Source organism: Phyllobates terribilis, unplaced genomic scaffold (assembly GCF_046119375.1).
Source record: "Phyllobates terribilis strain yellow unplaced genomic scaffold, ASM4611937v1 Scaffold_7__3_contigs__length_470593459, whole genome shotgun sequence".
Lineage (NCBI taxonomy): Eukaryota > Metazoa > Chordata > Amphibia > Anura > Dendrobatidae > Phyllobates > Phyllobates terribilis.
The window spans coordinates 294,824,983-294,897,071 of record NW_027362767.1 but is presented as its reverse complement, the minus strand read 5'-3'; positions in this window follow the sequence as shown (position 1 = coordinate 294,897,071).

Below are 72,089 nucleotides of genomic sequence, written 5' to 3'. Positions count from 1 at the left end.
GGTGGAATTCAACTCTGCACATGTTGCAGCGACTGTGGCAGCACCGACAAGCCCTGGTGCAATACGTTCTGACGTATAGCCTGGGCCAACGAGATCCAGAGGTGGGGCAAATCACGCTGGAGGAGTGGTCTCAGATCAGGGACCTATGCACCCTTCTGCACAGTTTTGAAATGGCGACGAAGATGTTTAGTGCTGACGATGCCATTATCAGCATGACTATTCCGGTGATTTACATGCTGGAGCACATGTTAAACAGAATTCGGAGTCAGGTGGTGGCACAAGAGAAGGTGGAGGAAGTAGAGGAGGAGGAGTTGTATGCGGAAGGGCTAACATCTGCAAGGTCCAGACGGTCGGCAGCACCAAGGCGGCAGGCATGTGAGGGTGGGGGAGATGGTTTTACCAGGGCGCATGGTAGCAGCCAAACTAGTGAAGAAGGTGCAGGAGCCCAGGAAGAAGTGGAGGACGAACTGATGGAAGACTCATCAGATGAGGGAGACCTTGATCACATTTCTGTTGTGCGAGGTTGGGGGGAGAGGACAGAGGAAGGAAGCATGATTTTTACCTCGCCACCAACACAACATGGACTTGGTGCTCCTGGATGCGCAACACACATGAGTGCCTTCTTGCTGCACTACCTGCAACATGACCCTCGAATTGTGAGAATTAGAAATAATCCTGACTACTGGGTTGCCACACTGTTAGATCCCCGGTACAAAAGTAAATTTGCAGAAATGATTCCTGCCATAGAAAGGGATGCACGCATGCAGGAGTATCAGCAGAGACTGTTGCAGAATCTTACATGTGCTTTTCCACAAAATACCAGTGGTGCACGTAGTGAATCTCACAGTTCCAACTTGCCAACCGTGGGACCGTCAAGTGTTCAGCACTCAAACCGTAACAGAACCACAGTATCTGCTGGTAACATCAATTTTGCGGAATCATTTCACCACTTTTTTAGCCCATCCTTTGCAAGGCCACAGGAGACAAGAAGTCTGACACATAGTCCACGCCTAGAGACGATGGTACAGGAGTATCTCCAAGTAAACATTGAAGCCATGACTGTGTCACTGGACCCTTGCTCTTTTTGGGCTTCCAATCTGGATAAATGGCCGGAGCTAGCCACTTACGCCTTGGAGATCTTGTCATGCCCCGCAGCCAGCGTTCTGTCTGAACGTGTGTTCAGCACTGCTGGTGGTGTGCTGACAGATAAGCGCACGCGGCTCTCCACTGATAATGTAGACAGACTCACGTTCATAAAGATGAACAAATCATGGATCCGAAACGATTTTTCTACCCCTGTGTCATCCTGGGGAGAGTAAAAGCTTGATGATTGGTTAAAATCACCCTACCAACCGTTTTAAGCTTTCAAATTACTAATCATGTTTATCTGTATTTTGGCTGGAAAATAATTTGGGCTTTGTAGCAGTGTGCAGCACTGATTCTATTAGGCCATCTATAATAAGCTCCACCAGATTTAAAATTACTAATCATGTTTATCTGTATCTTGACTGGAAAATAATTTGGGCTTTGTAGCAGTGTGCAGCACTGATCCTATTAGGCCATCTATACTAAAGCTTCACCAGATTTAAAATTAATAATAATGTTTAGCTGCATCTAGCCCGGAAAATAATTTTGGGGCTCCGAGATGCGCAAGACACATAAGTGCCTTCTTGCCGCACTACCTGCAGCATGACCCTCATATTGTCAGAATTCGAAGTAATCATGACTACTGGGTTGCCACACTCTTAGATCCCCCAAACTTTTCGATCAACCTTTTCATTTTAATAAAGACCAAAAAAATGGTCATTTTTGAAATTATAAGCATTAGCAGGTTGTTAGAAACTGAAATCAAACAGTTTTCAACTCAAAACTTTATTCTAGGTGATGTTACATTTTCACATAGGACCCCTTGTTCGAAAGGAGCTTCTGAACTCTCTCGTCCATTGAATTTGTCAGGTTTTGGATGGTTTCTGCTTCAATTGTTTTGCATGAGGACAGAATACCCTCCCAGAGCTGTTGCTTAGATGTGAACTGCCTCCCGCCATCATAGACACTCCTTTTAATGATGCTCCAAAGGTTCTGAATGGGGTAGAGATCAGGGGAGCATGGGGGTCACACCATAAGTTTGTCCCCTTTTATGCCCATATCAGCCAGAGATGCAGATGTTTTATGTGCAGCATGAGATGGTGCATTATCATGCAAAAAAATGATCTTGCTGTGAAATACACGGTTCTTCTTCTTGAACCATGGCAGGAAGTGCTGTTTGAGAAAATCCACATACATTATGGAGTTCATCTTTAGCGCCTTCAGGGATCCTAAAGGGGCCGACAATCTCTCTCCCCATGATTCCAGCCCAAAACATTACTCCACCTCCTCCTTGTTGGCGCTGTAGCCGTGTTTGCGTGGGGTGTCCATCAACCAGCCATCCTCCACTCCATCCATCTGGACCATCGAGCGCTGCACGGCACTCATCCGTGAACAAAACAGTTTTGAAATCAGTCTTCATGTAATGTTTGGCCCACTGGAGCCGTTTCTGCTTGTGTGAAGTGGATAGAGGAGGTCGACAGGATGGCGTATGCACAGCTGCAAACCTCTGAAGGACCCTGCATCTTGTTGTTCAGGGGACGTTGGAGGCACCAGCAGCTTCAAAAACTTGTCTGCTGCTATGACAAGGCTTTTTTGCCGCTGCTCTTTCAACCTGACGTAATTGCCTGTAGGAAAGAGTCCTCAATTTGCCCTTATCAGCACGCACACGTGTGTACTGTGAATCAGCTACATACTTCTTGATTGCCAAGACACTTCATCCTGATCATCGCACAATGTTGATTGTAGTCATGCCTTGACCTAAACACTCCACAATTTGTTGCTTCTCAGCAGCCGACACATCCTTTTTCTTTCCCATTTTGGCAGAAAATGTAGGCTGCTTAATAATGTGAGACAGCCTTCTTAAGTAGTCTTGCCTTTCATTGGACACACCTGCCAAACTAATTAGCACAGGTGTCTGCAATTGCTTACAGTGATATAAAGAGCCCTGACACACATCACCATCAATGAGTTTAACTGACAAACAAACAAATTCTTCCCTTATCACTCCTAAACACTTTTTGCATAATAATTTGGAACACAGTGTACATGTGCTTTTCCACAAAACACCAGTGGTTCACGTAGTGAATCTTACAGTTCTAACTTGCCAACCGTGGTCTGTATGGAGTTGTTCAATAAAGGGCCCAAAATTAAGATAACATAGATGGGAGAGGTCTCTATGAATAGGAATTCCTAAGTATTTGATACCCTGTGAGGGCCAGGCAAAGGGAAAGTTGGACTGGATGGAATCCTATATGGATTTGGGGAGGGAGACATCGAGGGCCTCAGACTTCGCTGCATTGATTTTAAAATTTGACCATGTAACAAAGTGATCTATTTCAGCCATAACAGCATGGATGGATATATGTGATTGAGTGATATATACTAGGACATCATCAGCAAATAGAGAGCACTTGTACTCGGTGCCTCCCACCTCAATCCACCTAATATTGGGGTTATGGCGAATTGATGAGAGCATGTGCTCCGTCACTAGGATGTATAAGAGAGGGGACAGAGAACATCCCTGCCTTGTCCCATTGGTGATTGTGAAAGGTGATGAAAATGTTCTGACGCGCCCCCTGGGCCTTGGGACACCCGGAGCCGGACCCTTTTTGGTGTATGCTGGTGGTTGTAGTCTCCGTGGCGGCGACCCGGTTCCGTGGCTCAGGGCGGTCAAACCAGTGGAGGAACTATTTATGTGGTTTTGATGTTTAAATGTCCGACTACGCCACCCGTGGATTGCGGTCAGAGTGAACCGCCGCTCCAGGGCAGACCGCTGAGGCTGGTGTTGTGGGTGCAGCAGAGCGTAGCATAACTCCCCACGGGAGGAGTATAGCCTCAGGGCAGTGTATGCGGAGGATGGGGGTGATGGTGCAGGGCAGCAGCAGTAACGACACGGAGTCAGTGATGCAGTCCAGGGCCTTTACTCACAGTTCTTATTATCCAGACCACGTCTGCAGGTAACGGCTGCCCACGTCGTACTGTGCTCACCAGGTGAGGGGCTCAGACAACTCCCAGATAACTTTGGAGCACTTCACAGGACCCCATTTGTGTGTCCTTTGTCTGGCCTTTCTTACCAACCCTTCTGTCCGGCTGCCTCGGGCCTCCTCTTGGTAAACTTGGCGCCAGTTTCCCTGACCCTATGTGGTGCCTTCCTAGCGGGTGTAGCGAGGGGCTGCGCCACATAAAATGTCACAGCCTCCTGTTTCTAGCTGAGGGTCGTTTCCTGCCTCCACTAGTTTCGGGGACCGGTCTCCCCCTTTGGCCTGACCCCTCCATGCAGGTGGATTCGGGCGTGCGGTGGCGACTCGCCTGTCCGCACCCCTGGGATCCCTTCGTTCCTCGTTCCTGGAGCCTTCTCCGCTCCTCTTCCTTCCTTCTCCCTCTTCCAGGCCTGGGCCTCTGTTACTAGGCCCGCCTCCGGAGCAGAGCTCATGCAGAGCCCCTGCTCCCTGCCACTTCTGCTCAGACTTCTCTGCACTGAACTAAGATGGTGCCCACCTTTTATACTCCCTTCTCAATGCACCCAGGAACTGCTTCCTCCCTGCTCCTGCACTACAGGGTTCCCCTTCCTCAGTGTTCCCTCCCCCCACTCCAGCCAGGGACAGGGACTGTCGTGCCCTTCTCAGGGGCATATTGGTTGCCCTGCCCCACGGCAATGTGGTGTAATGCATGCAGGTGTCGGGTCCTGATCCACACTACATCCTTACCTGAGAGTGAGATATCACACCTCTGGGTGAGGTGCAATACCTCTGTAGCAACCGAGCCCTCAGGGTGCTACAGTTCCATTTATCTTCAGCCTAGGTGACGTATTGCGATACAGGGCCGTGATTTTGGCTATAAAAGGGTCCCCTAGACCCCTACCCCAAGCTTTTTAAGAGAATCATATATGGCGTGCCAGGAGACTCTATGGAATGCTTTCTCAGCATCCAACGAGAGTATCTAATTACAATTTTTTAACTGCATCTAGCCCAGGAAATACTTTGTGCCTAGTAGCAGTGTCTGCTAGTCAGCGGATTATCCCGGCTGTTAAGCAAGCTACACCACCTGTAGTTTGGACACTTAATTTTTTCAAAGGAAATGCTTCGGGACCACGGGATACTCAGTGAAGAGCATCAGGAGGCACCCCAAGGCATGGGGGCTGGGACTGGCAGTAGGATGCCTTGCGGTGGACAGCCGAGCTCGATCCTTATAAAAGCTTTTTAACTGCAGCAGCTTTAGTGGACGCTACTGATGCTGGAATTACGCGGCTGCTGGCATGAGACTTGCCCTCCAATAGATCCTTGTAAATGGATTTAAAGTGTATTCATTCAAATTAGAGAGACAATTTAAATTAAAAAGCTTAGAGCTGCCTCCACCACAGGGGGGCTCGCTCGACCCACCAGCAGACAGGCACCAGTATTGGGAGAGGGGGGCTGGCCGTCAGGGTTCACCGCGGCTCTGGCACAAACCCGGCGACGCGGAGGTGGCACGGGCAGGAGCGGACTGAACGTGTCGGCTTATCACTTTTTGGATTTTAGAAGGGCATGACATGCCTATATCTGTGTCTCCCCCTCCTTTTACTCCTCCACCTCTTTTCTTTTCGCATGACTATATGTACTTGTCACTTTTCCATGTGTTAGTTGTGTCTTCTGAGAAGTTTGTCAGCTTTTGGACACCTTTGAAGGTGTTTTCTATGTGTTTCTATGTGTTTTTGTTTGCCTGCCATTGGTTTTAACGGTGTTCGAAGGTGTTCGACGAACAGTTCGACGAACAGTTTGGCGAACACAAGGGTGTTCGACGAACCGAACCGAACTCGAACACTACGGGGGTGGCTCAACACTACACAGGACTGTAATGCAGCGTTTGCTGGTATAACCACTGTGTCTCCTATACAGCCTGCCTGCCTGGTATCTGGGATGGATATTAGTCCTGAAAAGGACTGTTTGTTTGTTCTGGCAGCCTTTACAGACCCTACACTAACTATTTCACAGTTTATATCTCTCCCTAAATCAGCAGCGCTGTCCCTACACTGTCTAATCCGGAGCGACTGTGTCCAAGATGGCGGCGCCCCGTTTTAAATACTCGAGGTGATGCTGTGCGGCCAGCCAATCACTGTAATGCCCACAACCAACATGGCTGCAGCATTACAGTGACTGGCTGGCAATCCCTGCATGTTCATTGGCTCTGTAAAGAGCGCCAAATATGCAGGGCGGAGACCCGAGCTCCCGCCCGAGTAACCCGGAAATGCTCGGTGCTCGCCGAACATCCCGAGTAGCGTGATGCTCGGGCGAGTAACGAGCAGTGTCGAGTATGTTCGCTCAACACTAGTCTTGCCACAATATATAAGTGCACATTTAACTTTTGGAAATCTGCTTAAGGCTATGTGCCCACGATGCAGAAATGAAGCAGAAAATTTCTGCAGTATTTCTGCATCTCCCTGGCAGAAAAAACGCATGCAGATTGTGCATGCGTTTTTCCTGCAGAATACATGCGGATTCACATGCATATCCACATGCGTTAACGCATGTGTTTCCGTATGCGGACTGACAAGCACTTTCCAGGCGATAGCATCACTTGGAAAGTGCATGACAACTAGGTCACACTGTATAAATCCATGCATGGATTTATATAGTGTGACCGTAAAAATAAAAAAATAAAGCTATACTTACCTCCGATGCCCCGCCGCGTGTGCTGTCGCTTTCGTCCTGGCTTCTTCCTGGTTGCCGAGCTCTAGCGAGACAGCCTGCGGTCACATGACCGCGACGTCATCTCAGGTCCTGGAAGATAAGCGCTGCCGGCAAGCAGAGAGAAGCCGCCGGACAGGTGAATATAAACTTTATTTATTCTTTTATTCTTTTTTTAACAGGTACAATGGTACCCAGGTCTGGATGAGAGTCTTCTCTCCTCCAGAACTAGGTACCATCCGCACATTGAAATGCATATAATCCGCGTGTACAAATGTACAGACACGGATTATATGCGTCTCAATGCAAGTCAATGGCGGCAATTCCGCTGCGCTTCCGCAAAATTAATGAACATGCTGCGGATTTATGAGCGCTGCAGAAATGCTGCGGAAAAATCCGCAGCATGTGCATTGACATTGCGGAATGCCATTGGGGACCATGGGGTGCGCATTGCCAAGCGTTTTTGATGCGTTTCCGCTGCGGAAATTCCGCAGCAGAAACGCATGAAAAACGCATCGTGGGCACGCAGCCTTACTAATACATTTTGACAACTGTATGCGCCACAACTATACTGCAGGTGGTTGCCACATTTTGCTATCCGTCTGTCTACCAATCTACCAACATAACATTATAATTCTCAATGGACAGGTTTTAGTTATATGAATTGTTCTTAAGTTTCATCTAAATAAATCAGAAAATTGGCATAACAAAATATTGTGCATCTTTATATTTGCAAAAATAATAATGTTTCAAAGTACTGAAACTTTTATGCATTAATTACCATATTTTTCAGACTAGAAGACGCACCGGACCATAAGACGCACCTTGGTTTTAGAGGAGGAAAATAGAAAAAAAAATTGAAGCAAATATGTGGTCATGACACACTGTTGTAGGGGGATCTGATTCTGACACTGTTATGGGGATAATGTCCTCTAATTCTGTACTAATGTCTCCTATCCTGTTCCCCTTCCTGGTATATATATCCCCCAACCTGGTATATATGTCCCACATCCTAGGTTTTAGAGGAGGAAAATAGAAAAAAAATTGAAGCAAAAAATGTGGTCATGATGCACTTTTATGGGAGAGAGGGTCTGCTGCTGACACTGTTATAGGGGTAATGTCCCCCAATTCTGTACTAATATCCCCCATCCTGATATATATGCTCCCATCCTAGTATATATGCCCCCCCCCTTCCTGTTATACATGGCCCACATATCGATCCTGGTATACATGGTCCCCCATCCTGGCATGCATGGAATCCCCACCCCCATCCTGGTATGCATGGCACCCCCATCCTGGTATGCATGGCACCCCCATCCTGGTATGCATGGCACCCCCATCCCCATCACGCTGCACACATAAAAAATAAAGGATTCTACTCACCTCCCCTCTTCTCAAGCACTGCATCCTGTTCTGCTGCCAGCAGCTGATCTCACTGTGTGAGCAGCGCATGACGTCACTGCCATGCGCTCTCACACGCTGAGGTCAGCTGTCGGAAGATTCACTGCTCCCCATGCCCGGACTATGGGTGTGGGGAGTAGTGAATATTCATTCTCCTTAATAGCGTGCACAGTGTCAGCTGCAGCCACCGCTCCTGCAGCGGCTCGGCGATCATGTGTGCCCGCTATTAAAGAGAATGAATATTCACTACTCCCCACTCCCATGGGCTTGAGGAGTAGTGAATATTCATTCTCTTTAATAGCAGGCACACGATAGCTCGGCCACTGTAGGAAGCCGGCGGCTGCGACTGACACTGTGTGCACTATTAAGTGTTACGCTCATGCCCGGACTGTTTGGCGTGAGCGTAGTTAGCGGTCCCACTAGGCCACGAACCGAGGAGTACCTGGAGGGGCTTGACTAGGGGCCTCACCAGATCCAACCACGGACGCACGGCGGCTTAATCGACTCTGTGGTCCGAGGAGGGACGTGGGAGGTGGCCCAGGTGCTACTCCAGGTCAGACCCCAGTCACAGCTGTTGACCCACACCGGGGAATGCAGCAACGGACAGGATTGGGTGGTATGCAGACAGGCTGGTACTGGCAGGCACAGCTGGTATGCAGACAGGCGGGTACTGGCAGGTGGGTAAACAGGCTGGATAGGGACCAGTAGAGACTGGGATACAGGAACAGGCAAGCGGAGCAGAGCAAAGCCGCAGGTGCGGAGGGCATGTGGAGTAGGGAAGAGCCACAGGTGCAGAGGGCATGCGGAGCAGGGCAGAGCCGCAGGTGCGGAGGGCAAGCGGAGCAGGGCAGAGCCGCAGGTACGGAGGGCAAGCAGAGCAGGGCAGAGCCGCAGGTGTGGAGGGCAAGCGGAGCAGGGCAGAGCCGCAGGTGCAGAGGGCAAGCGGAGCAGGGCAGAGCCGCAGGTGCGGAGGGCAAGCGGAGCAGGGGAGAGCCGCAGGTGCGGAGGGCAAGCGGGCAAGGGCAGAGCCGCAGGTGCGGAGGGCAAGCGGAGCAGGGCAGAGCCGCAGGTGCGGAGGGCAAGTGGAGCAGGGCAGAGCCGCAAGTGCGGAGGGCAAGCAGGGCAGAGCTGCAGGTGCGGACAGACAGGACAGGGCTCTGTTCACATGGAACAGACAGGGACAGGGAAACACTGGAAGATAGCCAGAACACAGGAGGTAGACACGGAGGCAGGGAAACAGGACGAGCAGAACCAGATACACACAAGGTACTTACTATGAAGTAGCAAGTGGACACAAAACTTCACAAACAGAAGTACAGAGACAAGAAGTAGGAGTTAGGTACTGGTTCAGACATTGCAGGAAAAGGGAAGGACCGGACATAGAGACAAACAGGTAATGGGCTAGCACACAGTTCAGACAGGAACTGACACAGGAATGGGATACAGGAACGAGCCTGGGCATTCAGCCCCCAGGGTGGCAGAAATAGATTAGAAGTCACAGATACAGGTAACGGGCTTGGGTACTCAGTCCCCAGGGTGGCGGAAACAGACAAGATTCAGAACAGGACCTGGCAACTCACAGTTGCACATAACACACTGAAAGAAAGTGTGGCTCAGGCACCTCCCACTGGGTGGAGGAGGTTTAAGTATCCAGTGACTCACAGCAATAGGCTGGGGATGCATTAGGACTGCGCACACTGTAACTTTAAGAATCAGGAAGTACCAGTGCCACCGTCCTAAGCCAGCAGACCAGAGACATACACACAGCAAGTAGAGAAGTATAGTGCCCAGCCTGGACTGGTAGGTAAGTTGGCGGTCTTGCATGGTGAGAGATGGTAAGCCATGCCAGCACACCGCCAGGGATGTTACATTAAGGAAAATGAATATTCACTGCTCCACATGGGTGTGGGGAGCAGTGAATATTCATTTTCTTTTAGCAGTGGGGACAGTGTTAGCTGCAGCTGGCGGCTCCTGCCTACTGTGCCCGGCTCCTCCGCCGCTGCCGCTCCTTCTACACCCCTCACCATCCACAGCCAGATCATACAGCTAGACTATAATACACACCCCCCACTTTCCTCCAAAATTTTGGAGGAAAAAAGTGCGTCTTATAGTCCGAAAAATACAGTGTATGTAGCAGTAAAAGGAAAACTGTGATATCGTAGAAACAAGAACCAACTAAAAATTTTCTTTGTCAGATTTGTATTCAGGGGGTCAAAATCATTGAGAAATGGCTCATTTCATAACTGACCCGGACAACTTTTGAAAATATGTAGAACAGTGGTATTGGTTACAGTCTTTAGTCCATAGGGAAGAATGGTGTTTGTATTTTTTTTTTATTTCTTTTTTTTCACACACTTTACTTTTACTTTGTTCTACTAATCCAATTTTGCAACCGTACACCCTTTGACAATACTGAGGGTAATTGCCACATTTTGCTATCCGGGTGTGTACCTACCAAAGTGGCATTTTTTACTATAGTCTTTTGTCAAAATTGGGGAAAAGAACATTGTTTAAAAAAAATATTTAAAAATGAAAAAAATACATGTTTTACTTTTTGCATACATGTTTTAATATTCCTGTTTTTGCAACCGTAGACCTCATGACAATACTGTGAACCGTTGCCGAATTTTTGGCTATGGCTGTATTGCACATTTGAATAGCCAACCATGTAAAGTATGAGAGAGCTTCTCTTTGTTAGTGTATCTATATTGTGCCTCATAGTGGAGAGTCCCCCTGAGTTGTGGAGTACTCTCTTCTATGATGTCCATATGCCCTATAGGCATATGAAAAGGGATTTGACAGGATTTCTTGAACATTCTGATTTTTGTGGGAGCTTGTGTGGATATCTTACATTTTTAAGTTCTGGAGATAAATCTTACATATGTAGCACATGAAGATAAAAAAAAAATAAGTAGAAACAGTAAGTAAAATGAACTGCTTCCACACCTCGCATAGATTTTAAACATGTGGTTGGTCCAACTCCTACAGGGACGTTCTAAAACATCACTGCGTAGGAGCATAGCTACACATGAGCAGATAGCTGCGGTAGCAGGAGAAAGCTGGAGCCCTCATAGAGAAGGCAGAGGCGGTTTATTACCATCTGTGCCTTATCGATCACTGTATACATAGCACTAAAGAAGCATTGTGTAGACAGTAGTAGGAAGCACTCCCCTCCATACACAGCAGTCATGTGATTGCTGTGTATAGGGAGGAAGAAGGAGCTGCTGGTTCATAGGAGACCCAGATAGCTCTGCTGTGCACCCGGGAAGCTGCATTTCCCTTGTAAATGGAGCTACTGTTATGAGCTGCAACATAAACTAAGGAAAGATAGGGAAAGCTGTCCCTACAGTAAGACTAAGCTGAATCCCTACGATGTAGCGGGCTGCCTGTTCCTTGTGAACAGACCCGCATTCGTGCTCGGCTAGTCTGAACGGAGACCTATAGAATAAAGGGAGGGGTCCCTAAAAGAACTAAGGACTGGGACAAAAATGGGACACCTCCTAACAGAAGTTGTTGCAGAGCAAAAAGACAAACTGACAAAAAGTACTAGAGATCCCAGAGGACCAAGCAAACTGACAGAGATAGGCACCGAAGCACCTGGCTAGAAAGACAGTCTAGAAAACACTGAAGTCCAGCAAAGCCAGAAGGGCGGAGCTGGAATATATAGGCAACTGGTCACGTGACCGCAAAACACAAGATAGCAAAAACTAACAGGAGGGTTCTAACAGTACCCCCTCTTCTATGAGGATCCTCCGGATCCTCCAGGCCCAGGCTTATCAGGAAACCTCCTGTGGAAAGCTTTAACAAGCCTAGGAGCAGAAACATCATCTGTCCTTACCCAGGAGTTGTCTTCGGGACCGAAACCCTTCCAGGAGACAAGATACTGTAATATCCCTCTGTGCCATCTTGAATTCAAAATACGAGAAATTTCATATTCGCCGTCTTCCACCACAGGAGGAACTGTGACAGTGGCGTCCCTATTAGAAACGTCAGCCTTTTTCAACAAGGAAACATGAAACACAGGATTAATCTTCCAGGAAGTAGGGACATCCAACCTGACAGCAGATGGGTTAACAACCTGAAGCACTTTAAATGGACCCACAAACTTAGGACCCAGTTTTTTAGAGGGAATCCTCAACCACAGGTTCTTCGAGGACAACCAAACCATGTCACCCACAGTAAACAAAACGTCTTTACGTTTCCTGTCAAAATACTTCTTGGTTGCAACGTACATTAGTCCAAACTCTCTCCAAATCACCGGAAAAATTCTCCTCCTCCGGCACCGCCGACCCCAATTTGGAGAACGAACCAAAAGACGGATGTCTCCCAGTACAACAAAAAAAAGGAGAACACCCAGCAGAGGAGGATGTATGATTGTTAAGAGCAAATTCTGCGAGAGGCAGAAACACAGACCACACCTCTTGATTGTCTGCCACAAAACAACGCAAAAACTGTTCAACATCCTGGTTCTTTCTTTCAGTCTGTCCATTAGACTCAGGATGATAACCAGATGAAAATGACAAATGAACTCCCAACCTGTCACAAGAAGCACGCCAAAAGCGAGCCACAAACTGAGGTCCTCTATCAGAAACAATATCCGTGGGAATGCCATGGAGCTTGACAATCTCCTTAACAAACGCCTTAGCGAGTGTCTTGGCGCAGGGCAACTTAATGAATGGAACCAAATGACACATCTTACTAAAACGGTCCACGACCACCCAGATGACAGTAAAACCCTCAGACACAGGAAGATCAGTAATAAAATCCATAGTGAGATGCGTCCAAGGCGCACTAGGAACCTCCAGAGGGCAAAGCAACCCCGCAGCAGGAGTATGTGAAGCCTTTGACCTAGCACACACAGTATACTGACGCACCCACTTGATGACTTCCTTCTGCCATCCAGGCCACCAAAAACTGCGACTGATAAGTCTGTTAGTCTTCGAAACTCCTGGATGACCTGCCAACTGAGACTCATGACACTCCACAAACGAATCTCTCCTAAAGTCTCTAGGCACGAACAACCTCCCATGGGGAGTGTTAGATGGAGCATCATCTTGAGCATTCAGAATCCCATTCTCCAAATCGGAGTCCAATGCCGCCACCACAACTCCTTTCTGCAAAATGCTCTCCTCCTCCTCGGCACCGAACGTAGGAGAGAAGCTGCGAGATAAAGCATCGGCTTTAACATTCTTAGTACCAGGGATATAGGTAACAGAAAAATGAAACCGAGAAAAAAAAGTGCCCACCTAGCTTGACGGGCATTCAATCGCTTGGCAGCATCCAGGTAGATCAAATTCTTATGATCAGTGAAAACCTGAATAGGAAATCTAGTGCCTTCCAAAAAATGACGCCAGTGTTCAAATGCAAGTTTAATAGCCAGCAACTCCCGATTTCCAACATCATAATTCAGTACGGTTTCCGAAAATTTTTTCGAAAAGAAGGCACAAGGATGTAGTCCACCCTTGTTCTCTTGAGACAAAACTGCTCCGACCCCCACTGATGAAGCATCGACCTCGACCAAAAAAGGTTTGGTCTCATCAGGCTGTATAAGGATAGGAGCAGAACTGAAGCTCTCTTTGAGATACTCAAACGCTTCAATGGCTTCAGTAGTCCACTGGGCCGTATTCGCACCTTTCCTGGTGAGATCGGTTAGAGGTTTAACAATTACAGAAAAATTCTTACTGAATTTCCTGTAATAATTGGCAAAACCCAAAAACCTCTGTATAGATTTCAAACCAATAGGCCTAGGCCATTCCTGCACAGCCTGAACTTTCACAGTGTCCATCTCAAAGCCCTCGCTGGAGACAATGTAGCCCAAAAGACTAATTTTCTGCACAGCGAACTCACATTTCTCCAGCTTAGCAAAGAGTGAATTATCACTCAATAACTACAAAACTTCACGTACACTCTGCAAATGGGACTCTAGATCTGGTGAATAAATCAAAATGTCATCCAAATATACAACCACATTCTTACCAATCAAAGGTCTCAGGACGTCATTAATAAGGTTCTGAAAACATGCAGGTGCATTGGTAAGACCGAAAGGCATCACCAGATTCTCAAAATGACCTACCGGAGTGTTAAAAGCAGTTTTCCACTCATCACCCTCCTTCACAAGTAACAAATTGTATGCCCCTCGGAGATCAATTTTTGAGAACCACTTGGCTCCCACTAACTGGTTAAACAAGTCAGGAATTAACGGCAATGGGTAGGAATTGCGTACGGTAATCTTATTAATTTCACGAAAATCTAGACATGGACGTAAACCTCCGTCCTTTTTTTTAACAAAGAAGAATCCGACTGCCACAGGCGACTTAGAAGGTCTAATGTGACCAGCAGCCAGGCTAGTCTCTATGTACTCCTCCAAGGCCTTTCTTTCAGGGATAGTCAGATTAAACAAGCTACTTTTGGGAAGAGTAACACCCGGAACAAACTCAATGGCGCAATCATAATCCCTATGAGGAGGTAAAACTTGCGACTCCTCCTCCGAAAAAACCCTCCAAAAATCTTGAATAGGTACTGGTAATTCCCCTTTTTCCACAGCCACAATGCGACCATTACAACATTTATCATAGCACTTCGGACTCCAAGACTTAATCACATTAGTAGACCAGTCCAACAAAGGATTGTGCAGTTTTAACCAAGGCAATCCTAGAACAACTGGAGAGGGCAAATTATCCAAAACAACCAAGTCCAAAATTTCTTGGTGAACACCACTGATAGTGAGAGGAAATGCAGCAGTCTTGTGAGTAATACATTTCAAAGGAGTGTTATCAATTGCAACCACAGAAATAGGTGACGACAAAGGTTTAGATTTCAATTTAAGTTTTTCCAAAAACCCTTTATCAATCACATTAAGTGTTGAACCACAATCCACAAATACCTGAAATTCAATCAAATCTCCCTGCAGAGTAGTACACCCAGAAAGAAACACTCCTGCAGAGCGTAAACAAGCTATACGGGCGTAACTGACCTTTTTTTTTTTCTTTACTGAAACGACGCTCACAATACTTAATCAAATGATCAGCTTTACCACAATAAAGACACAAACCTTCGGCGAATCTCCGATCTCTTTCCTGAGAGCGGAGTGACATCGCCCCAACCTCCATTGGTTCTCCGCTGTCAGAGCAGATTTTCTGGGAACTAGGACCTGAAGTTACAGGAGTCTTTACATCATTGACCCTGGACCTCAGTCTCTTGTCCACACGAACAGCTAACTGCATAGCTTCCTGCAGAGTCTCAGGTGCAGGGAATGCAATTAGCAAATCCTTAACCCTTTCACTCAAACCAGCAAGAAATAAACATTTCAGCGCCGAATCATTCCATTTAACTTCTGAGACCCATCTTCTGAAGTGTGAGCAATAAATTTCAACATCATCTGACCCCTGATTCAAACGTCTAAGTTCTGATTCAGCAGATGAGATTCGATCAGGATCGTCATATAATAGCCCCATAGCAGAAAAAAATTCTTCAACAGAACTTAAACACGGATCATTAGGTTGGAGAGAAAAGGCCCACCCCTGTGGTTCATTGCGCAACAGTGACATAATAAAACCAATGCACTGTGATTCATTCCCAGAGGATCTTGGTCTCAAATGAAAATATAACAAACAAGCATTTTTAAAGGAAAAAAAATCTTGCTGTTTACCATAAAAAACATCAGGCAGTCCTACCTTCGGTTCGACAAAATGCGCTGCAGGACAGCTACTCACGTGTTGCTGAAGCTCGGCCACCTCCAGAGACAATCCCTGGAGGCGATGAGCCAACTCCTGAATGGAAACCATACTGATCCCCGAATTTCTTTCCTTTTAGTTTTTTTTTTTTTTGGGCTGGACTTACTGTTATTATCTGCAACATAAACTAAGGAAAGATAGGGAAAGCCGTCCCTACAGTAAGACTAAGCTGAATCCCTACGATGTAGCGGGCTGCTTGTTCCTTGTGAACAGACCCGCATTCGTCCTCGGCTAGTCTGAACGGAGACCTATAGAATAAAGGGAGGGGTCCCTAAAAGAACTAAGGACAAAAATGGGACACCTCCTAACAGAAGTTGTTGCAGAGCAAAAAGACAAACTGACAAAAAGTACTAGAGATCCCAGAGGACCAAGCAAACTGACAGAGATAGGTACCGAAGCACCTGGCTAGAAAGGCAGTCTAGAAAACACTGAAGTCCAGCAAAGCCAAAAGGGTGGAGCTGGAATATATAGGCAGCTGGTCACGTGACCGCAAAACACAAGATAGCAAAAACTAACAGGAGGGTTCTAACAGCTACTATACCAGCCCCAGTTACAAGGGAAATAAAATGAAAATAAACATAGTTCCATGTTCAAATGCCTCTCTCCCCTCCCCAATGGTCTTTTATGATCTTATGCGGGGCGCAATGTGTAAAATAAATTAAAAAATAAAAGAATAAAAAATAAAAAGGTACAAAAATAAATACATAAAAAAATGTAAAAAAAAATTCCACTGTCAATCAAATCGTTGCTACTAACCCTGCCCCTTATTAAAAAAAAGTGTCAAATATGCAAAAATATTTGATACATTTTAAAAATTGTTCCACATTTTGTATTTTAGTATTCTTTGTTGTCAATAAAAAAAATGGGAAAAACAGACACTTATTTCCCTTATTTTGCCACTGATATACAAAAAAAGGATAGGATAGAGAATATGATGTAAAAAAGAAACCCCAACGTATCACAGAAAAAAAGATGCTTTTTAAACTATATGTACAAAAAAAACTGAAAATGGTCATGAACAGGGGTAAATGGCCTGGTCTTGATCTGGTTAAATAAGTTTAAATGGTCACTGTCATCTCAACAAACTTTGCACAAATTAGTAAATTAATAGTACAAGTAAATGTAAGAAAGTTTGCATTCAATCTTAAAAAACAGAATTGTTTCTTTCTCTACTTATAGGACACTTGTTCTCTTTCCTTCTGCCTCCTTAATTTATCTTTTATTCTATTAAAATCTATCTTGTTGATAACTAAACAAAACTGTCAGTTCACTAAGGGATCTGATTACAGCTACACCTATTGAAGTCTATGGAGAGTCAATGGAGGAGGAGCATATTGAGAGAGAGATACAGATAGACACAGTGGGTGCTGCTGCTTTTTAGTAATTGCTTTACAATAGCTTGCAAAAGTATTCACCCCCTTGGCATTTTCTGTGTTTTGCTATCTCAGAACCTGGAATTTCACAGGTTATTTTTGAGGGTTTGCATCACTTCATGTAAAGAATAGAGATGAGCGTTGTTCTACTCGAACTGTTCGCCAATCTCAAATTCGAGCTGTTTTGGGCGGTGTTCGAGCCGTTCGGCGAACACGAACAATTTGAGAAAAATTTGGCTGTTCGAGGTTATGTTCGATAACTGTTCGTGCACCAAAATCATAACTGGATTTTTTCTCAGTAATGATGAAAATTAATGTTAATACGCAGTTTGAGTGTACAGCGGGGTGGGGGGAGGGGCAGGGGATGGATCTCTGCAGGAATAATGAAGATCTCCATTTTTTTTTTCTCTTTCCCCCATTTACAGTGGGGAGGTGCAATCTGTCAGCCTATCAGCAGCGCACACACGGAGCGAAGTGCTTTTTTTCACACAAGCAAGGGCATGTGTCATTGGCAGTGTATGTCACATGTCCTTGCCCTATAAGACCAAGCCATTTTCCCCGTCGCCACCATTTTCTCACTGCTGCAGCTGCGTGTTAGACGGCACCGCTGTTGCTGTGTGCGCTATACCTTGTTAATTTCAAGCCAATTTTCGCACAAATCTACAGATAGCTTGGGAGTAGGGAATAGTTGTGATTGCAGTCCTTTTAAGGACTAGGTTACAGCATTTCCTATGACTCTTATCAGGCAGGTCTGTGCTCTTAAATAGATAAGTTGTGGGAGTAAAGACTAATTGTAATTGGAGTCCTTTTCAGGACTAGGTTACATCAGTTCCTATCAGTTTTTGCCAGGCAGGTCTGTGCCAGTGCTGTGCAAGTTTTTTTCACAGCATTTGGCTGAATCTAGCAAAGCTAATCCTTTTTGGCCTATTGCAGAGTGTGTTAGTCAGTGGAGTAGCCTATCTGTGTTGCAAGATATACCACCTGTGTATAGAATACCAATTTTTTTTACTGCACCTAGTGAAGTAAAATCTTTTGGGCATAGCATCATTCTATTAGTCCATCTATACTGACCTCCATCAGGTTGCAAATTGAATATAATTTTTTTCTGCATCTACCTCTGAAAAAATATTGGGCTTCTAGCTGTGTGTGGGACTTGTTGTATTAGTCCATCTATACTGACCTCCATCAGGTTGCAAACTGAATATATTTTTTTCTGCATCTACCTCTCAAAAAATATTGGGCTTCTAGCTGTGTGTGGGACTTGTTGTATTAGTCCATCTATACTGACCTCCATCAGGTTGCAAATTAAAAATAATTTTTATCTGCATCTACAGTACCTCTGAAAAAATATTTGGGCTTCTAGCTGTGTGTGGGACTTGTTCTATTAATCCATCTATACAGACCTCCATCAGGTTGCAAACTGAATATATTTTTTTCTGCATCTACCTCTGAAAAAATATGTGGCCTTCTAGCAGTGTGTGGGACTTTCTCTATTAGTCCATCTATACTGACCTCCATCAGGTTGCAAATTCAAAATAATTTTTTGTCTGCATCTAGCTCTGAAAAAATATTGGGCTTCTAGCTGTGTGTGGGACTTGTTGTATTAGTCCATCTATACTGACCTCCATCAGGTTGCAAACTGAATATATTTTTTTCTGCATCTACCTCTGAAAAAATATTGGGCTTCTAGCTGTGTGTGGGACTTGTTCTATTAATCCATCTATACAGACCTCCATCAGGTTGCAAACTGAATATATTTTTTTCTGCATCTACCTCTGAAAAAATATTGGGCTTCTCGCTGTGTGTGGGACTTGTTGTATTAGTCCATCTATACTGACCTCCATCAGGTTGCAAACTGAATATATTTTTTTCTGCATCTACCTCTGAAAAAATATTGGGCCTTCTAGCAGTGTGTGGGACTTTCTCTATTAGTCCATCTATACTGACCTCCATCAGGTTGCAAATTCAAAATAATTTTTTTCTGCATCTAGCTCTGAAAAAATATTGGGCTTCTAGCTGTGTGTGGGACTTGTTGTATTAGTCCATCTATACTGACCTCCATCAGGTTGCAAATTAAAAATAATTTTTATCTGCATCTACAGTACCTCTGAAAAAATATTTGGGCTTCTAGCTGTGTGTGGGACTTGTTCTATTAGTCCATCTATACTGACCTCCATCAGGTTGCAAATTGAATATAATTTTTATCTGCATCTAGCTCTGAAAAAATATTTGGCCTTCTAGCAGTGTGTGGGACTTTCTCTATTAGTCCATCTATACTGACCTCCATCAGGTTGCAAATTAAAAATAATTTTTATCTGCATCTACCTCTGAAAAAATATTTGGGCTTCTAGCTGTGTGTGGGACTTGTTCTATTAATCCATCTATACAGACCTCCATCAGGTTGCAAACTGAATATATTTTTTTCTGCATCTACCTCTGAAAAAATATGTGGCCTACTAGCAGTGTGTGGGACTTTCTCTATTAGTCCATCTATACTGACCTCCATCAGGTTGCAAATTCAAAATAATTTTTTGTCTGCATCTAGCTCTGAAAAAATATTGGGCTTCTAGCTGTGTGTGGGACTTGTTGTATTAGTCCATATATACTGACCTCCATCAGGTTGCAAACTGAATATATTTTTTTCTGCATCTACCTCTGAAAAAATATTGGGCTTCTAGCTGTGTGTGGGACTTGTTCTATTAATCCATCTATACAGACCTCCATCAGGTTGCAAAGTGAATATATATTTTTCTGCCTCTACCTCTGAAAAAATTTTGGGCTTCTAGCTGTGTGTGGGACTTGTTCTATTAATCCATCTATACAGACCTCCATCAGGTTGCAAACTGAATATATTTTTTTCTGCATCTACCTCTGAAAAAATATTGGGCTTCTAGCTGTGTGTGGGACTTGTTCTATTAATCCATCTATACAGACCTCCATCAGGTTGCAAACTGAATATATTTTTTTCTGCATCTACCTCTGAAAAAATATTGGGCTTCTCGCTGTGTGTGGGACTTGTTGTATTAGTCCATCTATACTGACCTCCATCAGGTTGCAAACTGAATATATTTTTTTCTGCATCTACCTCTGAAAAAATATTGGGCCTTCTAGCAGTGTGTGGGACTTTCTCTATTAGTCCATCTATACTGACCTCCATCAGGTTGCAAATTCAAAATAATTTTTTGTCTGCATCTAGCTCTGAAAAAATATTGGGCTTCTAGCTGTATGTGGGACTTGTTGTATTAGTCCATCTATACTGACCTCCATCAGGTTGCAAATTAAAAATATTTTTTATCTGCATCTACAGTACCTCTGAAAAAATATTTGGGCTTCTAGCTGTGTGTGGGACTTGTTCTATTAGTCCATCTATACTGACCTCCATCAGGTTGCAAATTGAATATAATTTTTATCTGCATCTAGCTCTGAAAAAATATTTGGCCTTCTAGCAGTGTGTGGGACTTTCTCTATTAGTCCATCTATACTGACCTCCATCAGGTTGCAAATTGAATATAATTTTTATCTGCATCTAGCTCTGAAAAAATATTTGGCCTTCTAGCAGTGTGTGGGACTTTCTCTATTAGTCCATCTATACTGACCTCCATCAGGTTGCAAATTAAAAATTATTTTTATCTGCATCTACCTCTGAAAAAATATTTGGGCTTCTAGCAGTGTGTGGGACTCATTGTATTAGGCCATCTATACCAAGCTCCACCAGCTTTGAAATTAATAATAATTTTTAGCTGCATCTAGCCCTGAAAATAATTTTTCCCAATAGTGGTAGCAATAGAAATATGGGGCGCGCGCCTGGCTAACAAAAATATACGCTTCATAACACAAAACACCAGCCTAGCGCACTGCATTAATAAGATGGCATCATCGTCTCTCCCAGTGCTAGGCCTACTACGCAGGCTAGTATTCCTGTGCCTAAAACACAATGTATGGGTCCGCGCTAGCCACTATGCTGAGGGGTATAAAGCTGCTGCTAACGCTTTATAACAATTCAATTGGCAGATTTTCACAGAGCTCTTCCACAACGCCCACCCATCGGGCAACAGTTGCCCACCCTCCCTATGGGATCTAGTGGCGAATAGTTGATGCCATTAATCAGAGCGTCAGTTGCCCCGTCAACGTGGCAAGCATACTGTAAAGCATGGGAAGAGTGGAAACGACTAGTAGCAGGCAGACGGGTTGACCAATGTGAACAAGCCAGATCACAAGTCACCATAGAATTTCTCCACCAGCTAATGATGAGGGGCATATCAGGGGCGTCAGCGCAGCGGTGTCTGACCGGAGTAGCATTTCACTTCCAACTACTGAATTGGGGAGATGTGACAAAGATTCATCATCAGACAATCCATAAAAGGGTGGAAAAGGGGTCAGCCAAGTCAGGAATGTAGACGTCCCGTCCCGTGTCACTAAAACTGATTTATCACATCTTATCCCTAACACCATTAACATGACACTCACAATTTGAAGCAACACTAATGTCTACTGCATTTGTGATCACCTTCTTCGGCGCGCTATGTATAAGCGAATTAGTCCCTCAATCCAAAATTACCACCAGTGGACGCTTATTACACCAGGAAGTAGTCATAGCCAATAATGCAATACGTGTACGCATACACCAATCGAAAACGGTTCCAGCGGGCAGGGGTACTTGGGTACTTCTACAACCCACAAACGGTACACTGAGTCGGGTAACAATAGTAAAAACATATCTAACCATTAGATCACAAAGTAATTTCTTCGTATCACACATTGATGGAACGCCATTATCAAGATACCTGTTCCAAGCTATATTTAATAAATGCATAACATCGGCAGGGAACCACCCCAAAGATTACGGGACACACTCATTCCGCATAGTTGCGGCCACGGAAGCAGCAAGAGCAGGACTGTCAGAAACGGAAGTTCAGAGGATAGGGAGATGGCGATCCACGTGTTTGGTGAGATACATAAGACCGGACTTGTTATCCTAACGTGGTTTGTTTCTTTTACAGGTGACGCTAAGCCAACAGTGTGAGTGATAGGCCACTCGTATATATATTGGGCACAAAAAAGGGCGAAAGTCCGCCCAGGCGGGAGGAAATTAGAGTTTCATAACACATATTTCAACTGGAGAGGTATTAGAGGCCTGCTATGGCCACAGGTACTAATGGAGGTAATCAAGGTAGGGAGAGAGGCAAGAGGTCCGGTCATCTTAGTTATACAGGCCGGGGGAAACAACCTAGGTCATCACAAGAGCGCATAACTAATGGCAATAATGAAACTAGACACTGAGCGCTTCAGAGAATTTTTCACAAAATTAGCTATAGTATGGTCAGAGATTGTGCCGATAGCGGTATGGCAAGGTGCGCGAGACATCACGGCCATCGAATGGACAAGGCGGGTAATAAATATTCGGATGGCAAAATTTAGAAGAGACAGAGGCGGTGTAGTGATACGACACCGACAACTGGAAGGAGATAAAGCAGGCCTCATACGGCCCGACGGTGTTCACTTAATAGATATTGGACTGGACATATTCCTGTCAGGACTCCAGGACGGAGTGGAACAAGCGTTAAGAGTGATGGGTGGGGGTCAGAGTCCTGCATACGAGTACGCTGGATCCTCTGTGGCCTGGAAATAGAAAGGACATGTTGGAGAGTTACACTTGTTGGCCAACTTGCCGGAGTGGGGACCCAGGGCATGCTGCAACAAGCTGAATTATTTTAGAAATAAAATGCCTTTCTAATGGAATGAGTATAAAGAGTTAATAAAGCTGTGACCGATCCTCACCCATCCAGTTGTAAGAGTTACATTATTGGGTTGTCCATGAAACGGGGGCGGTAGGGGGCCTGAGCATCTGGGTTTGGTTGGGGGTCCCCACAGTCTGCCTAGGCTAGATTAATTTAAAAATTCTTATTAGATACACAGGCGGTGCAGCTTGCTTAGCAGCTGGGCTACTACGCCCAAAGTATTGCCTAGGCTAGATGCAGTTAAAAATTCTACGCTGACTAGCAGACACTGAAGATTTGGAGCAGACCTCTGAGTAAACAGCTCTTCAGACTCAACCATCTGTGTTACCCCAAGCCATAGTGTATGTAGTTTCTTACAGTTAAAAGGGGGGGGTGCGACCCAACCCACCTGGAATTGACGATGCCAACGTCACGTAAGACACAGCAAGGGGACTCCCAAAATTGTGGCACAGACACCACTTAACCCTAGAACGCATACCTGTGGCCTTGCAGGCCCGCCCAGTTAATTGTTTTCTATTTTCTGCAAGATTGCTTTAGTTAGAATTTTGAAACTCTAGGTATTCCTCATGTATATAGTTGTTTGTCATTTGAGTTTGAGTTATTCCATGTTATTTGCACACGGGCCTAAAGGGCCCCAGGTATGTGAAAGTGTAGATTTTTATGGTCATGCGTTCTAGGGTTAAGTGGCATCAATTGCCCCACTGTTGCTTAAAACGGTTGGTGAGGTGATTTTACCAAATCCCCAAGCTTTTAGTCTCCCAAGGATGACACAGGGGTAGAAATGTCCTTGCGAATCCATGATTTGATCATCTTTATGAACGTGAGTCTGTCTACATTCTCAGTGGACAGCCGCGTGCGCTTATCTGTCAGCATACCACCAGCAGCGCTGAACACACGTTCAGAGAGAACGCTGGCTGCATGGCATGACAATATCTCCAAGGCGTGAGTGGCGAGCTCCGGCGATTTTTCAAGATTGGAATACCAAAATGAGCAAGGGTCCAGTGACACAGTCATGGCTTCGATGTTCACTTGGAGATTCTCCTGTACCATCCTCTCTAGGCATTGACTATGTGTCAGACTTCTTGTCTCCTGTGGCCTTGCAAAGGATGGTCTAAAAAAGTGGTGAAACGATTCCACAAAATTGCTGTTACCAGCAGATACTGTGTTACTGTTACTGTTTGAGTGATGAAGACTCGACAGTCCCACCGTTGGCAAGTTAGAACTGTGAGATTCACTACGTGCACCACTGGTGTTTTGTGGAAAAGCACATGTAAGATTCTGCAACAGATACTCCTGCATTCGTCAATACCTTTTTATGGCAGGAATTATTTCGGCAAATGTACTTTTGTACCGGGGATCTAAGAGTGTGGCAACCCAGTAGTTGGGATTACTTCGAATTCTGACAATCCGGGGGTCATGTTGCAGGTAGTGCAGCAAGAAGGCACTCATGTGTCTTGCGCATCCAGAAGGACCAAGTCCTTGTTGTGTTGGTAGCGAGGTAAGAATCATGCTTCCTTCCTCTGCCCTCTCCCTCCAACCTCGCACAACAGAAATGTGATCAAGGTCTCCCTCATCTGATGAGTCTTCCATGCCCATTGCCAGTTCGTCCTCCACTTCTTCCTCGGCTCCTGCACCTTCCTCAACAGTTTGGCTGCTACCATGCTCCCTGGTTAATCCCTCTCCCCCACCCTCCCATGCCTGCCGCCTTGGTGCTGCCAACCGTCTGGACCTTGGAGATGTTATCCCTTCCGCATACGACTCCTCCTCTACTTCCTCCACCTTCTCTTGTCCCACCACCTGACTCCGAATTCTGTTTAACATGTGCTCCAGCATGTAAATCACCGTAATAGTCATGCTGATAATGGCATCGTCAGCACTAAACATCTTCGTCGCCATTTCAAGACTGTGCAGAAGGGTGCATAGGTAGCTGATCTGAGACCACTCCTCCAGCGTGATTTGCCCCACCTCTGGATCTCGTTGGCCCAGGCTATACGTCAGAACGTATTGCACCAGGGCTTGTCGGTGCTGCCACAGTCGCTGCAACATGTGCAGAGTTGAATTCCACCGTGTCGGCACATCGCATTTCAGCCGGTGAACTGGCAGGCCCAATGACTTCTGTAGAGATGTAAGTCGTTGAACTGCGGGATGCAAACGGCGGAAGTGAGCACACAGTGACCGTGCACTCTGCAGAAGGCGATCTAGTCCGGGATAGTGGGCTAAAAATTGCTGGACAACCAGGTTCAACACGTGAGCCATACAAGGCACGTGTGTGACATTGCCCCGGCGAAGTGCCGCACCCAGGTTTGCAGCATTGTCGCACATGGCCTTCCCTGGTTGCAGGTCCAGTGGAGACAACCTTTCATGAAACTGGGTCTCCAGAGCTGACCAAAACTCCTCAGCTGTGTGACTCACATTTCCCAGACATTTCAAAGTAAACACTGATGAGTTGAGCCCTGCTGCCAGCATAGTAAGGAGGTGTGCAGGATTCCTTCTGCGCAGTTAGAAAGCAGGTGGCATTACCAGACAGGCTTTGGGTGCAGGTGGAGGACCGAGAGGAGGTTGAGGAGGCAGAAGCAGTGGAGGAAGTTCGAGATAAAGAGGATTAACAACTCGTGGGGACGGTAAGACTTGGACAGCAGCTCCTTGTCCTGCTGTCACCATAGTTACCCAGTGCCCAGTCAGCGACATGTAACGCCCCTGTCCATGCCTTCTCGTCCAAGTGTCTGTGGTGAAGTGCACCCTGTCACACACAGAGTTTCTCAAAGAAGCGGTGATGTTGTGTGCGACATGCTAGTGGAGCGCAGGCACACCTTTCTTTGAGAAGTAGTGCCGACTGGGCATCTGGTACTGGGGCACTGTGACGGACATAAGGTCTTGAAAATCCTCTGTGTCCTCCAGGTGGAAAGGCAGCATTTCTGTAGCCAACAGCTTGCAGATGGTGAAATTCAACCTCTTAGCTTTCTCATGGCTAGGAGGAAATGGTCTTTTACTTTTCCACATCTGAGGGACCGAGGGCTGGCTGTTGTGCTTAGACGGTGTTGAGTAGGGTGTCCCCGGCAACTGCCGGTCTGTGAGGAAGATGCAGGCGGACATGTTAGGTTGCCTTGATCCAAAGGTGGTGCTCTCGATGTCGGAGAGCGCTCAACACTAGCAGGTGTTTCCACTTCCCAATGAACTGACGACCTGCCAATCACACTGGCTGTTGCGGGTAAAGAGGTGGCAGGTCTGCGTCCAAAAACATGTGTGACTGCTGTCCCCCCAGTCACAGAGGATGAAGAGGCTGCGGATGCACAAGATGGGGCAGACGGTGGTTGGCCCAGCCGGCTAGGCCGCATTGTAGCACAGTGAGCTTCCCACTGCAACTTATGCTTCATATCCATGTGACGGTACATGCATGAAGTACTCAAACTATGTATTTTTTGGCCTCTACTTAGCTTTTGCTGACAAATGTTACAGATAACACGAGTTGGGTCATCCTTATCGATCTGAATAAATGCCCAGGCTATGCAAGGCTTAGAGCCCATGTGACCTGAAGAGCCACTACGACTTGTGGTCAGAGGCAGAGTTGTGGTTGAGGATGCAGTTGTTGACGTGCTTCCAGTACTCCGTCTCTGTTCAGGAAGGCGCAACCTAACCTCGTCGTCAATAGCATCTGTGATGCCCCGCTGCGCTTGGTATCACAGATCCTACAAGAGTGCATTGATGGAATCCTCCACAAGAGGCCCCCATAAACATTCACACATCTCCACCTTCCACCTCAGACCAGCAGAGGGAGCCCGTTAGGGATATAAATAGGGAAGGTGGAGCTAGGCAGTTCAGTTCCTCTGAAGAGTTCCTGCAGTAGAGAAGCCTAAGAGAGGTCAGTCTGCAGTGGAGCTCAGTCTAGTCTAGAGAACGCAGTTAATAGTTCAGCAGTGGAGCACGAGGCTCCTGCTTGCTAGATTCAGGGAGCCCAGATAGAGCTTAAGGTGTGCCGGTGCCGTAAGATCAGTGAAGCGCGGCAAGCTGCCGTTAGTGTGTATAGCCTAGTGAGGGCCCGAGTAGGCCGAAGGCGAGTGGCGAGTTAGTACATAAGGGGCAGAGGAGCTTAACCAGCTCACCCCGAAGCATTTACCGGACACAGGATCCGAGCTTACCGGTATCTCTATGACCCAGTAAGGCATAACCGGAATCCCTGGAGAACTACAAGTCCCAGGATCGCTAAGGTGCTGATATGTAACAGAGCCAGGAGACGCTTAGGCCCCGCATACTGGGAGCGTGAACTCCAAGAGAAGGCCCTACCACAAGGTCAGCCAGCGCAGGACAGAGACAAAGTTAGGCCTAGCTCCAGGCAGGTCAGAAACTTACTACGCAGAGGCAAGAAACAGGAGGCCCTACACCCGCTCATTGGGGAGGATCCTGATATGCACCCTTCACCCTACAGTGCTCCGGGATGTGCCTGAATTTCCACCAGTAAAAGGTACTGAAGTGACTACCGTGTCCGTTCCCGTTCTTGCTCTGACCCAGCTGGGTCTCGCCTGTCCTGCATTCCCCCTGCATACGCTGCCCTGAGACCTAGCTCCACGGAGCTATACCATCGAGCTGCCTTATCACCGGCCTCAGTGGACTGCTGCAGCGCTGGTGCTTGTCACCAGATACCACAGGTGGCGTCATGAACTCTTATAAAATTAACAATTATCCACCCTTTTAAAGAGAGACCCCAGGGTATGGGCCAGGGAGCCGACCACCGCGACATCCCCAAGGCCAGGCAAATGCCCGGGTACCGAGTCATCCCCATCCCCAGGGCTAGTCACATCCTCCTCCACCTCCTCTGCTGACCTCATCGACTGTCTGACTGTGGGTTGACAGTAAGTGGGATCTCCAACCTCGTCATCATCACCCTGTGTGTTATCACACCCGTCGCCCTCAGAGCCAACCTCTTCCTGCCCTGACCGAAAAGTCAAGTTGTCGCTCCAATCAGGTATTTGAGTCTCATCATCGTCTTCATCATTGTCTCCACCAACAGGAGTTACAGTTTGGGAACAAGGGTCTACATTATGCTCAGAACCTTCTTCATCTGGTCCTGGATCCAACTTATAAAGATTCTGGGCATCGGATCAGATGATTTCCTCATCTGGATTAACAGAAGCTCTGGAGCAGACCTCCGTTTCCCAGGCTATAGTATGAGTAAACAGCTGGGCAGACTCAGCCATCTGTGTTACCCCATACTCAGACGGGCAGCTGGAGACTTGGGAGCTGTGAGGAAGCAAGTGCGATTGGGGTGACACCTCTGAGGACTGGAGTATTTGTGATGTTGAAATTGAGGTGATGGAGAGCCCACTTGAAGGAGCACTTGATATCCGTTGAAGCACCTGCTGTTTTTGTGCCTCATCTAGAATTTGTAGCGATGGGCGTGTCCGTAAGAATGGGATCGTATCACATTGTCCACGAAAAGAAGTCGACATCTTAGTTTGGCTGGAAGATGGCTTTTCTTCTGCAGATGTTACTCCCCCCCCCACCGTGGGGGGCCTCGACCCACCGGCGGACAGGCACCAGTATTGGGATAGGGGGGCTGGCCGTCAGGGTCCACCGCGGCTCTGGCACAAACCCGGCGACACAGAGGTGGCACAGGCAGGAACGGACTGGCCGTGTCGGCTTCTCACTTTTTGGATGTTAGAAGGGCATGACATGCCTATATCTGTGTCTCCCCCTCCTTTTACTCCTCCACCTCTTTTATTTTCGCATGACTATATGTACTTGTCACTTTTCCATGTGTTAGTTGTGTCTTCTGAGCAGTTTGTCAGCTTTTGGACACCTTTGAAGGTGTTTTCTATGTTTTTCTATGTGTTTTTGTTTGCCTGCCATTGGTTTTAACGGTGTTCGAAGGTGTTCAACGAACAGTTCGACGAACAGTTCGGCGAACACATGGGTGTTCGACGAACCGAACCGAACTCGAACACTACGGGGGTGGCTCAACACTAGTAAAGAACATGCCTACAACTGTAAACATTTGGTTTTCTTTTTATTGTGAAACAAACAACAAATAGGACAAAATAACTGAAAACTTCAGTGTGCATAAATATTCACCCCCTAAAATAAGTACTTTGTAGAGCTTCCTTTTGCAGCAATTACAGTTGCAAATTGCTTTGGATAAGTATCTATAAGCTTTCGTCATCTTGCCACTACGATTTTTGCCTATTCCTCAAGGCAAAACTGCTCAAGCTCCTTCAAGTTAGATAGTTTCCTCTGCTGAACAGCAATCTTCAAGTCTGACCACAGATTCTCAATTGAATTAAGATCTGGGCTTTGATTAGGCCACACCAAAACATTTACACATTTCCCCTTAAACCACTCGAGTGATGCTTTAGCAGTATGCTTTGGGTCATTGTCTTGTTGGAAGGTGAACCTCAGTCCCAGTCTCAAATCACTGCAGCCTGAAACTGGTTTTGCTCAAGAATATCCCTGTATTTTGCCATCCATCTTCCACTTGACCATTTTCTTGGGGTGACAAGCTGTGTTGGTTGGCCACCAGACATAGCATTTACTTGGTGACCAAAACGTTTTGGTCTGACCACAGCACCTTCATCGATACATTTGGGGAGTTTCCCATGTCTTTTGGCAAACTGAATTGATCCTTACAATTTTTGTGAGTAAGTAAAGGCTTTTTCTGCCCACTCTTCCATAAAGGCTACCTCTATGGAGTATGTGGCTAATTGTGGTTTAATGACAGATGGGAACTCTGCAGCTCCTTCAGGGTTACATTTGGTCTCTGTTCTGCCTTTCTGATTAATGCCCTACTTGCCCAGGCTGAGAGTTTTGGTGGACGGCCCTCTCTTGGCAGGTTTGTTGTGGTACCATGTTCTTTCCATTTGATGATAATGGATCTGATGGTGCTCCAGGGGATCATCAGAGATTGGGATATTTTTTTATAACCCAACCCTGACTTAGACTTCTCAACAACTTTGTTCCTGGCTTATTTGGAGATCTCCTTGGTCTTCATGGTGTTGTTTGGTTAGTGGTGCCTCTTGCTTAATGGAGTTACAACCTCTGGCTTTTCAGAGAAGGTGTGAATATACTGACAGACCATGTGACACTTAGATTTCACACAGGGGGACTTCCTTTCACTAAGCATGTGACTTATGATGAAGGTAATTGCTTGGACCAGAAATTTTTAGGGGCTTCATAGCAAAAAGGGCGAATATATATGCACATGCCAAGTTATAGTTATTTGCACCTATAAATTTAATTTATGCCTATATTTTTCTCACTTCACTTCCCCAGCTTAGACTATTTAGTGCTGATGCATCACATACAAATCAGATTGCAAAAATGTTTAAACACGGTTTGTAATGTAACAAAATAGGTAAAAAGCCAAGGGGGTTAACATTTCCGCACTCCACTGTAAATATAGCATGGGAGATGACTTATTAGTGTTGTTAGTGACGCGCCCCCTGGGCCATGTTTGTGTAGCGTTGCGCACGCGGGGAATACCCGGAGCCGGATCTGTTGGGGGTAGTAATCCTCGTGGCGGTGACCCGGTCCGTGCCCAGGGTGTCAAACTAAATGGCAGTCTTTAGCAGTAGATGTTAGAGTGTTCGACTACGCCACCCGTTGAATGCGGCTATGAAGCCGCCGCTGCAGGGCAGACCGCTGAGGCCGGTGGTACGGATGTGCAGCGTGGATGGTATAACCCCCAACGGGAGGGGTATGGCCTCAGGGCAGCCGACGTGAATGATGGGGTTAGCAGAGTTGCACGCAGGCACCAGGAACCACTCAGAGACGGTGCGGTGTAATTCAGGGTCTTTACTGGTGGCAAAGGTAGACCCTCCTGGGAGTACTGGCTAGCGATCGGGGCCTGGTCAGTCTGTGAGCAGATAGGATCTCCCCTGGCCAGGCGGAGTTGTAGGCCTCTCCAACTAATTGTACTCTTCTGGCTACCTTGCTAGAGGCGGGTAAAAGTAGCCCACGTCCCTGAGTGTACCGTGTGGTGCTCACCCGTATGGCCGGTGACTCGGGGCCTTCTGGTAGCTTTCGCTCCACGACGGCGGTGCTGGTCCCTTGCGTGTGACCGTGCCTTCGGGTTTCTGGGCCAGAGGACCTGAAATCCCCTGCCGGTCGGTTTCTGCTGCTGGGTAAGGATTAGTCCCCACAGCCTCGGACTCCGGGTCCGGTGAGAACTCTTCAATCAGGGCGAGCTCTACAGCTTCCAGCCCCTGACTCCTTTTAGCACTGCTCCCACTGAGCTCCTGATCTTTCTTTCCTTGCTTTTGCTACACTCCAGACCAGACTGTGTCTCTGTCTGGGACTCCTCTTCTTCTCTTTCTCTCTAACCCTGCCTCAGCCCTAGTTTTATATAGGGGAAGTTCTTCCCCTCCCAGGACTGGGCAGGAGGTGTGGCATGCATAGGATTCCTGACCAGAGACCTCCCACCTGCTCTCAGATGTAATATTGCTATTACTGTGGAAACCAGACCCCTGGGGTGCCACATTAGCAGCTTATTTTTCTTAATTGTGATGCTTGAAAATCTGCAACATATTTGTAGATATGTAGCGGTGACTGAATAACACCATAGAACAGGACTCAAATATGGTACAGTAAACGAGGAGGCAGAAACAATACACCGGCTTTATTGAGTGACAGAGGATTATATGCCGGAAATTAAGAGTAACAGTTATTGTAATGATAATAGCAATAATGGCTACAAGAAGTGATAGCTGGAGCATGTCACACAAGCTGTGCTCCAGCTATGGCAATGCAAAGTTCAATACAAGCAGAATAAACAATTTCTACAAACTACTCTGTGCTAAATTCCTACCTGGCTTCCGATAATCGGGCCGGGCTGCTACAGCGCCCTAACTAAATAAACCTACTCCAAACCCTAACACAGTTGAACACCGGTGTCAAACTCACAGTTCTGTAGCCTTAGACGAATGTGTCTTAGATGCTGCTTAGTCCTGATGTAGCAGAGCCGAGTTCGATGTGATGAGTTCTTCCTTCAGATTGATAGATCCGTCCTCTTCCGGATCCCGGCAAGTCTCATTCCCACTTTCAATATTCAGGGGTTACTGGTACAACAGAGTTGTTTTCCTCCCTCAGGTTACAGGTGTTCGGGGAGGACTACCCTGTCTGTGCAATGCTCCTCCTTTCTTCTGACACGGTCCTGAGATCGATCCTGCGGTAAACGGGCACTATCTTCTCCCTTCTCAGGACACACTTATTGTCTTCCCTGTATCCCACAGGTCAGCACAAGTCTCACTCAGGCAAAAGTCTCTCATAGCACACAAGTCCCTCTCTTTACTTCCTAAACCAACACTTCCAGCTCCTAGTCCAAACCAACACACTGCAAGCTGTAGGGGAGAAAGGACTAGTCCAAGTGCCCACAAATCACAAGGGAGCATTGTCTCTTAAAGTCATAGTGCAATTTAGTTGTTAGGCTGACAGGGGTTGACAACTTATAGGTATATAACTATGGGAAATTCCGAGTGACAGCTATACTTCATTTTATCTCTTAAACATGGGCCATATACACATTGCATTTTGCTGCTTGTTCAGCATTCTGTTGGGGACGTCCATCTAAATACCTGAACAATGGTATTTAGACATTTCCCCTATATAGCCGTTGACTTCAATATGGCAAACTGAGCCCAAAATATGAAACTGTGGACTCTGTTTGACCAGATTTTCAGCGGTGTCCATCTTGTTAGCATAGTAGACTATTGTGTCGAATAATAAAGATGAACACCACTGGAAAGAAGGTTTGATGAAGTTTTAAAGCCGAACAGCTATCGAGTTGTCCGTTAACTGGCATGCACCACCACCAGAAATGTATTCCAGTCAGGAAGTTCAATTTTGAAGTTAGTTTCGATGGCGTAACATTTCAAGAATTTAACAGGTGGGTGTAGCTATGCCCCATCACACCAATGTCCAACCCTTGCTCTGCCCATATTGACATAACTTTTCGAAACTAGCATGTAAATGCCAAATGTTGCAAAAAAAATTTGCACAACTTGTGACTTGTGCAAAAGTCTTGTGACTTATAAAGGTGTTTTATGCCAGAATTCTGGCTTAAACACCATAATGAATGGGGGCCTTGATTTACAACGTCTGTTTAGGTCATACATATTTCTTATTAAATATCTTTTTAGACTTGTTTAAGCACATAATGAATGAATAAAGCAGTAGGTTATCTTCATAATAAAATATGAGGTTAGTGCATTATGACAACTTAATGTTCACGTTATCACCATTGTATTCCAATTTTGTCTTGCAAGAATGCATAAACATTCATCTGCATTCTCCAGACAGATCATTTCATCAGCCGTGGCTTATAGTTGTATAAAATACCAGTAAATGAAAAATAGCATTGCTCAAGTGCTTTTAGGATCCTTTCAAAATTCCAGGTGTCAAAAAAGAACTGACACATTCAGGACGGGAAGAACTTTGGCAAGTTATCTCATAAACAACAGATAAGAAACACAATGAAATTGTTCTCAACGAGCAACAAAATATTATTTTTCAGCAAGGTCTTTGAAAGCAAGATTTTTCTGTGTGCAAATTAAATGTCAGAGGAGGACAAAACATTAAATCAAACCAACAGGTTACCATAGGGCTGATATAAACTAAATGTTAGATCTGCTTTATTAAAATATTTGAAATTTTTACGATATTAAAAGGGAGGAAAATGTAGCACACATCTTTGATTTGAATTTCTGCTTTAGAAACTTGTATAAAAAGAGCATGTGAAGGAAAAAATGTTATATGCTGACTCATATTATTGTACATCAGGTAAATAGTCAGACCAATAATTTTTTTTAACTAATGGCTTTTTAATTAAATTGTCAGCTCTATTGCAGTCCTTAGGTTTCACTGTCTCTCATTGTGTTGTTGACGTTTTGGGATTGGAGGAGGGAAAACAGAGGAACATTGAAAAATAAAGGTGTTGAATTGATGACATGAGAAAAATGAATGGCACCAGTGTAAAACAGATGGGGAAGAGCTCAAAGAGGTTGGTTTCCATCAGACACTCTCGAAAAACTAATTTTAAGCTTGTCAATATCTTATGATTTCTACCAAATCTGATTGATAAAAGCTGGCATACTAATTATTTCTGGGTCCTCTACAGCCCTAGGCACAGCACTGTGTCATAATGCACCAAAGTCCTGTGTGCAGCAGCTACTGGAGAGAAAAGAGGTGCGCGATCAAGGGACAGTAAGTAAATGTCGCACAGGATCTGAATTTGGATGTTTCTTCGTTAAAGTGTCTGGTTCGAGGTCTGAATCCGTTTCGGAGTCTCATATGATGTCCATTAATATAAGGGCCACTTGGGTCTGAATTAATATTGGGAACTGGTCTGAGGACTGAATTCATTTTTAGATCTGGTTCAGTCTCAACTGCCCCAAAAATTACATATCTATTCTGTCCCTGTAGATTGCTGCCTAATAATAACATGTCCCTTCCCCTGGATGTTCCCCAACCCCACTGGGCTGATCCAGGCCCCCTAGTAACATAGTAACATAGTTTTTAAGGGTGAAGGAAGACTAAGTCCATCTAGTTCAACCCATAGCCTAACATGTTGATCCAGAGGAAGGCAAAAAAAAAACATGTGGCAAACACTAAGCTCCACATTGGGGAAAAAAATTCCTTCCCCACTCCATACGACAATCAGACTAGTTCCCTGGATCAACGCCCTATCAAGGAATCTAGTATATATAACCTGTAATATTATACTTTTCAAGAAAGGCATCCATGCCCTTCTTAAATTTTAGTAGTGAATCACTCATTACAACATCATGCGGCAGAGAGTTCCATAGTCTCACTGCTCTTACAGTAAAGAATCCGCGTCTGTGATTATGATTAAACCTTCTTTCCTCCAGACGTAGAAGATGCCCCCTTGTCCCCGTCTCTGGCCTCAGAGTAAAAAGATTAGTAGACAGGTCTTTGTACTGTCCCCTCATATACTTGTACATAGTAATAAGATCACCCCTAAGCCTTCTTTTTTCCACAGTAAATAACCCCAAGTGTAATAACCTGTCCTGGTATTGAAGACCCCCCCAGTCCTCTAATAACCTTGATCGCTCTTCTCTGCACCCTCTCTAGTTCAGCTATGTCTTTCTTATACACCGGAGACCAGAACTGTACACAGTATTCTAAGTGTGGTCGCACTAGTGACTTGTATAGAGGTAAAATTATGTTCTCCTCATGAGCATCTGTGCCTCTTTTAATGTATCCCATTATTTTATTTGCCTTTGCAGCAGCTGCCTGACAGTGGCCACTAAACGTGAGCTTGTCGTCCACCAATACACCCAGGTCTTTTTCAGTTACAGTTTTGCCCAGTGTTTTACAATTAAGCATATAATTATACATTTTATTTCCTCTGCCCAAGTGCATTACCTTACATTTATCCCCATTAAAGCTCATTTGCCATTTATCAGCCCAAGCTTCTAGTTTACATAGATCCTCCTGTAATATAAAATTGTCCTCTTCTGTATTGATTACCCTGCAGAGTTTAGTGTCATCTGCAAATATTGAAATATTACTCTGTATGCCCCCTACAAGGTCATTAATAAATATGTTAAAAAGAAGGGGGCCCAATACTGACCCTGTGGTACCCCACTGTTAACTGAGACCCAGTCTGAGTGTTTTCTATTAATAGGGATCACTGAAAACTATAGAGTTACATTCACGGGTTTAATAGGTATGAAGGTATAATGGCATCAGAGGTCTGTGTTTGGTCACCCTGATTTCAGTAAGGCCAGCTACCTAAAACAGGCACTGCTATGCATTTGGTGAAAAAAAAGTTAATATTCAGCATTCTTTGGCAGTCGTTGTCCACATTATATTTCAGTTGATCTAGTTGTATCTGCTGACAATTATAAAATGTCTATGGCCAGTGTAAATAATCCACGCATTGTATGACATCATTACTAAGGAAGGAGTGGTACCAAAAAGCCTTGATCAAGTCTTGCTCATAATCACATACAGTATATTGTAGCAATTCCTACCTATTCTTTTATGTTATCCTTAAAGGATATTATTTTTTGCCTTTGTGTAATGATTACTATGGTGATATAAATAGCCACTTATTATTTCATTGTAAAACGCAGATGTATAATAATTCACAATGCCAGTTTCTATTTTAGTGAATGTGACATTCTGCATATTTCAGATTGGATATGAGACACGTTAAGTAAATACTCCCATACCTCAGTGTTCTGGGAAAAATAGAGGGAACGCCTGTCTGAGACAGGGCTCGTCACGTTAACCTTGCCCAGTTAATTCTTACCGTATGTACCATGGGACTGCTAGCAAATTGCAAGCAATTGGTCACCTGAGATATCTTCAATTGCAAATGTGGTCTGTTTTGCGGTTTGGACGTTTAAGCAGCCTTTCCCTTACTCTTTAAGTACTGTGTAATGACACCCAATGCTGTAATATCTCTACAAACCATAATAAGTTCTGTTTAACTTAATGTTTAATCAATGAAGGCTACTGAATCCATCTTGCTAAATAACAATTTCTAAAATTAAAGTTTCCACAACCCCCACCGCTCTTTCATATATGGAAAAAAGGATACTTTAAAAAAATTTCAATAATTTGTTTTTAAGGATAAACTAAAAGAGGTGGCATTGTTTTAAATTATAGCTAAGGCAAATATTTGTAGAGGTGTGGTTAGCTTGTGATGTTACTTCTCTAGGAGAGCAAAACTTAAGACATTTTTAGAAGTTACAGGGTAGTGACGCGCCCCCTGGGACATATTCCGTTTTGAGGGGAATACCCGGCACCGGATCAGATGGGGGGGGGGGTTGTAGTCTCCGAGCGGCTGTGACCCGGTCCCGTGCCCAGGGCGTCAAGCTCAGGGTTATGTGGCAGTCTTTACTGATGTTATTAAAGTTCGTTGTGTCGACTACGCCACCCGTTGTGATGCGGTCACTGTGGCCGCCGCTGCAGCAGGGTCCGCTGAGGCTGATGGTGAATGCGCAGCTTGGTGGGATAACCCCCAACGGGAGGGGTATAGCCTCAGAGGGGACAGGCGCAGAGGATGGGGGTTGTGGTGGTGTGGTGCAGCCGGTAATGATGACAGACTCGGGTAGTGCAGTTAAGGGTCTTTACTTACTGCAGATGTTCCTGGTCACTCTAGCTCCAAGTGACCTCCCGAGCCGTGCTGCGTCCACCAGGTCCTGGATCCGGCCAACCCCCAAACAAGTCCGGAGCGTGGCCCTGAGCTCTCCCTCTGTCCTTCCTTCAGCCGTCCCCACCAGTGATTCACCTAAATCCAGCTCCCTCGGGCCTTCTGTTGGGCAACCTTTGGCCTCAGGTTCCCTGACCCTCCATGTGGTGTGCCTTCAGGGTGAATGTAGTGGGTGACCGTGACAGACTCTGCCCACGGTCTCCGGTCTCTGGCTGGGGAATGTCTTTACCCCCACCAGCTTGGGTTCCGGTACCCTTCTGCTGACTCCTCACCCGGCGTTCTTATTTGGGTTCTTGGGTCCCTTCTTTGTCCCCCTCTGGGTCTCCTTCTTTACTCCACTCTCTCTCCAGGGCTGTTGTTTCTTTCTGCAGGCTTGTCCTCTGCATCTGACTTACTCTCTGCGTCTGACCCTGATTCTAAGTTGGTGCCCTCCTTATATATCCCTCTATGTGTGAGCTCAGGTGACCAGCACCCAATGAGCTCCTATCACTACCCAGACTGCTCCCCCTATCTGCCCCTACACTACATGGGATGTTCCTCCCCCCTCCCACTCCAGCCAGGAACAGGCTCGGTCGCACCTGCACATTTCTAAGTGGGAGTGCCGTCGGCCTGCTCCTCTGGAATGGGATGTATGTAGTGCATGCAGTCTATCTGAGCTCAGTTCCACACTCCTTCCTTACCCGGGAGTGGAATATCACACCTCTGGGTTGAGGTGCAATACTCCTGTAGCAGCCGAATCCTCAGGGTGCTACATTCCCCCCTGGTAAATCACAGCACGTCCTCGGGCTGCAAAGACAAAAACACCAAAACATACAAATTTTTTATAAACATATAAAACATATAAAATATTATATATATATAAACTTTTTCATATAGACATCATTATAACATTCTCGTCGTCTCGTTCTTTCTTCCTCCTCTGGTCACCGTGCAACTCGTGACCAGGTAAAGTGCGACAGTCTTTTGATAAGCAGTTTCTCATAAAACCAGTAGGGGGCGCCTTAGGAAGCGCAACTATGTACAGGGAAGTTTTGGCCGTTCTCAGTCCCCGGCCAGGTAAGGGAAAGGGATGGCTGCTCACAGTCCTCAGCCTGGTTTGGGTAAGGGACACACGGGTTAAACTGTTCACTGGTCCCAACGGGGACTAAACGTTAAAGCAGCCACGGTTTCTTGTGTACCCCGACGGGTAACTATATACAGTTTTTCTTTACTACTGTTCTTAATCGTAGTACCTCCTAGCCTTGAACCCGTCCGGGTCTTCTGGCTCTTCCTCCCTACACCGCAACTCCTCCTCTGTCAGGCGATGCACGTGGAGGGCGTAAGGTCCCTTGGCACACTTGTGCCGGGTGAACGTTACCTCGTCACCGACGTAGAGGTCACGGCCTTTGTGACCCTCTGGCAGGTGAGACTCGACATCCCGTCGGGTAACGAAGACGTCACCCATGGTGTTCTGGTCCTTTATGAAGCCCCACCCATGCTGCGCATTAAACTTTATTACCGTCCCGATGGTACGGGGACGATCTGCTGCACGGGGGTCCCTTCTGGTCCGGCTCTTTTGCTCCGCGCTGCGGGTCCGGGCCCATTGCTCTCTGGCCCGCCTCTCCTCCCGCTCTCTCTTGAACTCTGCCAGCTGTTGACGGCAACACTCGGTACGCTCTGCTGCAGCTGCCCGAGTCTCTCCGGTGAACCCCATCAAATCTTCTCCCGTGGGGTCCCACACGGACTGGGCTTCCTCGAGTGGAGGCGAGACCCGAGTCACGGGCTTTGGAGCCGGGATCAGGGGCTCACACAAGGGCCCTAGTCTTTGCTGCCGCTCTAGCTCAGGGTACCCTTCGGGCCAGATGAAGGGCCGCCCGTCCGGCCATGTGAGCTGGCCGAAGAGGTCCTCCCCCAGGTGCGGCACCCTTGGTATTACGGGCGCGGGCGCGGTGGTGATGGCGCCCGGGTTGCCCAGGCCTTGCGGCCAGGCCTGGGGCACCTGGAAGGTGAAGGGCACCGTTAGGACGGCGGCGCCCTGGGTTACCTGGCCTTGCGACCAGGCCGGAGGCTCCGCGGAGGTAGATGGCTCTGCTTTGGATGCGGCGCCCGGAAACGCTAGGCCCTGTGACCAGGCCGGAGGCTCTTCTTCCTGCGCCACGCTCCGGGTCACGACGCGTGACGTCACTGGGGTCGCGACGGCGGCTTCCGGTCGGGGCCTAGTCGGTGGCGGTGTCATGGCGGTCTCGGGTACGGCAGGGGGACTTTCGGGCTCTGCGACGGGGAGCTGGGGCAGGTGGGTGGTCTTCCGGTATGGGGTATAGGCATCCCCCTTACCTGCTGCCATACGTCTCGCTCCCTCTTCTGCGCCGTCTCCTGCCTTGGGTCCTCCCGCGTCATCCGCAGAGGTAGTCGGTGTCTTCTTCCAAGGGAGCGGGTTCCGTGGGCGGATTCCAGCTTGCTGGGCCATCTCCCGGCCCCACTCCGCCAGGATCTCCCTCTGCACTCGGGCCATCCTTCCCGCGAGGCCCTCCAGGGCACTCCGCGCGCACTCCCGATCTCGGGGAAGCTGCGCCAGGATCTCCGCTAAGCCTAGCGGGGTTGTTGACTCTAGCAGGCTCCTGACCAGCGGGCCGGTGCTGCTCTGCTCTCCTCCTTCTTCCTTCTGCAGGCTCCTGGCCAGCGGGCCGGTGCTGCTCTGCTGCCGCTCCATTCCCGGGTCTACTCTTTCTCTCCTCGACTCCGGGTGCTCTTGCTCTGGACACCTTGCCTCCGGGTGCGCTCGTTCTAGACTGCTCCAAGCGACACCCATCTTTGCTCTTTTCTTTCGTCTCCTCCCACTTCGAGGGCGGTCCCGGGGCAACTCGGTGACTGTCAGCTCCAGGGGTAGATCTTTCACGCTGACAGACACCTCCAGCATCACAGTCTCTGTTGGTGGGGGCGGTTTCCACTTTTGGCGCCATTTTCTGTCCCGGCCCACGATGGGAGGTGGCCTCTCGCCCTCCTTTGGCACGCCCATAATGGCGTCCGCTGCTCTTCCAAGGCGGGAAATCTGCGGTTTTGGGCGGGAATCGCTTCCCAGTGGCGGGAAACTCTGCAGATGGCGGGAACAAGCTGGAAATGGCGGACAATCGGCGGGAAACGACTGGTGATGGAGTCCGATGGCGTGGACCCTCCGGAACCGGCAGGAGTCTTCTTTCTGAGGTAAACTTGCACTTTTCTTCAGGCACGCAGTACCCGGGTGTTGCGGGCACGTAATCCTGCCGACTACGCCAAAGTTGACGCGCCCCCTGGGACATATTCCGTTTTGAGGGGAATACCCGGCACCGGATCAGATGGGGGGGGGGGTTGTAGTCTCCGAGCGGCTGTGACCCGGTCCCGTGCCCAGGGCGTCAAGCTCAGGGTTATGTGGCAGTCTTTACTGATGTTATTAAAGTTCGTTGTGTCGACTACGCCACCCGTTGTGATGCGGTCACTGTGGCCGCCGCTGCAGCAGGGTCCGCTGAGGCTGATGGTGAATGCGCAGCTTGGTGGGATAACCCCCAACGGGAGGGGTATAGCCTCAGAGGGGACAGGCGCAGAGGATGGGGGTTGTGGTGGTGTGGTGCAGCCGGTAATGATGACAGACTCGGGTAGTGCAGTTAAGGGTCTTTACTTACTGCAGATGTTCCTGGTCACTCTAGCTCCAAGTGACCTCCCGAGCCGTGCTGCGTCCACCAGGTCCTGGATCCGGCCAACCCCCAAACAAGTCCGGAGCGTGGCCCTGAGCTCTCCCTCTGTCCTTCCTTCAGCCGTCCCCACCAGTGATTCACCTAAATCCAGCTCCCTCGGGCCTTCTGTTGGGCAACCTTTGGCCTCAGGTTCCCTGACCCTCCATGTGGTGTGCCTTCAGGGTGAATGTAGTGGGTGACCGTGACAGACTCTGCCCACGGTCTCCGGTCTCTGGCTGGGGAATGTCTTTACCCCCACCAGCTTGGGTTCCGGTACCCTTCTGCTGACTCCTCACCCGGCGTTCTTATTTGGGTTCTTGGGTCCCTTCTTTGTCCCCCTCTGGGTCTCCTTCTTTACTCCACTCTCTCTCCAGGGCTGTTGTTTCTTTCTGCAGGCTTGTCCTCTGCATCTGACTTACTCTCTGCGTCTGACCCTGATTCTAAGTTGGTGCCCTCCTTATATATCCCTCTATGTGTGAGCTCAGGTGACCAGCACCCAATGAGCTCCTATCACTACCCAGACTGCTCCCCCTATCTGCCCCTACACTACATGGGATGTTCCTCCCCCCTCCCACTCCAGCCAGGAACAGGCTCGGTCGCACCTGCACATTTCTAAGTGGGAGTGCCGTCGGCCTGCTCCTCTGGAATGGGATGTATGTAGTGCATGCAGTCTATCTGAGCTCAGTTCCACACTCCTTCCTTACCCGGGAGTGGAATATCACACCTCTGGGTTGAGGTGCAATACTCCTGTAGCAGCCGAATCCTCAGGGTGCTACAGTAGCACAACAGTTTATGAAAGGGCGCCTCTCAAATTCTACCTGTACTGCCTTGCTCAACGTGCAGTTGTAGCCTGGATTAAAAGCACACTTCCAAGCTCCTAAAGATCTGTAAAAAGGCTAACCATGTACTATGTTTAGGGTATGTTAATGCAGAGGTTTTTTTACATGTGTTTTGGCATATATTTTTTTACACTTTTTATGGTAAAAAGTTTCTGCCAACAAAATTCATGACAAAAACTGCTAGCACCACAAGCGTATGCCATGTCTGTGACCTGAATCTCAAGTGCTAATTGGTGTCAGTTACTGTGCAACGAACCCCTGCACTGACATGTTAAAAGAACCTGTTAGGTTGGATATCACTATCAACCTGGAGATATAGAGTTAATCTGCAAGTTAATAGCGTTTTGAAGTTTCCCACCACAGTACTGAAAATGCAGCTTTATTCCTCCCAGGAGCCTCTGGCTTTCAGTCATGCAGGCATGCACAGAGTGGCTACAGTCATTGCTCACTTTGTGAGCGGTGGCTGTAAGCACCTTCCTGCACTTTGACTGACAGATCGCTCTGCACTGATTCACTGCCTAGCTGGCTGTCAGTCAAAGTGCCAGGGCGTGCTTACAGACAGCCCTCACAGTATAATGAGCAATGACTGTAGCCACTAGGTGCCCGCCTGCATGACTGAAAGCCGTCGGCTACCAGGAGGTAAAAAGTTAATTTTCTCTTGAGCGTCCGAGCACTTTCATAACACTATTGACCTGCACATTAACCCCTTTATCTGCAGGCTAATAGCATTGTCTGACCTGACAGGTTCCCTTTAATGTTCACGAGTCTATTATCAGGAAGATACTGAACAACAATGGTGTGCATTGCAGAATTGCAAGGTGAAACACACTGGTGTCCAAAAAGAACATTGCTGCCCATCTACAGTTTGGTAAAGATCACCTGGACAACTCAGAGCGGTTTTGGAACAATGTTTTGGGAACTGATGAGACCAAAATGGTTTAACTTTAACTAAGAAGCTTTACGTTTAGAGATAGAATCACACTATATTACAGCATGAAAACCCCATACCTTCTGTGAAATACAGTGATGGTAGAGTAAGGGGCACAGGGCGCTAGTCGTGGGCAAAGGGCTGCTGTTCTCCCACACCCTGACTTCTCCCAAATAAAAGATAATGTCCTGCCTGTCGTGTGGTTTGTGTGTAATGGACAACACTCACTTTTGTTCTTTGAGGCTCTATATGTTCGCCGTTCCTGGGTCCGGGCTTGATCACATAGTTCACACCCGACTCTTGGCTCTTTTTCAACAATTCAACATTACTCAATATGCTCAGTTTAGACTCAGTCATGAGTACAGCACAGTTTATCACAGCAGTTATGGTTTTGGTCACCTGGGTTATTCCTCACTCTAATGACACTTCTTTCCCCAGGGATGTCTCGCCTGACCCCGCAATTTCCCAGGATTCTGCCACGACTTGTCTTTGTATATCCCCATCCATTCTCCCCTTTGGAGACGAAAACAAAGTAGGCTCCTCCACAACTTTTCCCGGCCGTAGGCCGCTGATGTTAAATGATGTCTCACTTAATGTTATCGCTGCCGTCCTCATGTTGCTTTCTGATGCTGTTGTCTGTTTCTTTCAGGTTGTTCTGTTCATCGAATGACCTTCGGCTCACTGGCCTCAAGATGGCCCCTTCCAGCACCCTCACTCAATGATTTAGATGAAGGAATTGAGGGTAAACTGATTAAATTTGCTGATGACACAAAGCTAGGAGGGATAGCTAATACTAGAGAAGAGAGAGAGAGGATTCAAAAAGACCTAAATAAACTGGAGCAGTGGGCAGCAACCAACAGAATGGTTTTTAACAGGGAAAAATGCAAAGTACTACATCTGGGCAATAAAAATGAAAAAAGCATATACAGAATGGGAGGAATAGAGCTAAGCAACAGTACATGTGAAAAAGACTTAGGTATACTAATAGATCATAGACTAAACATGAGTCAACAGTGTGATGCAGCAGCAAAAAAGGCAAATACAATTCTGGGATGTATTAACAGAAGCATACAGTCTAGATCACGTGAAGTCATTATCGGTCTTTACTCCTCTTTGGTCAGACCTCATCTGGAATACTGTGTACAGTTTTGGGCACCACATTTTAAAAAAGACATAGACAAACTGGAGCAAGTTCAGAGAAGAGCGACCAGAATGGTGACTGGTCTGCAAACCATGTCCTATGAGGAACGGTTGCAGGATTTGGGAATGTTTAGCTTGCAAAAAAGAAGACTGAGAGGAGACTTAATAGCTGTCTACAAATATGTCAAGGGCTGTCACATTGTAGAAGGATCATCTTTATTCTCATTTGCACAAGGAAAGACTAGAAGCAATGGGATGAAACTAAATGGGAGGAGACACAGATTAGATATTAGAAAAAACTTTTTGTCAGTTAGGGTGATTAATGAGTGGAACAGGCTGCCACGAGAGGTGGTGAGTTCCCCTTCAATGGACGTCTTCAAACAGAGGCTGGACAGACATCTGTCTGAGATGATCTAGTGAATCCTGCTTTGAGCAGGGGGTTGGACCAGATAACCCAGGAGGTCCCTTCCAACTCAACCATTCTATGATTCTATGATTCTATGATTCTATTCTCTCCACTCCCCTCACTGCTCACAATCAGGAAAAAACTCTCCTTATATTAACTGTGCCCCTCCCCAACTGGGGCTGTTGCTATCATATGTTAACCCTTACCTCGTATTACCTAACTATACTTAACACCTTATTCCATTCCTACATCCTTGCCCTGACCTCTTATCCTTACACTGTCCCTATCTTACCACGTAACACAGTACAATATTAAAACACATCATTATCAATACACTTACGTTATTCACAACATTAATCACATTATTTAAAAGAAAGCATACTCGTTTTATTAAGGAGGTATGAAGCGCAAGAGTGATGATGATTTTAACCGCGTGAAATTTTCCACATTTTTTCACATTACACCCACAAACTTAACACCTTCATGACCTTTGATGTATTTGTATGTCAAAGGCTGTGTCCTGCATCTTTTGCCGCACATGACGGCTGATTTAATCTGAAAATGTAGGGCCATCTTTCAATGCAATTACTCCTGCAAGTCTTTTGGGGATGTCTCTACCAGTTTTGCACATCTAAAGGCGAAATTTTTGCCCATTCTTCTTTGCAAACTAGCTCTAGCTCAGTGAGATTGGACGGTGAGCGTCTGTGAACATCAATTTTCAAGTCTTGTCACAGATTCACAATGGGATTTAGGTCTAAACTTTGATGGGCACACTCTTTCATTATGTTTAGGGCTGTTGTCCTGCTGGAAGGTGAACCTACACCCCAGTCTTAAGTCTCTTTCAGTCTCTAACAGGTTTTCCTCCAGGATTGGCCTGTATTTAGCTCCATCCATCTTCCCATCAACTCTGAGCAGCTTCCCTGTCTCTGCTGAAGAAAAGCATCCCTGCAACATGATGCTGCCAGCACCATGTTTGATGGTGGGGATGGTGTTTTCAGGGTGATATACCGTGTTACACATAATATTTTGCATTTAGCCCAAAAAGTTATACTTTGGTCTCATCTGACCAGCGTCCCTTCTTCAAAATGTCAGCTGTGTCCCCTACATGGCTTTTTTCAAACTGCAAATGGGATTTCTTATGGCTGCAAAAATGGCTTTCTTCTTGACACTCTTCCATAAAGGCCAGATTTGTAGACCATATGACTAATAGTTGTCCAATGGGCAGATTCTCCATGAGATGGTCATAGCTTGGGCTATTTTTTTATAACCTAATTATTCTTTACTCTTCTCCACAACTTTATCCCTGACCTGTCTGGTATGTTCCTTGGTTTTCATGATGCTGTTTGTTCACAAACAAGCCTCTGAGACATTCACAGAACATATGTAGTTATACTGAGAATAATCTTTTATTAGCTTTCCAATATTACATTTAGCTTCAGCAGTAGCGGTTTTGGAAAATAACAGAGACATGTCGGTAGATAGAGCTGAAGGTTAGCTTTCAGCATGACCCACATTGACATAATAAAGGATATAATGACACCTTACTGAACACCATGCTCCATCGACTTTTAGCTCAGTGGACTCAGTGGAATCTTAAGGATTCCTTATCTGTAACCTGAAGATTCTTTCACAAATTTATGAGTGCCTGTAAGATACCAAGTGTCATTATTATACATTATATGCGCTGAACTTCTAAAGGCTCCTTTAAGCACTTATTATAATGTGATGCTTTTTTTAGAAGGGGTTATTTTGGTGACAGGTTCTGCTCTATCTTCTCCTATGGCTCATATTCATCCTATTCTACAGCAGTGTCTCTGAATGAAAGGGACCGCTAAAGAAAATACTCACATGCTTGGCTAGAAATTAATGAATGAACTTTGGATCAAATTTTTTCCATTCAAAATGTCTTTCTTTTCACAAACACTGTTGATAGGATTCCACATAGACAATATTGCATCTTGTCATGGAAAGTATTTTCCATTCATAGATAAAAGCAAGCATACCTTTGCCAGAACATCAGCCTAATAAGGGAATTTCAGTGTTATATGATGCATGATGTTCTCATTCTCAGACAGATGCATGGAAAGAAGAGTTACAAAAATACAATAAAAAAAATCACGCAGAGCATTAGAAAATATGACCTGAAAAATGTTTTCTATTAACGCTCTCAATTTTGTTAAGAGTTTTTCAGGTCATACATCTATGAGCAAGGCAGGAAAAACATATCGCATTGATCATGTGTCAGACTACCCCTTCCTTCTTATCCCATAATAGCTACAAAATAGATCAGGAATCTGTGAGTTTTCAGTTGCTGTATGAGCAATTAGGACAAAAATGTACCCTCGCTCTCTGCTGTTCCCTCTTAGAACCATTGTCGTTGATTTTTTTTAACATTTGCATAGGTTGGCTCATATAGAAATCTACATATAATAGATGTAAAAGTTAGATGTTTCTTAATGAAAAGAAAAAAATATGGGAATTTTAAGAATAGTAATGTATTTTTTGGGTAGGACTATATTGTCTAGTCAGTCTAGCCTTGTCATTTGACTACATCAAGAGATCCAGCTCCTGTTGTTTTACTAAATCTAGAGTTATTAAACTTCATTTATATATGCATTATTATCTTTGTAATTAGGACTCATACTCATTTGCGAGAAAAACGGACGAGTACAATCCGATAAAAAATCGGATTGCACTCTGACCAGTGTTAATCTATGAGTTACAGCTCATCTGCAATTTTTTACTCAATTACGCAATTTTTTTGCTGAAATCGGACTGAGAAAAAAATCTCAGCATGCTGCGATTTTCCGCGTATAGCGGACGAGCCTCGCCAATGCAAGTGAATGGGTGCGGGAAAAAAAACTGACAGCATATGGCCCATCCGTATGCCATTAGATTTTTACGGATACCTTACCATTTTTTAGCGTAGAGCACTGTAAATGGTCCTGTGAATGATTGCAGAATAATAGTTGCAGAGAAAAAAAAAAGCATTGCATACGGATGTCATACGAATGCTAGGTGTGAAAAATCGCTTAGTCCTCGCATGAAAATCGCATGACACTTGTCCGATTTTTCGGTTCAGATATCGGAACATTTTTTTCACACATATGGGTATGAGCTCACAATGTCCATATGGTAGCAGAAGACATTATACGCTCTGATAACATATATTTCCTCACCTTCTGCAAGCATCAAATGGTTTCTCTATTCACGACTAGGGATGAGCGAAGCCAAACTGTAAAGTTTGGGGCTCGTACCGGACACCTAGGGTCTGTTACCGAACCCTAACATGGACTTCTTACCGTATGTTCAGGTTCGGCAGCCTAATAAAGGCTGTTGGAAGGCTGCAGCGCAACCAATCAACAAGCTTTAATGCTGTTGGCAATTTCTGCCCCATCAGAGCCATACCAAGTAATGCCATGGTTGTGATTGGTCGACGCATCACATTACCCGGCCTGACAGTGTAAAATAAATAAATAAATAATTTTTTTAAAAACTATGTGCAGTTCCCCCTATTTTCATAACCAGCCGAGGGAAAGCAGACAGCTGTGAGCTGATCTTATTAAGCTAGGAAGAGGCTAATATCCATGGACCTTCCCAGCCTATTAGTATCAGTCTCCAGCTGTCTGCTTTGCATTTGCTGGTTATTAACCCCTTCACACTGCGGCCACTTTCCATTTTTGAGTTTCCGTTTTTTCCTCCCCTTCTTCCCAGAACCATCATCTTTTTACTTTTCTGTCCACATAGACATATGAGGGCTTGTTTTTTTGTGAGACAAGTTATACTTTTGAATGACGTCATTCATTTTACCACATAGTCTACTCGAAAATAGGGAAAAAATTCCAAGTGTAGTGAAATTGTGAAAAAAACACAATTCTGACATTGGTTTTTGGGAATTGTTTTACGGTGTACATTTTGTGGTAAAAGTGACCCTGCAATATGATTATCCTCATCATTATGATTACGGCGTTACCAAACATGTCCAGTTTTTTTATTATTTTAGTGGTGAAAAAAAAATCAGAAGTTTGAAAAAAAATAAATATTTTTTTTTCGGCCAATGAAGCTGCGTGACAACTTATTTTTTTTGAGGGGTGAGACAATGTTTTAATTAGTACCATTTTGGGATATATGTGACTTTTTGATAGCTTGTTATAGAATTTTTTGGGGAACAGCGGCGATCAAAAAAACAAAATTTTATCGTTCTTGAATTTTTTCCGTGTATGGTGTTACCATTTAACAATCTGGTTAATTACCACATGTGCATTGCTTTAATATCTTTATTTTCAATGGAGGAGAGGATGTGATTTGAACTTTTTGTTTTTATTTTTTTCAGATTTTTTAAAACTTTTTTTTTTATACTTTTCACTGATCTTGTTAGCCCCCTTAGGAGACTTGAAGATGTGATCGTCCAACCACTTGTGCCATATGCAGCGATGCCACAGCTTAGCAGACATCAAAGTCTCCTTTGAAGCCTGGCCACCTGCGATTGTTAGGGGCAGGTCCGGGCTGTCATACCCAGCCATCACCTGCCAAGTATAGGGCTAGCTCACTGCGTCTTATATATACAGTAGAAGTCATGAAGTGGTTAAAAATGGGGGACCCTGGTTTTAATAACCAGCTAAGGCAAAGCAGACAGCTGGGGGACTGATATTAGTAGGCTGGGAAAGTCCATGGATATTGGCCCCTTCCCAGCCTAATAAGACCGGCTCTCAGCCGCCCCAGAAATGGCACATCCATTAGATGCACCAATTCTGACTCTTAGACTCGGCTCTTCGCAATTTCCCTGGTGCGTTGACAATCAGGGTAATGGGATTCCCGAATAAGGCTCGGCCGAGAGGATCCGGAGGATCCTCATTAAAGGGGAGGTACTGTTAGAATCTGTGTCTTTTTGACCATCTGCCATTTTGTTGTGGTTTCTGGCTGCTGGTCTTTTTCCCCTAGTATTGGGTTTGTTTTGGTCAGGTGATTGTATCACCCTTTATTACCCCTCACTTGCCTCTTAGTACTTGCCGGACAACAGTGTTTATCCGTTAGTGTTCTGGCTGTGAGGTTTGATAGTAGTGTTTCTGTGTTTAGTTTTGTGCAGTTCTGGGATCTTCTAGTTCTGCCTGCTAAGATTCCTTTTAGTCTCGGCTACGTCGCCTTCAACAGGGAAATTGGTCAGTGGAGTCGTACAGTTCGGAATTCCGTAGATGGGCAACTGATTCCAAATGGAATGACTCAGCCCTTAGAAGTCAATTTTGTGAGGGCCTTACTGAAAGGTTGAAAGATACCTTGGCAGTATATGAAAGCCTTAGTCCTTGGAAGCTGCCATGTTGTTGGCCATACGTCTTGATAAACGTCTTTGGGATAGACGAGTGAGACCACCTTCTCCGGGGCCTTCTTGTTGGGGTTGTATACCTCTGCCGGGGGAGTGGTCTGGAGGTGAGCCAGTACTGGGGGAGATGGAGGAATCCATGCAATTAGGGGGTGTCTCTATATCATACATCTCTCCGGAGAGTCGCAGGAAAAAAGACATATTTTTTTTGTGGGGAAAAATGGACATTTTGTTGGGACCTGTCCTTCAATTTCTAAACAAAAGGAGACTCTATTAACTCTTGGTAGTCTGGAGTTGGATAAACAAGGAGTTCATCTGTTACCAACCTGCAGTTCCTGCTTTCTCCTGTCAGCAGAGGTGGTGCTAGAGAGCAAAACCGAGAAAATTTCTGTGTTTGTTGACAGTGGAGCCGGAGTCAGCATGGTTGATGCTGAGTTTGTGAAAACTCATGGTCTAGCTTGCTGTGCTTTAGCTGAACCTATTTCCATCTTTGCCATTGACTCAGCGCCACATGAACAGAAAGCATTTACTCAGATTGTACATAATGTAAAACTGAGGGTGGGGTTAGTTCATTGTGAAATAATTCCTTGCTATGTCCTGGACAATCTTCCCACACCTATTGTTTTGGGTATTCCTTGGCTTGTTAAACATAATCCATTGGTGGATTGGCAAGCCAGGGAGATTATTGAACGGGGAGATTACTGCCATGAGAACTGTTGAGATATTTCCCTTGCTACTTTCTCTACAGAAATATTACCTGCTTTTCTGTCTGGTTTTTCTGAGAGGGGTGTGTCAGGATTTGCCTCCTCATCGTGCTTATGACTGTCCTATTAATTTGACCCCGGGAGCTAAACTACCAAAGTCCAGACTATATAACCTTTCTGACCCTGAGAGACAAGCCAAGGATTTCATTGTGGAAAGTCTGGAGAAGTGACATATCAGACCCTCATCTTTGCCTGTGGCAGCAGGGTTCTTCTTTGTGAAGAAAAAAGATGGCGATCTATGTCCCTGTTTAGATTCCCGGAGGTTAAATCAAATTACCATCCGTGATCCATACCCTCTTCCTCTGATTCCTGATTTCTTCAGCCAGGTTGTAGGAGCTAAGGTATTCTCCAAGTTGGATTTAAGTTGAGCCTACAATCTGGTTAGAATCAGAGAGGGCGGACGAATGGAAAACAGCGTTCAATACCCCGGAAGGACATTTCGAGAGTCTGGTTATGCCTTTTGGTTTGACAAATGCACCTGCGGTATTCCAGCATTTCATAAATTATATTTTCCATCATTTGGTGGGGAGGTTTGTGGTGGTCTATCTGGACGATATTTTGGTTTACTCACCAGATTTTAAGACACATTGGGGGCATGTTAAGCAGGTGCTCCAGATATTAAGGGATAACAAACTATATACCAAACTGGAAAAATGTGTTTTTGCTGTTCATGAGGTGCAATTTTTGGGGTACTTGTCATCTTCAGGTTTTCGGATGGATCCGGAGAAGATCCCTGCAGTCCTTGATTGGGAACGTCCAAAGAACCTGAAGGCTCTACGACGTTTTCTGGGCTTTGCTAATTTTTACCGGACATTTATCCAAAATTACTCTGTTATTGTGAAACCCCTTACTGACATGACTAAGAAGAGGTCGATTTTTCCAAATGGTCGGATGCCTACCTCCAGGGTTTTACTTCCTTAAAGAATTATTTTGCCACTGAACCTATAATTATTCAACCCGATGTTTCTCAACCCTTTATTGTAGAAGTTGATGATTCGGATGTGGGGGTTGGAGCTATGTTGTCTCAGGGTCCGTCCCCTGGTAAATGGTGTCCATGCGCCTTCTTTTCTAAAGAATTGTCTTCAGCTGAGAGAAATTATGATGTGGGTAATAGGGAACTTTTGGCGATCAAATTGGCATTCAAAGAATGGCGACATTGGTTGGAGGGGGCTATTCATCCTATTACTGTTATTACTGACCATAAGAACCTGTCATATCTCCAGTCAGCTAAACGTCTCAACACTAGGCAAGCCTGATGGTCCCTGTTTTTTACTAGGTTCAATTTTGTTGTCACTTTTCGTCCAGGGGTCAAAAATGTCAAGGCTGATGCTTTGTCTCGGAGCTTCCCTGGTGGTGGTGACCATGAGAACCCTGCCACGATATTACAGAAAGGGGTAGTCATTTCGGCACTGTATCCTGAACTGGAGGGTGAGGTGTTGGAGGCTCAGGGGGACGCCCCTGCCTCCTGTCCTTCAGAAAGGTTATTTGTACCATCTAACCTGAGCAGCAAAGTAATTAAGGTACATTATAACTCTGTGCTTTCTAGGCATCCATGTGGTAAGGCAACCGTGGACCTCCTCGCTTGTCGTTTTTGGTGGCCGGGGTTGCATCGGCATGTGATTGAACACGTAGCTGCTTGTTTTATTTGCGCATGTTCGAATGTTTTGCATACCCGTCCGTCTGGTACTCTTCTTCCGCTACCTATCCCTAGTAGGCCATGGACACACTTGTCCATGGATTTTATTACTGACCTACCAGTTTCTGCAGGCAAAATGGTGGTTTTGGTGGTAGTAGATAGGTTTAGTAAAATGGTTCATTTCGTTGCATTGCCTGCACTTCCAAATGCCAAGACACTTTCTCTGGTGTTCATAAATGAGATCGTGAACCTTCACGGTTTTCCCTCCAATGTGGTGTCAGATTGGGGGACCCAGTTTGTTTGCAAATTCTGGAAGCATTCTGTTCTCGACTGCGAGTGCAGCTGTCCTTTTCCTCTGCCTTCTACCCTCAGTCGAATGGACAGACCGAGCGTGTCAATCAGAATTTGAAGACCTACCTCAGGTGTTTTGTCTCCGAAAATCAGGAGGATTGGTCATCCTACCTACCGCTGGCAGAATTTGCCATTAATAATCATCGTCAAAAATCCACTGGCAGGTCACCATTCTTCGATGCATACGATTATCACCTACAGTTTAGTACATTTAGTGGTGGAGGAGCTTCAGGAGTTCCTGAGGAGGAACGGTTTGCTTCGTCACTCTCCTCGGTATAGCAGGGTGTTCTGAGTAATTTAAAGATCATGGGAGACAGGTATAAATGTATGGCTGACAGAAAACGCTTGTCAGGTCCGGACCTGAATGTGAATGACTTTGTGTGATTGCCTACCAGGAATATAAGATTGAAAGTTCCTTCATGGAAGCTGGGACCTAGGTTTATTGGTCCCTACAAAATAACTGCCGTCATTAACCCAACAGCGTTTCATCTTGAACTTCCTCAGGCCCTTAAGGTCCACAACGTGTTCCATAGGTCCTTACTCTAAAAGTATGTGGAACCTCTTGAGCCCTCGCCTCTACCACTGCCCCCCAGGAATGGTTGATGGTAATCTGGAGTTCCAGATTTTGAGGATTGTAGATTCTCACCTCCAACGTTGTTCTCTACAATACTTGGTGAACTGGAAAGGCTATGGTCCAGAGGAGCGGATGTGGCTTTCAGCGTCAGAGGTAAACACTCCCAGATTGGTTCGCTCATTCCACACCTCTTATTCTGAGAAACCCGGTCCTGAGTGTCCGGAGGCCACTCGTAGGGAGGGGGGGGGGGTACTGTCATGGGTGTGTCAGAAGTGACAGACAGTTGCCCTGCAGTTGGTTGCAGGAGATCTCTACATTTGGCATTACAGACATCTTCTTAGAGGCTGTCTCTAGTACCCAGCGGCTACCTCCCTCTGGCTAATTAACTCCCTGCCCTGGGTGCATAAATATCTGATGTGTTCTAGAGGGAGGTGCTGGTGATATTCATTACTACCTGTAAAGGCTTTAGCAAGAGCAGTACTTTGTACTTTCTCTCTTTCCTTTGTGTTGCGCTAAGCTTTTCCCGTAGTAGAGGTCTATGCCTCTACTACGGGTTCAGTCTCTCTGCCCTTATCCATATGTATGTCACTTGACAAACGGTAAGGTTTTAATATTAGAGTTAGGACTGTCCCATAAGGGTTACCGTGATGTGGTGGGATGGCTTTTACATTATTTTGATCAAAATTATGTTAACTAAATACCCTTTATTATTTATCATTATTTTTGCACTGTGCAATTTATCCATTTACTTCCAGTTATTTGACTATTTTGCTTGTTTTTGGTTTTTCTCTGTCTAGTGGCCTTGTGTGAACATGCATTTACATGTTGCATGCACATCAATTTACGTTTCAGTTCAGACGCCCAGGTTTTTTCTTTGCAGTTTAGTGTGCTTTAGTGCATTTAAGGGTGTGGCCACCCTTTGTCTGAGCTGAAAGGTTCATTCTGCCTCTTAGGTCTATGCCTCTACTACGGGTTCAGTCTCTCTGCCCTTATCCATATGTATGTCACTTGACAAATGGCAAGGTTTTAATATTAGAGTTAGGACTGTCCCATAAGGGTTACCGTGACGTGGTGGGATGGCTTTTGCATTATTTTGATCAAAATTATGTTAACTAAATACCCTTTATTATTTATCATTATTTTTGTACTGTGCAATTTATTCATTTACTTCCAGTTATTTGGGTATTTTGCTTGTTTTTGCTTTTTCTCTGTCTAGTGGCCTTGTGTGAACATGCATTTACATTTTGCATGCACATCAATTTACGTTTCAGTTCAGACTCCCAGGTTTTTTCTTTAAGTTTTTCCCACATCTTGCGTGACAGCTAACCACTCTGCATACGGATACAGCTGTGATGGTCAGAGACAAAGCACCATCAAGAACAAACAGAAACCAGTCTGTATAATAGACTATAAGAATTTCATGGGAGGTGTAGACCTGACAGACCAGGTGCTTCAACCATATCTGGTGAAGCAAAAGACCAGGACCTTGTATTAAAAGGTAGCAATCTATCTCATCCAGATTGCTATCTACAACAGTTTTATTCTGTACAAACAGTCTCAAGGAGCACTCACTTTTGTCCAGTTCCCAGAGAAAATTGTCAAGTGTCTCCTATTAGGCGGTACACGAGGCAGCCTACAAATCTGAAGATGTCTGGAGACTTTCAGAGCAACATTTTATTCGCCTCATCCCTACCACTCCCACCCAAAACTGTCCTCAAAAAGATGCCTGGTTTGTAGGAAGCACGGTAGAAGGAGCGGTTCCCGGTATTATTGCCCCATTTACCCATCACAGCCAGGTCTTTGTACCTCCCATTGTTTTGAGACCTACCACACATTTTACAATTATTAAATTGACATGAATGACACCAAATTGCGTGGTAGTTTTTCTTTATAATATTTATATTTCCTGTTCAGTGGGCCCCAATAGAGAGTATTTTTTTGGGTACAAGTAATAAACAGAATATTTTTATCAGTAAAACACATTTTCCCCTCTTTGCAATAAATTCCAGGCCACGATCATCGCATACCAAACTATTCTTAAGACAAATTCTCATTCACATTCCCACATCTGTATACTCCAGATGTGGATCCCACAAATGTTCTTGAGAAGTCAGGTCATCTGAGAATTAATTTCAGAACTTAATCATCACATACCAAACTATTATTCAGACAAATTCTTGTCCACGTGCCCATGTCTATATACTCCAGTAGGTGGATCCTGTAATGGCGGCAACTAGCATGTATCTGCAGCGCCGCCCCACTCACCGTGCGGTTTCTTGTCACGGCAGGCCGTCCCACAACTTGTTTCTTTCTGTACTCCTCTGTGTTGCTGCTTCTGCATGTGGAATCCATCTAGCCATAGGGGGCATGGCCGGCCTCTTCAGGAATTTAACCCTGCTGTGTCCTGCAGAGATTTGGTTCCGCTGCCTATCTCTGGCCAGCAGGTCCTATATTAAGCAGTTCCACCCACCACTCTTTGCTCGAACGTGTTTCCTGCTCCGTAGGCCCATGTGCATGCATTCTCCTGTATTCAGCTTGGTGTTTTCGACCCAGCCTGTTTACCTATCTTGCCTGACCTCTCCGCTCCTTACCTTGGTTACGTTTTCTGATCCTGTGCTGCCTGCATGACCTCAGACCATCTGATTTCGACTCTGCCTTGCCCCTCTGTAACATGCTCCCTTGCCTATGCCTCAGCTGCTGTAGTCCCAGGGACTGCCCTGGGGTGGTACCTGCCAAGCCTAACCTCACCATCAGGGGCTCTAGCAAACACCAGGTAGTCGCTTAGTCATGCCTCTCCAGGATAAGCCCAGCCCGTGGCACAGTGGATCCACACCCACCAGCATTACAGATCCCCACAAGTGTTCTTGAAAAGTCAGGTCATCTGATAATTATTTATATATTATTTACATTGGTGATACAGGCATGATCATTTTATTGTAGGATCTCTAATAATGAGGCTGTTACTATGGACTTTACTGCATGGTTCTTGCTGAACCTCTAATACCAGAAAATACCTTTAGAATCCTGTAGGTGATTGGTTGTTTCATGAAAATAGCGGTTCCTACCTTGACGAGCAGGAACCTGTTATAGTGTAACCACATCGCTTGGCACATTCGGTCCATACTGTATATAGGGATTGATGGGGTTGAACAGACGTTGTACAACAAGTCTCTTTGAAATCTAAACCAGCCATTCTAGCCCTGCTGGTGATCTTTCATCTTTAGAACGAACTCAGAATTGCCACACACTTGGCTACATTTTCCTCCATATTTTGACCATTTTGTCCTTCACTCCAGTATGGTTTATTTTTCTTGCTACTATATACAAAATTTGGAGATAACTGCTTTGTTAGTGAGACCAAGTTTTATAATCAACAAATGTGTCTTTAGGGGCATACCTCCCTTTGCGAGTATTAATTCCTGCAAGGATTCTCTTGTTTGGTAGCTCAATGTCTCTGTAAGCTTTGAATGGCTCTTGCAATTCCATCAATTCTACCCTAAAGACCAAATGGTGCACCATCTATATATATAATCGTCTTATCCCGTCTGTCTGTCTGTCTGTCTTGGAAATCCCGCGTCGCTCATTGGTCCGGCAGCGGCCAATCAGCGCCGCGGGAATTCTGAAAAAATATGGTGGCCGTTAGCGGCTCATCTCCCGGCCGGTACCAGCAGAAGGACCTCGACCGCCGGACCCATCTGCGGGACGGAGATGCAGCCGGGAGATGAGCGGCGCGAGGCGCTCATCTCCCGGCCGGTAACAGCGGAAGGACCTCGACTGCTGGACCCATCTGCGGAACGGAGGTGCAGCCGGGAGATGAGCGGCGCCGCTGACCTCCATGCGGAAAGGAGGACCGGGGAGCGGCGCTGCGGGTCGGGATACTTCTGCTGCGAGCGCCCGCTCATGTCCCGGGTTATCGCAGCGGAAGTAGCCGCACAGGCAGAGCCGCTCCCCTGTCCTCACCAAGACGATTCGATGATTGGTCGCGGTCTTCGGACCCGACCAATCACTGATCTTACCGCAAAAGTTAAACACCGCTGTGCTGATTGGTCGCGGACGCTGCCTGCGACCAATCACCGATTTGGGCGCCACATTGAAATATCGGCCGCGACCAATCACCGATCTTGGCTCCACATTTAAACACCGTTGAGCTGATTGGTCGCCGACGCCGGGCGCGACCAATCACCGATTTTGGCGCCACATTTAAATAGCGTCCGCGACCAATCAGTACAGCGGTGTTTAAATTTGGAGCCAAGATCGTGATTGGTCGCGGCCGATATTTAAATTTGGCGCCCAAATCGGTGATTGGTCGCGGGCAGCGTCCGTGACCAATCAGCACAGTAGTGTTTAACTTTTGCGGCAAGATCAGTGATTGGTCGCGGGCCAAGACCGCGACCAATCACCGATTTGTGCGGCACATTTAAATAGCGGCCGCGACCAATTGGATGTCAGCGCCGCTCCCCAGTCCTCCCTTCTAGAGATGAGCGTTGTTCTACTCGAACTGTTCGCCAATCTCAAATTCGAGCTGTTTTGGGCGGTGTTCGAGCCGTTCGGCGAACACGAACAATTTGAGAAAAATTCGGCTGTTCGAGGTTATGTTCGATAACTGTTCGTGCACCAAAATCATAACTGGATTTTTTCTCAGTAATGATGAAAATTAATGTTAATACGCAGTTTGAGTGTACAGCGTGGTGGGGGGAGGGGCAGGGGATGTATCTCTGCAGGAACAATGAAGATCTCCATTTTTTTTTCTCTTTCCCGCATTTACAGTGGGGAGGTGCAATCTGTCAGCCTATCAGCAGCGCACACACGGAGCGAAGTGCTTTTTTTCACACAAGCAAGGGCATGTGTCATTGGCAGTGTATGTCACATGTCCTTGCCCTATAAGACCAAGCCATTTTCCCCGTCGCCACCATTTTCTCACTGCTGCAGCTGCGTGTTAGACGGCACCGCTGTTGCTGTGTGCGCTATACCTTGTTAATTTCAAGCCAATTTTCGCACAAATCTACAGATAGCTTGGGAGTAGGGAATAATTGTGATTGCAGTCCTTTTAAGGACTAGGTTACAGCATTTCCTACGACTTTTATCAGGCAGGTCTGTGCTCTTAAATAGATAGGTTGTGGGAGTAAAGACTAATTGTAATTGGAGTCCTTTTCAGGACTAGGTTACATCAGTTCCTATCAGTTTTTGCCAGGCAGGTCTGTGCCAGTGCTGTGCAAGTTTTTTTCACAGCATTTGGCTGAATCTAGCAAAGCTAATCCTTTTTGGCCTATTGCAGAGTGTGTTAGTCAGTGGAGTAGCCTATCTGTGTTGCAAGATATACCACCTGTGTATAGAATACCAATTTTTTTACTGCACCTAGTGAAGTAAAATCTTTTGGGCATAGCATCATTCTATTAGTCCATCTATACTGACCTCCATCAGGTTGCAAACTGAATCTAATTTTTTTCTGCATCTAGCTCTGAAAAAATATTTGGCCTTCTAGCAGTGTGTGGGACTTGTTCTATTAGACCACCTATACTGACCTCCATCAGGTTGCAAACTGAATATATTTTTTTCTGCATCTACCTCTGAAAAAATATTGGGCTTCTAGCTGTGTGTGGGACTTGTTGTATTAGTCCATCTATACTGACCTCCATCAGGTTGCAAACTGAATATATTTTTTTCTGCATCTACCTCTGAAAAAATATTGGGCTTCTAGCTGTGTGTGGGTCTTGTTCTATTAATCCATCTATACAGACCTCCATCAGGTTGCAAACTGAATATAATTTTTTTCTGCATCTAGCTCTGAAAAAATATTTGGCCTTCTAGTAGTGTGTGGGACTTTCTCTGTTAGTCAATCTATACTGACCTCCATCAGGTTGCAAACTGAATATATTTTTTTCTGCATCTACCTCTGAAAAAATATTGGGCTTCTAGCTGTGTGTGGGTCTTGTTCTATTAATCCATCTATACTGACCTCCATCAGGTTGCAAACTGAATATAATTTTTTTCTGCATCTAGCTCTGAAAAAATATTTGGCCTTCTAGTAGTGTGTCGGACTTTCTCTATTAGTCCATCTATACTGACCTCCATCAGGTTGCAAATTAAAAATAATTTTTATCTGCATCTACTGTACCTCTGAAAAAATATTTGGGCTTCTAGCTGTGTGTGGGACTTGTTGTATTAGTCCATCTATACTGACCTCCATCAGGTTGCAAACTGAATATATTTTTTTCTGCATCTACCTCTGAAAAAATATTGGGCTTCTAGCTGTGTGTGGGTCTTGTTCTATTAATCCATCTATACAGACCTCCATCAGGTTGCAAACTGAATATAATTTTTTTCTGCATCTAGCTCTGAAAAAATATTTGGCCTTCTAGCAGTGTGTGGGACTTGTTCTATTAGTCCACCTATACTGACCTCCATCAGGTTGCAAATTCAAAATAATTTTTTGTATGCATCTAGCTCTGAAAAAATATTTGGCCTTCTAGCAGTGTGTGGGACTTTCTCTGTTAGTCCATCTATACTGACCTCCATCAGGTTGCAAATTAAAAATAATTTTTATCTGCATCTACAGTACCTCTGAAAAAATATTTGGGCTTCTAGCTGTGTGTGGGACTTGTTGTATTAGTCCATCTATACTGACCTCCATCAGGTTGCAAACTGAATATATTTTTTTCTGCATCTACCTCTGAAAAAATATTGGGCTTCTAGCTGTGTGTGGGACTTGTTCTATTAATCCATTTATACAGACCTCCATCAGGTTGCAAACTGAATATATTTTTTTCTGCATCTACCTCTGAAAAAATATTGGGCTTCTAGCTGTGTGTGGGACTTGTTGTATTAGTCCATCTATACTGACCTCCATCAGGTTGCAAACTGAATATATTTTTTTCTGCATCTACCTCTGAAAAAATATTGGGCTTCTAGCTGTGTGTGGGACTTGTTGTATTAGTCCATCTATACTGACCTCCATCAGGTTGCAAATTGAATATAATTTTTTTCTGCATCTAACCCAGCCAATAGTTTTGGCCTAATACCACAGTTTGGCCACTCAGCTCTGCTCGGTTACCATCCATTGTTTTTTTGTGCAAACAACTCCAGAGTTGTGAATTAGTTAACCACCAAAATGAGTGGAAAAAGGCCTGCTGCTGGTGGAAAGGGGAATAGGCGTGTTGGGAAGGGGAAAAAAGGTTGTGTCCGTGGGGTAGGTGTTAAAGCAACAGTAACATCTGCAGAAGAAAGACCATCTTCCAGCCAAACTAAAATGTCTACTTCTTTTAGCGGACAATGTGATAAGATCCCTTTCTTACGGCCACGCCAATCGCTAGAAATTCCAGATGAGGCACAAAAACAGCAGGTGCTTCAACGGATATCAAGTGCTCCTTTAAGTGGGCTCTCCTCCACATCAACTTCAACATCACAAATACTCCAGTCCTCAAAGGTGTCACCCAAATCGCACTTGCTTCCTCACAGCTCCCAAATATCCAGCTGCCCGTCTGAGTATGAGGTAGAACAGATGGTTGAGTCTGCAGAGCTTTTTACTCATACTATAGCCTGGGAATCAGAGGTCGACTCCAGCGCTTCTGTGAATCCAGACGAGGAAATGATCTGCACTGATGCCCAGAATCTTTATGAGTCGGATCCAGGACCAGACGCAGAAGGTTCTGACCATAATGTAGACCCTCATTCCCAAACTTGAACTCCTGTTGGTGGAGACAATGAGGAAGATGATGATAAGACTCAAATACCTGATTGGAGCGACAACTTTAGTTTTTTGTCAGGGCAGGAACAGGTTGGCTCTGAGGACGACGGGTGTGATAACACACAGGGTGATGATGATGAGGTTGGAGATCCCACTTACTGTCAACCCACAGTCAGCCAAGAGATGAGGTCAGCAGAGGAGGTGGAGGAAGATGCTAGTGACGACGAGGTCAGGTTGCGTCTTCCTGGACAGAGACGTAGTACTGGAAGCACGTCAACAACTGCATCCTCAAACACAACTCTGCCTCTCACCACAAGTCGTGGTGGCTCTTCAGGTCGCATGGGTGCTAAGCCTTGCATAGCCTGGGCATTTTTTCAGATCGATAAAGATGACCCAACTCGTGTTATCTGTAACATTTGTCAGCAAAAGCTAAGTAGAGGCCAAAAAATACATAGTTTGAGTACTTCATGCATGAACCGGCACATGGACATGAAGCATAAGTTGCAGTGGGAAGCTCAGTGTGCTACAATGCGGCCTAGCCGGCCGGGCCAACCACCGTCTGCCATATCTTGTGCATCCGCGGCCTCTTCATCCTCTGTGACTGGGGGGACAGCAGTCACACCTGTTTTGGGGCGCAGACCTGCCACCTCTTTACCCGCAACAGCCAGCGTGATTGGCAGGTCATCATTTTCTTTGGAGGTGGTAACACCAGCTGGTGTTGAGCGCTGTCCGACATCGATAGCACCACCTTTGGATCAAGGCAACCTAACATGTCCGCCTGCATCTTCCTCACAGACCGGCAGTTTGCCGGGGACACCCTTATCAACCCCGTCTAAGCACAATAGCCAGCCCTCGGTCCCTCAGATGTGGACAAGTAAAAGACCATTTCCTCCTAGCCATGAGAAAGCTAAGAGGTTGAATTTCACCATCTGCAAGCTCTTGGCTACAGAAATGCTGCCTTTCCGCCTGGTGGACACAGAGGATTTTCGAGACCTTATGTCCGTCGCAGTGCCCCAGTACCAGATGCCCAGTCGGCACTACTTCTCAAAGAAAGGTGTGCCTGCGCTCCACCAGCATGTCGCACACAACATCACCGCTTCTTTGAGAAACTCTGTGTGTGACAGGGTGCATTTCACCACAGACACTTGGACGAGTAGGCATGGACAGGGGCGTTACATGTCGCTGACTGGGCACTGGGTAACTATGGTGACAGCAGGACAAGGGGCTGCTGTCCAAGTCTTGCCGTCCCCACGAGTTGTGCGTCAATCCTCTTTATGTCAAAGTTCCTCCACTGCTTCTGCCTCCTCAACCTCCTCTCGGTCTTCCACCTGCACCCAAAGCCTGTCTGGTCATGCCACAAGCTTTCTAACTGCGCAGAAGGGATCCTGCACACCTCCTTACTATGCTGGCAGTAGGGCTCAACGTCATCAGGCGGTTTTTACTTTGAAATGTCTGGGAAATGTGAGTCACACAGCTGAGGAGTTGTGGTCAGCTCTGGAGAACCAATTTCATGAATGGCTGTCACCACTGGACCTGAAACCAGGGAAGGCAGTGTGCGACAATGCTGCAAACCTGGGTGCGGCCCTTCGCCGGGGCAATGTCACACACGTGCCTTGTATGGCTCACGTGTTGAACCTGGTTGTCCAGCAATTTTTAGCCCACTATCCCAGACTAGATGGCCTTCTGCAGAGGGCACGGTCGCTGTGTGCTCACTTCCGCCGTTCGCATCCCGCAGCTCAGCGACTTACATCTCTACAGAAGTCGTTGGGCCTGCCACTTCACGGCTAAAATGCGATGTGCCTACCCGGTGGAATTCAACTCTGCACATGTTGCAGCGACTGTGGCAGCACCGACAAGCCCTGGTGCAATACGTTCCGACGTATAGCCTGGGCCAACGAGATCCAGAGGTGGGGCAAATCACGCTGGAGGAGTGGTCTCAGATCAGGGACCTATGCACCCTTCTGCACAGTTTTGAAATGGCGACGAAGATGTTTAGTGCTGATGTTGCCATTATCAGCATGACTATTCCGGTGATTTACATGCTGGAGCACATGTTAAACAGAATTCGGAGTCAGGTGGTGGCACAAGAGGAGGTGGAGGAAGTAGAGGAGGAGGAGTTGTATGCGGAAGGGCCAACATCTGCAAGGTCCAGACGGTCGGCAGCACCAAGGCGGCAGGCATGTGAGGGTGGGGGAGATGGTTTTACCAGGGCGCATGGTAGCAGCCAAACTAGTGAGGAAGGTGCAGGAGCCCAGGAAGAAGTGGAGGACGAACTGATGGAAGACTCATCAGATGAGGGAGACCTTGATCACATTTCTGTTGTGCGAGGTTGGGGGGAGAGGACAGAGGAAGGAAGCATGATTGTTACCTCGCCACCAACACAACAGGGACTTGGTGCTCCTGGATGCGCAACACACATGAGTGCCTTCTTGCTGCACTACCTGCAACATGACCCTCGAATTGTGAGAATTAGAAATAATCCTGACTACTGGGTTGCCACACTGTTAGATCCCCGGTACAAAAGTAAATTTGCCTAAATTATTCCTGCCATAGAAAGGGATGCACGCATGCAGGAGTATCAGCAGAGACTGTTGCAGAATCTTACATGTGCTTTTCCACAAAACACCAGTGGTGCACGTAGTGAATCTCACAGTTCCAACTTGCCAACCGTGGGACCGTCAAGTGTTCAGCACTCAAACCATAACAGAACCACAGTATCTGCTGGTAACATCAATTTTGCGGAATCATTTCACCACTTTTTTAGCCCATCCTTTGCAAGGCCACAGGAGACAAGAAGTCTGACACATAGTCAACGCCTAGAGACGATGGTACAGGAGTATCTCCAAGTAAACATTGAAGCCACGACTGTGTCACTGGACCCTTGCTCTTTTTGGGCTTCCAATCAGGATAAATGGCCGGAGCTAGCCACTTACGCCTTGGAGATCTTGTCATTCCCCGCAGCCAGCGTTCTGTCTGAACGTGTGTTCAGCGCTGCTGGTGGTGTGCTGACAGATAAGCGCACGCGGCTCTCCACTGATAATGTAGACAGACTCACGTTCATAAAGATGAACAAATCATGGATCCGAAATGACTTTTCTACCCCTGTGTCATCCTGGGGAGAGTAAAAGCTTGATGATTGGTTAAAATCACCCTACCAACCGTTTTAAGCTTTCAAATTACTAATCATGTTTATCTGTATCTTGACTGGAAAATAATTTGGGCTTTGTAGCAGTGTGCAGCACTGATCCTATTAGGCCATCTATAATAAGCTCCACCAGATTTAAAATTAAAAATAATTTTTAGCTGCATCTAGCCCGGAAAATAATTTTGGGGCTCCGAGATGCGCAAGACACATAAGTGCCTTCTTGCTGCACTACCTGCAGCATGACCCTCATATTGTCAGAATTCGAAGTAATCATGACTACTGGGTTGCCACACTCTTAGATCCCCCAAACTTTTCGATCAACCTTTTCATTTTAATAAAGACCAAAAAAATGGTCATTTTTGAAATTATAAGCATTAGCAGGTTGTTAGAAACTGAAATCAAACAGTTTTCAACTTAAAACTTTATTCTAGGTGATGTTACATTTTCACATAGGACCCCTTGTTCGAAAGGAGCTTCTGAACTCTCTCGTCCATTGAATTTGTCAGGTTTTGGATGGTTTCTGCTTCAATTGTTATGCATGAGGACAGAATACCCTCCCAGAGCTGATGCTTAGATGTGAACTGCCTCCCGCCATCATAGACACTCCTTTTAATGATGCTCCAAAGGTTCTGAATGGGGTAGAGGTCAGGGGAGCATGGGGGTCACACCATAAGTTTGTCCCCTTTTATGCCCATATCAGCCAGAGATGCAGATGTTTTATGTGCAGCATGAGATGGTGCATTATCATGCAGAAAAATGATCTTGCTGAGAAATACACGGTTATTCTTCTTTAACCATGGCAGGAAGTGCTGTTTGAGAAAATCCACATACATTATGGAGCTCATCTTTAGCGCCTTCAGGGATCCTAAAGGGGCCGACAATCTCTTTCCCCATGATTCCAGCCCAAAACATTACTCCACCTCCTCCTTGTTGGCGCTGTAGCCGTGTTTGCGTGGGGTGTCCATCAACCAGCCATCCTCCACTCCATCCATCTGGACCATCGAGCGCTGCACGGCACTCATCCGTGAACAAAACAGTTTTGAAATCAGTCTTCATGTAATGTTTGGCCCACTGGAGCCGTTTCTGCTTGTGTGAAGTGGATAGAGGAGGTCGACAGGATGGCGTATGCACAGCTGCAAACCTCTGAAGGACCCTGCATCTTGTTGTTCGGGGGACGTTGGAGGCACAAGCAGCTTCAAAAACTTGTCTGCTGCTATGACAAGGCTTTTTTGCCGCTGCTCTTTCAACCTGACGTAATTGCCTGTAGGAAAGAGTCCTCAATTTGCCCTTATCAGCACGCACACGTGTGTACTGTGAATCAGCTACATACTTCTTGATTGCCAAGACACTTCATCCTGATCATCGCACAATGTTGATTGTAGTCATGCCTTGACCTAAACACTCCACAATTTGTTGCTTCTCAGCAGCCGACACATCCTTTTTCTTTCCCATTTTGGCAGAAAATGTAGGCTGCTTAATAATGTGAGAGAGCCTTCTTAAGTAGTCTTGCCTTTCATTGGACACACCTGCCAAACTAATTAGCACAGGTGTCTGCAATTGCTTACAGTGATATAAAGAGCCCTGACACACATCACCATCAATGAGTTTAACTGACAAACAAACAAATTCTTCCCTTATCACTCCTAAACACTTTTTGCATAATAATTTGGAACGCAGTGTACATGTGCTTTTCCACAAAACACCAGTGGTTCACGTAGTGAATCTTACAGTTCTAACTTGCCAACCGTGGTCTGTATGGAATTGTTCAATAAAGGGCCCAAAATTAAGATAACATAGATGGGAGAGGTCTCTATGAATAGGAATTCCTAAGTATTTGATACCCTGTGAGGGCCAGGCAAAGGGAAAGTTGGACTGGATGGAATCCTATATGGATTTGGGGAGGGAGACATCGAGGGCCTCAGACTTCGCTGCATTGATTTTAAAATTTTACCATGTAACAAAGTGATCTATTTCAGCCATAACAGCAGGGATGGATATATGTGATTGAGTGATATATACTAGGACATCATCAGCAAATAGAGAGCACTTGTACTCGGTGCCTCCCACCTCAATCCACCTAATATTGGGGTTATGGCGAATTGATGAGAGCAGGTGCTCCGTCACTAGGATGTATAAGAGAGGGGACAGAGGACATCCCTGCCTTGTCCCATTGGTGATTGTGAAAGGTGATGAAAATGTTCTGACGCACCCCCTGGGCCTTGGGACACCCGGAGCCGGACCCTTTTTGGTGGATGCTGGTGGTTGTAGTCTTCGTGGCGGCGACCCGGTTCCGTGGCTCAGGGCGGTCAAACCAGGGGCGGAACTATTTATGTGGTTTTGATGTTTAAATGTCCGACTACGCCACCCGTGGATTGCGGTCAGAGTGAACCGCCGCTACAGGGCAGACCGCTGAGGCTGGTGTTGTGGGTGCAGCAGAGCGCAGCATAACTCCCCACGGGAGGAGTATAGCCTCAGGGCAGTGTATGCGGAGGATGGGGGTGATGGTGCAGGGCAGCAGCAGTAACGACACGGAGTCAGTGATGCAGTCCAGGGCCTTTACTCACAGTTCTTATTATCCAGACCACGTCTGCAGGTAACGGCTGCCCACGTCGTACTGTGCTCACCAGGTGAGGGGCTCAGACAACTCCCAGATAACTTTGGAGCACTTCACAGGACCCCCTTTGTGTGTCCTTTGTCTGGCCTTTCTTACCAACACTTCTGTCCGGCTGCCTCGGGCCTCCTCTTGGTAAACTTGGCGCCAGTTTCCCTGACCCTATGTGGTGCCTTCCTAGCGGGTGTAGCGAGGGGCTGCGCCACATAAAATGTCAGAGCCTCTGGTTTCTAGCTGAGGGTCGTTTCCTGCCTCCACTAGTTCGGGGACCGGTCTCCCCCTTTGGCCTGACCCCTCCACGCAGGTGGATTCGGGCGTGCGGTGGCGACTCGCCCGTCCGCACCCCTGGGATCCCTTCATTCCTCGTTCCTGGAGCCTTCTCCGCTCCTCTTCCTTCCTTCTCCCTCTTCCAGGCCTGGGCCTCTGTTACTAGGCCCGCCTCCGGAGCAGAGCTCATGCAGAGCCCCTGCTCCCTGCCACTTCTGCTCAGACTTCTCTGCACTGAACTAAGATGGTGCCCACCTTTTATACTCCCTTCTCAATGCACCCAGGAACTGCTTCCTCCCTGCTCCTGCACTACAGGGTTCCCCTTCCTCAGTGTTCCCTCCCCCCACTCCAGCCAGGGACAGGGACTGTCGTGCCCATCTCAGGGGCATATTGGTCGCCCTGCCCCACGGCAATGTGGTGTAATGCATGCAGGTGTCGGGTCCTGATCCACACTCCATCCTTACCTGAGAGTGAGATATCACACCTCTGGGTGAGGTGCAATACGTCTGTAGCAACCGAGCCCTCAGGGTGCTACAGTTCCATTTATCTTCAGCCTAGGTGACGTATTGCGATACAGGGCCGTGATTTTGGCTATAAAAGGGTCCCCTAGACCCCTACCCCAAGCTTTTTAAGAGAATCATATATGGCGTGCCAGGAGACTCTATGGAATGCTTTCTCAGCATCCAACGAGAGTATCTAATTACAAATTTTTAACTGCATCTAGCCCAGGAAATACTTTGTGCCTAGTAGCAGTGTCTGCTAGTCAGCGGATTATCCCGGCTGTTAAGCAAGCTACACCACCTGTAGTTTAGACACTTAATTTTTTCAAAGGAAATGCTTCGGGACCATGGGATACTCAGTGAAGAGCATCAGTAGGCACCCCAAGGCATAGGGGCTGGGACTGGCAGTAGGATGCCTTGCGGTGGACAGCCGAGCTCGATCCTTATAAAAGCTTTTTAACTGCAGCAGCTTTAGTGGACGCTACTGGAGCTGGAATTACGCGGCTGCTGGCATGAGACTTGCCCTCCAATAGATCCTTGTAAATGGATTTAAAGTGTATTCATTCAAATTAGAGAGACAATTTAAATTAAAAAGCTTAGAGCTGCCTCCACCACAGGGGGGCTCGCTCGACCCACCAGCGGACAGGCACCAGTATTGGGAGAGGGGGGCTGGCCATCAGGGTTCACCGCGGCTCTGGCACAAACCCGGTGACACGGAGGTGGCACGGGCAGGAGCGGACTGGCCGTGTCGGCTTCTCACTTTTTGGATTTTAGAAGGGCATGACATGCCTATATCTGTGTCTCCCCCTCCTTTTACTCCTCCACCTCTTTTATTTTCGCATGACTATATGTACTTGTCACTTTTCCATGTGTTAGTTATGTCTTCTGAGCAGTTTGTCAGCTTTTGGACACCTTTGAAGGTGTTTTCTATGTGTTTCTATGTGTTTTTGTTTGCCTGCCATTGGTTTTAACGGTGTTCGAAGGTGTTCGACGAACAGTTCGACGAACAGTTCGGCGAACACACGGGTGTTCGACGAACCGAACCGAACTCGAACACTACGGGGGTGGCTCAACACTACTCCCTTCACACCCTAGGCGCATGGATGTCAGCGGCGCTGCCTGTGCGGATACTTCCGCTGCGAGAACCCGGGACATGAGCGGGCGCTCGCAGCAGAAGTATCTCGACCCGCAGCGCCGCTCCCCGGTCCTCCCTCGACACGCTAGCCGCTGATGTCCCCACAGAATCCGCATGGTGTTACAAAGGTCCGGACATTTGTGTTAAAAATCGCTGATTGGTCGCTGGCGCTGCCCGCGACCAATCAACGATTTGGCCGCCACATTTAAATATCGGCCGCGACCAATCACCGATCTTGGCGCCACATTTAAACACCGCTGTGCTGATTGGTCGCGGACGCTATTTAAATGTTGCGCCCAAATCGGTGATTGGTCGCGGTCTTGGCCCGCGACCAATCACTGATCTTGCCGCAAAAGTTAAACACTACTGTGCTGATTGGTCGCGGACGCTGCCCGCGACCAATCACCGATTTGGGCACCAAATTTAAATATCGGCCGCGACCAATCACCGATCTTGGCTCCACATTTAAACACCGCTGTACTGATTGGTCGCGGACGCTATTTAAATGTGGCACCAAAATCGGTGATTGGTCGCGGCCGATATTTAAATTTGGCACCAAAATCGGTGATTGGTCGCGGGCAGCGCCAGCGACCAATCAGCGATTTTTAACACAAATGTCAGGACCTTTGTAACACCATGCGGATACTGTGGGGCCATCAGCGGCTAGCGTGTCAAGGGAGGACCGGGGAGCGGCGCTGCGGGTCGGGATACTTCTGCTGTGAGCAGTCGCTCATGTCCCGGCTTCTCGCAGTGGAAGTATTCGCACAGGCAGCGCCGCTCCCCGGTCCTCACCAATACGATTCGCTGATTGGTCGCGCTCTCCGCCCGCGACCAATCAGTGATCTTGGCGCTAAAGTTAAACACCGCTCTGCTGATTGGTCGCGGGCAGCGGCCTCGACCAATCACCGATTTGGGCGCCACATTTAAATAGAGGCCGCAACCAATCACCGATCTTGCCGCCACATTTAAACACTGCTGTGTTGATTGTTCACGGACGCCAGCTGCTGGCTGGCAACCGTGACCAATCAGCGAGATTGGCGCCAAATTGAAACAACGCTCTGCTGATTGGTTGCGGCCGCCAGCCGACCACGACCAATCAGTGAGATTGGCGCCTAATTTAAACAGCGCTATGATCTCCCGACGGCAAGTGTGAACGGAGGACCGAGGAGCGGCGCCGCCGGTCGGGATGCTTCTGCTGCGAGCAGCCGCTCATTTCCCAGCTGCTCGCAGCGGAAGTACCCGCACAGGCAGCGCTGCTCCCCGGTCCTCACTAATACGACGCTGATTGGTTGCGGCCGCCGGCCCCGACCAATCATCGATATGGGCGGCAAATTTAAACCCCGCTCTGCTGATTGGTCGCTACCGCCAGCCGCGACCAATCAGCGAGATTGGCGCCAAATTTAAACAATGCTCTGCTAATTGGTCGCGGAAGCCGGCCGCGAACAATCAGCAGTATTGGCACAAAATTTAAACCCCGCTCTGCTGATTGGTCGCGACCGCCGGGCGTGACCAATCAGCGATTTTGGCGCCAAATGTAAACCCCGTTCTGCTGATTGGTCGCGGTCGCCGACAGCGACCAATCAGCAGTATTGGTGCCAAATTTAAACCTCGTTCTGCTGATTAGTCGCAACCACCGGCCATGACCAATCAGCGATATTGGCGCCAAATTTAAACACCGCTTCGCTGATTGGTCGCGGTGGCCGGCCACGACCAATCAGCGATATTGGCGCCATATTTAAACACCGCTCTGCTCATTGGTCGCGGTTACCAGTCACGAATAACCAGCATTATTGCCGCCAAATTTTAAAACCGTTTTGCTGATTGGTCGCCGTTGCCGGCCTCAACCAATCAGCGATTTTGGCGCCAAATGTAAACACCGTTCCGCTGCTTGCGCCCGGTCGGCCGCATACCTATTCTAGAATACCCGATGCGTTAGAATCGGGCCACCATCTAGTCTATAATAGATACAGCCGAGTACCATATTGGATTTATTTCTGATAACTTAAAAACTAGTGCAATAAAATTTGAGGTGTGCTTCTTAGAACATACAAATATCATTCATAAAATTGACAGTGAAAAAAATGCAAACTGTAATTTTTCAAACTTGTGTTGCATCTACTGCACAAAAATGGTGGTATAAAATACTCACTGCCTCTTAGATAAATACATTGGAGAGTATAATTTACAAAAATCACATTTATGGGGGTTTTCTTTTGTTGTTGAACCTTATGGGTATTAGGAATCATGATTCTGTGCTCCCACCTGGCAATAGAGCAGGTCCAGTGCTGCGCTACTCCGGTGGCAGGAGCCGCCATTGTCCTGATCCTGGAGGTAGAGTTACTACGCGTTCACGGAGACTGTTCCAATATTTTCGAGCATCACATCCTTTTGTTGCAGGCTGTGTGAGGACGCGGGACACTGTGTCTGTCACTGATTTCCTTGGTCACCAGGCAACTCAGGATGCTGCTTTGTCTGGTACTAAGCAATGATGGAATTGTGTTCATTCTGCTGTGTAGGCTAGCAAGGAGTGGCTGTCTGGGGATAATTGGGAGATATTCAACACCTGATTATTAGGTGGGCTATATAATCCTGCTCCCTGTTAAGTGCCTTGCTGTTTATTGCAGTTCCATGTGCTGTAGTGATGAGTGGTGCTAGTATTAGGTTTGCTATATTTTCAGTGGTTTTCTCATTTTCTATTCTGGTTTCACTTCATGGGGTTCTTCCAGAGGTACTCACCTGGTTCTTGACTAGGGACCAGTCTCATCACCAGATGCCAGCTGTCCGCCGACAGTGGGCCTGGGAAGGGCTCTGCCAAAGTCCCCCTTTCATTTACTGGGAGCTGGGTAAAGAGTATCCCGGACCTCAAGGACAGCTTGCGCTAAGTGTGTCTGTGGCTGCGCCTTTGCTGGTTTGGTGCCAGTCTTGCTGGGCCCCTCTGCAAAGCGCATAATAATGGGTTCTGTAAATATGACAATCTATTCAACAAATTTTACAAATTTGCTCCTTCCCTTCTGAGCCCTGCCGTTTGTCCAAACAGAACTTTTTGACTACATGTGGGGTACTGACACGCTCAGCAGAATGTGGGTAACAAACTGTGGGTCCACTTTTTCATGTTACCAATTGTAAAAGTGAAAAATTTGGGACTAAAGCAACATTATTGTGAAAAAAATTACATTTTTCAATATGATGATCTAATGGTTATCAAAATCTGTGCAGTACCTTGGATTCAAAATGATCACTATACCCATGGATAAAATTCCAAAATGGCATTAGTTGTGGGGAGGTTTCTGCTGCTTAGGCACCTTAGGGACCCTGTAACTACGACATGGCATCCGCATTCTATTTCAGCCAAATTTGTGCTCTAAAATTCAAATGGTGCTCCTTGCCTTTGAAGTCCTGCCATTTGACAAAAACAGAGGTTTTTGATCACATGTGCAGTATCAACGTGCTCAGAAGACACTCAGTAACAAAATTGTGGTCCATTTTCTCATGTTATTGCTTGCAAAAGTGAAAAGATCTAGGCCTAAAGCAACATTTTAAAGGAAAAATTTAAGTATTTCTTTTTTTCATTCCACTTTGCATTAATTCTTGTGTAGCACCTGAAGGGTTAACAAATTTCCTGACAACAGTTTTAAAGTATTTGTGGGGTGCGCCTTTTAAAATGGTATCACTTTTGGAGGAGTTTCCAATATATAGGCCCCTCAAAGTCCATTTATATCTGAGTAGGTCCCAAAAGAAACAAATTTTGTAAATTGTTGCTAAAACGTTTAATATCCTAACAAAAATAAAATGATGTTTGAAAAATGATGCAGATGTAAAGTAGAGATATGGGGAATGTTATTTATTAGTTATTTTGTACAACATGACTAACTGGTTTAAAGAGGATATAAAAATTGAAAGTTTGAATATTGCTAATTTTTCAAAATGTTTGTCAAATTTCTGATA